General features: G+C 38.4%; 1 protein-coding gene across 1 annotated transcript; it reads right to left on the reverse strand.

Moving 5' to 3' along the window:
* Nucleotides 1-6,998: 6,998 nt before the first annotated feature.
* On the reverse strand, nt 6,999-33,054 carry LOC137959068 (protein HUA2-LIKE 3-like). Its single transcript, XM_068806349.1, has 12 exons — nt 32,749-33,054; nt 31,931-32,007; nt 14,640-16,721; nt 14,039-14,504; nt 13,140-13,248; nt 12,919-13,031; nt 12,608-12,795; nt 12,093-12,522; nt 8,097-8,556; nt 7,823-8,008; nt 7,538-7,586; nt 6,999-7,453 (listed from the first exon to the last, which is right to left on the reverse strand). The coding sequence occupies exons 1-11, from the start codon at nt 32,875-32,877 to the stop codon at nt 7,561-7,563; spliced, it is 4,266 nt and encodes a 1,421-aa protein (XP_068662450.1). The 5' UTR covers nt 32,878-33,054; the 3' UTR covers nt 6,999-7,453; nt 7,538-7,560.
* Between the last annotated feature and the right edge of the window lie 39,035 nt (nt 33,055-72,089).

Here is a 72,089-nt window from a genome sequence, read left to right on the forward strand (position 1 = left end):
ACCTTTTTTTCAATCTGACCTTGCTTCCAATAATGATTTCTCTTTGTAGATAAATCCGATTGAAAATTCGTTAAATGTGTAAGAGAATAGAATTACAAATATTTATTTTGATATATATATATATATATATAAAGTCTCGTTATTAATAGCATAAAATACCTCAAAAGTTTTAGCTTTCTACTGCTTCTCGAACCTCTTTTGCAATATGACCTTTGCTCATTCGAACATTGATTTCACTTTGTAGATAACTCCGATTGGAAAAAAATGTTTTTCCATGGTAATTAGACTCAAATATATTTCCATTGATATATAATTTTCAATATGAAAATCTTAGTATAGAAGTGAAAAATTCAAAGCAAACTATGGGTGTAGGGACTGGAGAAAATAAGTACGAACCTAAACTTAGGATTTAGGGTTTAGAGAAAAGGATCTCATTATCTTTGTGGGTTGACCAATTCAACTCACAGAACCTGCTTTGATACCTTATTGAATTTATGGAAAAGAGAAATACTTCATTGACTTCATTAACTTATTATAATCAAAGTACATGAACCTCTATTTATAATGGAGGAAGGTAATAGAGTCCAATTATAATAAAACTATTTTTGTTCCAATTACACCCAAAGTTTAACGCTTAAGGATAAGCCTTAGCATAATTAAATAACTCAATATAAATAGAAGACAAACATAACTCAAACTAGAACTCTTCTATGACGTGACCATAAGATAAAGTTGCCAACTCGTGGTTATCTTTGTGAGTCCTTCTTGATCTTCCAACTTATGTGATAAGGATGTCAGCTCAAGGTAATCATGGTGGGTCCTACCTCTTATGTGTTTGGGCCCATCTTGTGGGCCTTCCTTGGTTGTGTGGCTCATCTTATAATACTCTTAGATATGTGGGCCTTCCTTGGTCGTATGTGTTGGAGCCCATTTTCCAACAATGTCCTTGGTTGAGATGGTATTTATTTGAAGCACGTCCAGGTAGTAGAGCCCCCCTTGTTCATGGCCTCCACCAATCACCTGCTTCTTTGTGAGATCCTGAAACACATAAGAAGTGGGTGAGAAGGTAATTGAAGAATTGAAATGTTGTGTTTGCCAATGTATATTATCGGTACTCCTTGGTCTAGGTTTTGTACATAATCACCATGTCTATCGTAAGCCAACAGTTTGGAACTTCCATCCAGGAGCAAAATTTTGGTCTACTAATACATATCTTTTGGTTCTCATTTTATTTTGCCAATTTTTATTGAACCCAGCTCAGTGTGGACCCACTCACTTGAAGTCCATTTCAGTAAAACATGATGGTCCTTCGGACAGTAACATGTCTATCTGGTTAGTATCATGCCCAATATCCTTGTGAACATCTCAATTTAGGTTGAAAATGTGCTTTACTTGTAGGTGATTTACATCTACATAATAGGATTTGTGATTAATATCTTGAAACTCATCTTGATAATGGTGCAATACTGCATTGGTGATTAAAATTGTAGAATTGGATCACACATGTAATGCTTGAACAGTTGGCTACCTCACATAAGAGCCTTACTCTGTGAGATCGGCCCTACCTTGTTAAGTGTCCTGCTCACTAAACTTGTCTTCATTTTGTGTAAGAGTGTAATCTCTAGTGCATTGTCCATCTACTTCCTACCGTTAGAAACTTAGCTTTTGTTTCATTACTATCAATTACAAAGCAGGGTATGAGTAAACTTTGCAATTAAATGTAGCCAAATTTGTGGTTTACATACTCTTTTCTATTTTCTTAGGCTACTCCAAACAAGAAGTATTGGGGCGCATATACATATCGTTCTTCCTTGGCACCAAATACAGTTCAAGCTTTGATTTATGGTGGTGATTGGGTTCGGGCTTTTCACTATGTCAAGAAAAATCAAAAGGTGAACTACTTTTGAATAATTATTTATTCTGATATTTTTGAGTAAGTTTTTTAGTTTTATTTATTAATTTTTTGTTTGATGATTATAGCCTGAGAAGAAAACTGTGGAGATAATGCTACCAGTAACTTGATTTTTCATCTTTTCCTCGTCATGGTAATTTTAATATTTTTTACTACATTAAGTAACTAGTAGTGGGAGAGTATTTTTTTTATTAGACAATAATAAGTTTTATTTTTTTGTTTTTGTCATAGGTGGAGATTTTGCTAATGCGGGGACTTAGTATATTATTTCTAGCATGAAGAGAAAGAGCTATAGTTTATAAATTTATATTAGTTTTATAGTTTTTATTTGGGTGATTGTAAATTGATATTGATATTTCATTTAATTTTTTTGTGTTTGATTGTTGTATAAAGTTTATTCATAATATTATGCAGCGTTTATGAATAATTTTATGTAGAGTGTATAGACAATTTTATGCAGGTATTATGTACATATGTTATGCCCAATTTTAAGTAGAGGTTATGCCCAATTTTATGTAGAGGTCATGGCCAATTTAATGTAAAAGTGTAAGCATAATTTTATATATATTTTATTTAACATGCACCTTTTGTAAAGTTTTAAATGTATGTTGGAGCTCGAACTCGATTAAAATTATTGGGATCGAGCACGATTACAATTTTAGGCTCTAGCTCGAGCTCGAGTTCAAAATATTTAAATCAAGTGCAACTCTAACATAAGCAAATTCAGGCTCAGCTCAATTTGATGCCACCCCTACTTAATGTCAGAGTGGTTCCATCCACTCTTGTTAGAGTTTGTGGTCTGAGTTAGGTACTTGCTTTCCGCACCTTAAATGGCTAGTCTTTTCGGGTTGTATTGGCTAGGTATCTAACTCAGAACTCCGAAGTTAAGCGAGCTTGGGCAAGAGTAATTTTAGGATGGGTGACCTTCTGGGAAGTACTCTTGCCTAGGACTTTGACACTTAACCTCCTTAGCTTTTAAAACCACTAGGCTCATTACCCTTATATGAGCTAGGGCATCTCAAAATCAATGACATGAGACAAGTCGAATTTTAAACATCCTTGACTAGCATTCCCATCATAACCCTATGCAACTCATGCCATGATCTACCTTGTGAGATTGGATCAATGTATCCAAATTTTTTGGACTCAAAGTCTCTTTATGAACAATCTCTATATTTTTATAATAGAGACATATGTGGCCTATAAGTCCACATGCTCATCAAAACTACTGCAAAAATAATCCACTTTACCTAGGTCTACGTGTTCTAGAATAGTAATGTTTTTTTTTCATGCATTTTGGCCAACTATCATGCTTGTTGAATTTTTGTACAAGAGAAAATTTTCACTAACTTTTTGTAATTTGACTACATGAGCCTCTATTTATAATAGATGAAACAAGTAAAATCCAATTACAATTAAACTACCCTTATCACAATTACACCAAAGTTAAATACTAAAAGATAACTCCTAGAACAATTAAACAACTAAATATAAATAGAAAACTAAAACACCTTTAACTGAGACTCTTTTATAAGACCTCCTTTTGAGACACTCCTGTAAGACTTCACTATAATAATTCTGGCTCTTTAAGATTTCTTGATGTGAGAGTCATGTAAGACTTTTTCATACATGCTCTTCAACACTCCCCCTCAACCTGGAGTTTATAAATTCAACTTGCAATGAAAAAAAATTCTTAGTACTCAATCTTCTTTTGCTGAAAAAAATTCTTCGTAGATACAAAAACTTCATCTTTATGTAAAAACATCATTTTTTTCTTGCCTTTTCTTGAATATTTTGGTCACATAAAAATTACCACAACAGTGGAATAAAATACATTTTCTTGTACTTATTCTTCTCCTCTGCAAGTTGGGGATAAAGAGGTCATAAAAACCCAAATTGGACAAGATACAATATTGGAGAAGAAAATCACTCATCACCATATGACAAAAATCTATACACCAATCAAAATGGTCATAGTCTAAAACACTCCCCGCTCAATTTTAAAAGTGTAAAAATGGCCCAACGTTAGGTCACAACAAAGAATCTACTCACTTTTTAAGTTAGCTCAAACACAAATCACCTATTGGGTGAAGAACAAAAAACTTGAATCAAACTGGATGTTGGACACACTCCTATACTTTTTAGGTAGTGGGTCTTCACATTGCACTAAAATAAAAAAATCACAAGATGATAACTTGAAGAAATACTAGTGGAAAACAACTTTAACCAAAAGGAAGCAATAATGCAACACTCATACTTCTAAAGTGACATTTTTTAAAAAAAAATGGAGACTATAGCAGTAGAACTTAATAAATTTGACCAAGTATAACTTTTCTAGGGGTAATCACAATTTTTCGGAGTTGTACGAAAAATATACATCCAAGTAACAAAAACACAAAACTTGAAAATAACAACAAAACCAGATATTACATCCTTTGAATGTGCATGTCATGGAGTGATTAAGTCTAACCAAAAATCTTTGATTAGAAGAGAAATTTGGATTTTAGGAGAAAAGGAAACTCAATTCATTTCAATGCATGGAGAGATAATAGGAGAGAAAATAGGCGAAAAAAGAGATTCTCAGCAAAATTGACCTTAGGTACTTCTGATATCGATATCTCCAAAAATATAGCTCGATAAAAAATGGTTTGTTGTTCAAGAAATTAGACTTGAAGATATTTAAATTGATATGTATTTTTTCTTAAAAAACTTCGTACTTGAAACTATTATAACCTCTTGATTTGTTTTGTTATGTCGTTTGACCCTTGCCAACTCCAATGTGAATATCTCCTTAAATATAGTTCATATTGACATTACATTTTCTCTTTTTGAAACTAGACTTCGATACCTTTCATAAAAATATAAATTTTATTTATAAAATATACTTCTTTTGAGAGAAATAATCTAATATATTTCTATCTTTTTATTTGACCGGGCTGAGTACTCTTTCTTCTTTGGCCAGCATGACCATTGATTCTACCGATATCAATATCTCCCTCTAGAAAGCTCAGATTGAGAATTGGTTGGATAAGTAAGAAAATAGACTTACAGATCTTTCTTTTGATATATAATTTTCATATAAAAGTTTCATTCTTGATATAAAAAGCCTAAAAAATTGAAGTTTTTTGCAGTGGTTCAAACCGCTCTTGCAGTCTGACCTTTGGTGTTTCAAATATCGATTTCCTTATGTAGAAAACTCTGATTGCCAAGATTTTTTGGCATTGGAAAGTAGATTCAATGATATTTCGTTAATATATAATTTTAAGTTTGAAAAGTTCAGTATGGGAGTATGAATGTAAAAAAAACAACGGTACTAGGACATGAAATAAAGAAAAAAGATAGAATATGAACCTATACTACTAGAGATGATAGATCATAAAAGGATCACATTATCTCTGTGGGTTGAATAAGTCAACTCACAAAACCAGCTCTAATACCATGTTGAATTTCTAGAAAAAGAGAAAAACTTCACTAACTTGTTGTACTTAGAGTACATAAGCCTTTATTTATAATAGAGGAACAAGTAGAATCCAATTATAATTAAACGACCTTTATCCTAATTACACCCAAAGTTAAACACTAAAAAATAAGTGTTGGAACAATTAAACAATTAAACATAAATACACGACTAACATGACTCAAACACCTTTAACTGAAACTCTTGTGTGAGACCTCCTCCTGTGAGACCCCTGTAAGACTCCACATTATAATTATGGTTCTATGAGACTTCTTATTGTGAGAGTCATGTAAGATTTTTTCATACCTACTTTTCAACTATGCTCATCAATCAAGGCATCTAGACATGAGACCACCTCACTTTTTGTAATATTGAATTTCACATTGTCAATCTTTTCTTGGTTGATGCCTTTTTATCTCGGTCTTTATTTTTGCAAGTAGGAGCACACACTTTCAATCAATTTATTTATGTGAAGTCCCTAAATTTCAATTGGACATCATATCCTATGCCAATGAGTGCCATGTAGAAGTATTTACTTTAAAATTTATTGGTTATACTTAGTCAAGTTGAACTGAACTAGAGCTCTCTTACTTTAAAATTAATAGCAAAGTTCAGATTGCTATTTGCGTGCAAGAATTTTGAAATAAAAAAAATGAACTGCTAAGAATTTGTCCCATGATTTAATTACCAATTTGAAATTTTTCTTGAGCCTTGAACTTTGAAATCAAGACTCTCAAGAACTACATTATCAACTACTTCCACATAGATTGGGGAGATAGGATCGGTGTAAACTTTCTAAGTGAGCAAAATTGTAATCAAGACCCTTGCATTATATTTGGTCAAAGCCTTTTGTAGGCAAGACCAAACCCCTCAATTGATTTTCCTAGAAAAGTCTGTGGCTATAGTTTAGTTGGTGAAAACCTCCTTGAGGATTTAGGTTAGAGAGCATAGTTAGCTACTAAAGCCCAATTATAGTTCTAGGCTTTTGACTCTAGTTGGCCACAGAAAATTTCAGGTGTATGTCAATACACCTAGTCTGTTGTAAATCCTTTTGTAGGTGAATGTTGTAAAATTGTTGGTGTGGTCAGTGAACTGATATAAATCTCAGTAGGGTAGCAATGTAATTTGGCCCTTGTGACTTCTTAATGTAAATATTGTTTAGCTTATAATATAGAGGATTCAACTCCAAGGTACAAATACCTCGAGTATAAAAGTAGTAACCTGAGTTTAGGTTATAAACCACTATAAATCTTTGAACACCGTGTAATTGTTTCTGTTTGCATTGAACATAGTTTTAAAATCAAGTAGTGATTAAAAATCTCTACATAAAAAAAAAGATTATACTTAACTAAAAAAAAAAAAAACAAATAAAATATTAGGAGCAAAGTGCACACCCTGACTAGGTTTGCTCCTCTATTATCCACTTTAACTAACAATTAACAAAACACCATCCAAGAAGTTTTTATAAGAGGGACTTAATACACAAAAAGTAAATCTTGTATAGAGAGAATGAATGATAATCCATTCTAAATTACCTTCTATATTAAGGGAATACTTTTTAATTTAGTCATATTCAACTAAAAAAGCAACAGGAAAGATGAAGACTTGGAATCCATTTTCTAATCCTCTTACCCATTTTTATAAAACACAGCACCTACATGGTGTGACATCAACAGTAGAGATAAAAAGAACATCAATTATAAACCGCCCTAATTTATCTAAAAAAAGAAAATTATAAACCGCTCTGGTCAGCAGAGTAAAGGGCTTTGGCTCAAAACTGGTATTGCAAGAAGCGGATTCGTAAGATTACGACAAACTACACAGAATAATTCTTTTAAAATTTAACTAAATTATATAATAACAAGATTGATCTGGCTGGAATAAACTCTCCTTTTCCCCTAATCTGCGTTTTGCAGAAAAGATGATACAGTACATTTATGTGCGGTGGGTGGGCAGCATCCACAATCTCTTGTTCCTGACGTGATTCCCGAAAAAATCAGTAGTTTACATGGAAGGAAGCGGGAGCCCGAAAGAATGTCAAAAGAGTGAAGAAGCCACAAGGTCCCAGAAGCCAATAAGCACACCTAATATTGCCGGAACATGCATGAGAATTAATAGAAAGTAAAACCGCTTATACGAGGACAAAATTTAATGCAAGATGTATTTACCAATGATCTGAACTGATAAACACCTATCTTGGTCTCCAATAGTTTGGAGCTGCAAAAACACAGAGAAAACTTCAGACTCGTACAGAAATTTGATTAGTAGAACAACGGGCCCAGGCACTGGTGCCACGGACTCCTTCGAAAACGGACTGCAAAATAGCAATTCTAAACTGGTAGAAAGAGATTTTTATTTCTTAGTCGGAAAACTAGCTAAACGGACTGCAAAGTAGCATTCAAAGAGTTCTTCAATTGGATATGATTAGAGCAAAAAATGGCAAGGAGAATTACATGGAACTTTTCTGGAAAAAGCACTCCGTGAAGTTGGATAACCATGTGGAGGCCTCAAAGTAGGTACTGGATGCCGATAATGCAATGACCTGAGAGGAAGAGTCCACTCATGGTTTGGTACTGCTTCTGATGGTGGTCCATGATAAGAAGCGTATGAGGCTCCTGCTTTCTCTGAACAAGAGTGATCTGCACGTAGTAGGGGGAGAACAGTAAGTCATGTAACCAAATGAATGACATCTAAAACATTCTAAGTCAACGTATATGGAATTTCTACCGGAGTCGATACGAGATGCGAATCTGTGTCTATTATCAATCTCATGTTCAGCCAGAGACATCCTACTCCGGTGACCCGAGGAATTCCTCCCTTGCATTTCACGTGCAAATCTTTCAGTGGAGGGTAAAGTGTTCATCCTTGGATATGTTCTCTGCTGAGACTCTGCATGAACATACGAGAACTGATTCGAGACACTGGGACATGGTGGCTGAAGATGGTAAACCTTATTGGATGGCGGTTCACAACCAAACTCCCGGATGCTATTATTCACAGTTAGCAAAGATGGAAGAGAACCACGAACACTATGACAAGAACCAGAAGTATGAGAAGAAATAGCTGAAGGAATCTGTACACGACTATCTCTATATCCTGCAGCACGAGATGAGTCTGTCGAGGTTGACTTGCTACTTGGGGTGGTCATTTGGAGATTCATGGGCTGTGACAAGTCATTCTGCATACTCTGCAAAAACATGAAAAGGCGGTCATTAGGGCATAACAGCAGGAAACACACAAAGTTGTTATGAGAACGCCATCTGGACGTGGACTTTGCATGAACTTTCTCATTCCTATCTCTTTCGATGTTGACAAGTCGTATCTTTACAATACTTTAAAACAGTTAAACCATTTTTTTATCTTCTTTGTATTTGGGTGAGACAACAGTCATTTTCCTCAAAAGAGCTAGCACAAACAATAAATGTTAGTTAAACAGGTAGCACCTTGGTATACATAACAAAGGACAATATCAGTTTCCATGATTAGAGAACCCAACGCAGGACCCAATAACCATTTTGGGCCATGGGGTGGTTTAAAATACATTTTCAAATAACATTCGTTTATCTTAATTAATGTAGATTATGGGAGTAATCCCACATAGATTATTGCGACAAAAAATGACATAGTTAATAGTTGGGAAAAGGCCTAACTTCAACTAGTCAATTAGAGATGTACTTAGACCTAATTTTAACATGGAATTGGAGTATGGCATCTGTTTTTGTTGGGCCTAGTTCGCCTTGTTTATTTTCCATCCCCTTTTTGTTATTTACCTGTCAGGTCATTAGTCCACTTATATAGGCTTAGACATGAGGAAGGTGTATTAGTGAGAATAATCCCACATAGATTAATGTCAGGAACAATCTTGCAGTTTCAGCCAGTCATTTTGAGATAAACCTGGACCCAATTTTAACAAAGCCCCACCTGAAGGCATTTTGATGCAAAGAGTGAATCAACGGTAAGAGTCGTGGACCGAGTGGCGGGCCATATCTCCTCTTGGCTTCTGACTAAGAAAGTTTTCTCTTCCTTCGTGGGTACCTCTATCTGTGAAAATTGAAGAAACTTGGCAATGATGCATATTGAGACAAAGGTCTAAGTCATTCGAATGGACCCCTCCTAAGCCTGGTTACCTCAAGTTGAACTTTGATGGTTCTTCTCTTGGTAATCCTAGGATTGCTGGCTACGGAGGTGTTATTTTGGATTCTTCAAGTAATTAGCATTTCTCGTACGCCGGCCTTTTAGGCATCTCCGATTCTACGTCAGCTGAGCTACGTGGCTTTCTCCATGGGCTCCGTGTTTTCAGAGACAAGTGCAGCGGTCCCCTTCACATTGAAGGGGACTCGAAGGTGGTCATAGGTTGGTGTGAGTGTGCATTCCCTCCCCCGAGGTGCCATTGGGGCATCTTTCGGGAGATTCTAGAAATTGCCTCCTTATTTTCTTGTATTTGGTCTCACATTCTGAGATCCGCAAACTCAGCAGCAGATGTGTTTGCCAAGCAGGGACCAACCCTGCAATTACTTGTTGTTAGGGATCTACTCCCTCCTCCTTTGTAATTTTTTCTTTTGTTAATATAAATACTTCTTTATAAAAAAATAAAAAAAAGTTGGCCTTGTTCACTATGCAAAACCTATGAATCAAAATCCAAGGGCATCTGAAACTCAATCAACCAAGCAAAGCAAGACCTGAGCAGTACATTGTTTGTCTACCAAATACAACCCTGTCCCCAAAACAAAACTTGGATATACTCTAGCATTGTAGAGTTCAAATAAGAAAAGTTGTGCATTTGGATGGGCAACTTGTCAAAACGAAATAAGGAACTGTAAAAAATCTTCTAAGTCACTCTCAGGTCTGTCAATGTGTGTGTAAGGTTTTTACCATGCAATAAGTGTAACCAATGCCAAGAAAGATGGACTAGCCATACATGAACAAGTTTGTCCTCCCTCTGCTCCCACAATTGTCATCATTCAAGGCTCTTGTCTTAAAGATGCTCGGGAAGGCTAGGTGAGCCCTTTCTCTATAAATTGCTAGGTTAGTCACTCCCAGGTCTGTCAATGTGTGTGTAAGGTTTTTACCATGCAATAAGTGTAACCAATGCCAAGAAAGATGGACTAGTCATACATGAACAAGTTTGTCCTCCCTCTGCTCCCACAGTTGTCATCATTCAAGGCTCTTGTCTTAAAGATGCTCGAGAAGGCTAGGTGAGCCCTTTCTCTATAAATTGCTAGGTTTGTCACTCCCAAGTCTGTCAATGTGTGTGTAAGGTTTTTACCATGCAATAAGTGTAACCAATGCCAAGAAAGATGGACTAGTCATACATGAACAAGTTTGTCCTCCCTCTGCTCCCACAGTTGTCATCATTCAAGGCTCTTGTCTTAAAGATGCTCGGGAAGGCTAGGTGAGCCCTTTGCTCTATCAATTGCTAGGTTGACCTTCTTCAAGTCTTCCCTCAAGACTTCCATTATGTCATTGTCAGCCTTCCTCTACTAACATTTTGTAACATGCTTTTAACTGCTGGACATAGATTGTCCACTTAACATGCCCGACCATATTAAATGAATGTGTTATTTCCGCATGTGCCCGCATTAGAAATAAGTGGGAACAACGGAAACACCCCAAGAAATTGTGCAGAAAAAAGATGGCAAATCAGGTCCGATTCAGATTAGCTTAGCTTTGAATGCAAAGTTCAGCCAGGTCAACTTAACCTCAGCAAATTGTAAAGAATGGCAAAGTCCAATTTCCATGTGTCTGTATGTGTATAAACAACAATGACTACAAATCAAAATATAAAACTCATCCTTACAATTCTAAGCAACAAAAAAAAGTAAAAAGAGATGGTGCATTGCCGAGTTGATCCATATTTATACTATCCACTAAATAAATAACAGAAAACCTCCAAAACATGAATAACCTTTTTGCTCATCATATGTTATACTCACTTTTGAACATGCTTTGACCCAAAACTCTACCAACCACAAAAACAAACGCAGGTCTCACTTGTCATAAGCCTGGCTTTGGTAGAAACTGACATATGTTGATCAGATGAGCACTAGAGGGGGATTCTACATGGATGGGGTTTAGGTTGAAAACTACAACGTACATAAGAGTTAGATCTGATAAAGTTGGGACAAATCCCATACCGGAATTCTAACTAGATCAGATTGATTGTTATAGTCTCATAAATGATATTTTGCTATAAAAAAAAAGTATTTCAACCACATAGGGACTATATAAACTATGCATATCACTATTCCAGAAAAAAAAACATAAAATAAATAGAGCAACAACTAGGAAAATAGGATCCAACAAGTGGTCTCATGTAAACATGGAAGAGTCCTTGTCCTCCACAAGTCAATTGATTAATGCCCCTCCTTTGGCTTTTTATTCAAAAAATTTGGAAGCACCTAAGCAGCTTCTGACAAACAGATTACACGGAGTATGCTTAAAATCCATAGCAAAATATACACTTTGGTCTCACATCAAGGCCAAGAAAAAAATTATCAGAATGAACCCAAGACAACAGTTATAACTAAACGCAACTGTCATCATTTTCTAAAAGTAAGGTATCAATTTAATCAATTGCATCCAATTATGTAGCTGGGTTCTATCAACTAAGCAAGAACACTTCATATAACCATTATAAACAAATGGGATAGAATGCTGCATTTTAGTTTCAAATTTACAGTGAAAGAAATAGAATTTAGAACCTGATCATGTAAATTTACTTACATGTGTGCTTTTGTACATGTTTGTATCCGCAGATGAAGTTAATGTACTAGACATTGCAGGTTGAGAGAAGGGGTGAGATGAAGGAAGAGGGGGTGCCACTGGTGGAGGAGATGCTGGTAGAGGCGGAGGAGATGGGGGTATCTCCTCAGGCATTGGTGGGATAAATGCCACTGAATGATATCCAGAATCTATTTCCATGTCACAAGGTGGAGCCACATCCTCCATTTCAAGCTCGCCATCCACATCTTCCAATATATGCCGATGCTTTTCAGCATTGACTGTGGGACTGTTTCTTGGTTCATCATCAGCAACTCTGATATCCCTTTCGGGAGTAAGAGCCTCAAAAAAAATTTCATCAGTATCACATTCTTCGTCCTCATCTTCAAGCATATGGGGCATTATGAAACCTGGAAGCTGAAAACTTCTGTTGCTGATGCAAAACAATAAAAATATAGTTGAAAAGACTTGTAAAATGTAGCAAATGATAATAAAGAGGAGAAAAGAAATACATTTACCTTCCATATTCATCGACAAGCATACCCTCCATTTCCCGGAGAGGATCATTTATAGCACGTTCAGTTCTTGAAGAGCGTCGAGGGTAATTACTACTATATGGTGCTTCACTGTAAGAATCGAGCTCTCGAATGTGATGCCGAACAACGACTTCTGGAAAGGTTTTTCTCTCTAGCCATAGTCTGAGAACCTGTTTGACAGAAATACATGCACATATAAACAAATAACTAAACAAATAACTACTGGGAAATGAAGAATCATTTGATAATTATGTAGAAGTAAGAAAAAGAAAACAATGGTTAAAATTGTTTGCCTTTAAGCACTGCCTGCGATTTTCACGAGCCGAATTTCCAGGAGGAGCTGCAGCAGATAATAGACGTGGAAGCACTGTTTGTACTGCTGAAAGATATTTATCTCCCACTATGCCTGAAATTCTTACATATGAGCCTTAGTGGTATGTCACTACATTTCAGGATAGAGTCCAATCTGCCAAAATGCAGGATGGAGAAGTTATCAGAATTATCATGAGATTACCTCTCTGACCCCGGGAACATTGAGTAATAGAATCGACAAGGAAGAACAAATCCACCCTTCGGTATAAGCTTGATTCACCTTCCAAGTTTTGAAGAAGAAGCTCAACCACCTTCAGAAAAAAAAAAAAAAAAAAGCCATGAAAGCAATCTATTTTTTGGTTATAATGAAAGGAGCTAAAAAATAGAATGTAAGGTTCATCAGCTCACATAGGTCAAATGATAAGGTGAAAATTAATTCATGCATGAAGTGAAAAATACAAGGCTACAGAAGATCTACCAAATGATGTATACAGTCCACTACATGCTGGTTCAATGCAGAATCTAATGAATGGAGAAGATGTCCAAGCAAAAGAACAAGTTATTGGTAATAGAGATATTACTGTAATCCCCATACTGTCCAGGTAACATAAATATCTTGATGCGCTAGCTAACTACAGCAATTGGAAGAAGAACGTAGCTGAAACAAGAATTATGTCACTGCTACACAACATGATAGGAAAATCATATCTATCTTCACCAATAATACTTTAGTATCATCAAAGTACTTTCACTTATAGTACATGAAAAAAAAAATCATTTCAGTAACTTTCTTTTGCATTCCAATCTGCTGATGCCTCCCATTTCCATAATTATGTCAGCCAGTCAACGTAACTGGATAAAATAAGAGGCAACATGAGAAGCATGCCAATATCCAATGAAATATAAAGCTTAAGAGAGAGGTGCAGTCAGTTATCTTAGAACAAAATTACTTTTCCATCTGCCTAATTACCATATACATCAAAGGGATAATAAAGGAGAATACGAAACTACTCTTTTCACAAAACTCTTATCATAGTGCCAAATATCTACAAGCAACAAGCACAATAAGCAGGATCAGAGGACAATGGGGCTTATAACTACCTCACTAGCAAGACCATATTTTGCACAATCGAGAGCTAGGCATGTTGCTCGACCTATGCTCTCTTTTGTCCGAGTTAGTGTCCCAACAACATCTTCAAAAGATTTTAATACAGCATTTGCCTCATGGCCAAGCTTGCTCATGGGTTTCTTCCAATCAACCTGTAACAGGTCATGCTTTAATTCATCCATCTTGTGCAAGGAATTTTTTTGTTGTTGATCAGCTAAAGGAGTTCTGTCATCATTTAAGGGACTTGATATAGACATTTGTTCTGAAAAAGCCACAACATGAGTTTGAAGTCCACTTGACACGACATCAGAGATAACTTTATCATCTGAAGCACTGTCAGGAGTAGAACAAGAGTAATTTCCTCTCGCCTGGGCAGCAGAAATCAAGTCATTATTTGTCGGATGTTCCGAAATATCTCTATCCCTCGGAAGTACTATATCTTCCATCACATGCTGGAGCCTACAAACACAGAATCAACGGTTTTCAGGTGCCAACAAATGCAACACAACATGGTGAGATAGAAGCACAGAGAAGTATGAACGTTCATATCCCAATATGCCTCAAGGATCCAATGTGCTAAAAGCAAAAGCTTACTTGTCCTGATTATTGGAACCATCTGATGGAAACCTCGATATCTTCATAGTTTCAGAAATATAGTATCCCACGTGACCACCACTTTGAATTGATTGACCTGCATCTATAGAACTGTGGATATGGACACCAACAGGACCTCCATCAGCAGAGAAAAATTCATCCCTCTGCATACTACGCACCAAACTTCCATGTCCTCTGTCTAATGCTTCTTTAGAACACTCACCCTCCCCCTTAAGATCAACATCAGAACACTCTTTATTTGGGTCCAAAACTTTATTGTTTTCCACATCCAATGGTGAAGCCTGTTTTGATGCACTAGTTTTCACAAAACTAAGTTTCTCATCAGTCTCAGATGTACATAGTTCAGGGTTTTTTATACATAATTCACTATTACCTAAATGAAAATTGGTTGGTGAATCCTGACAATCATTAATAAGCTGAGGTTCAGTAGCAGCTATACACATTTCTTCCCCACTCTCTAGTTTCACTGGAATGGTATTTCCTTCTTCAACAATTTTGGTATGAAAAGTATTTATACATCCATCCAACGTCGATATATGACAACAATGTACACTGTTCACATGGATATTTTGTGCTTCCAAGAAGCTGCTATTGCTGTTATCAGTAGATATCCTGCAGCCATTAGAAAGCATTTCAGAGGGTCTGGGGGCTTCAATATCTTCCGTTCCTTCAGCCACATTAGCAGACATTGCTTTGAGAGCACGATGTAGGCGCTTAGATGGTGGTAAAGCAGCTTCCACATCCACGGAATGATCTTGTAATTGGTAACTGTTATCCTTCCGAAGCAATAAACAGCTCTGTAGAACTGGACTGTTGTTCCCAACAGACTGACTAGAGATTTTGGAAGGTGAAGTGTTTGCAGCTTCCACAGACCCCAACAATACCCTATCAGCAGGAAGGGTATCAACACGTACAGAAGTCTCCTTGTTAATTTTCTTCTCAGAAATGCCATCAAGCTTCTTCCCTTCCAATGGCGGTTTTCCCATCCTAGCTCTAGCTCGTTTTACTAGTGGCAAATGTTCATCACCATCAACTTTACGAAAACAGTCAACTGAATCTTCACAAGCATTTGGAGGACTTACAACATTATTGCATGGCTTAACCCCAGTGCCAACCTCCTTGTCTAATCTAGAACAAGCGGATGTATCATATATGGTTGGCTTTCTGTTTTGCTTCCTTTTCTTCTCAAGAACTACAGTCGATGTGGCACGATCAACATTTTCACTCAACTCATCAGCAATTTCGGTAGACAGACGAGCCATACCACGTGATCCACCTTTGTACTCAACCTTTAATGTGACATTTTCATCACAACTAACACCCTCAGAATCTACTGGTGCTATCTCAGACCCCACATCACCACAACCATTAGAAGTAACAGTGGCAGAATTAACAAGTAGGTCCAGATCATGACAATCTGGAGCACAAGGAGATTCCCCGATAATCCGGTTCTTTCTCAAAATGCCACCACTAAGAATGTCAGGTGCTACATCATCAAATTTTTGCAGTCTACATGGATCATCCGATGACGAAGCCCTAGATCTTCGAACTGATTGTGGCTTTCGCCGGGTAGAATAACTTTGAACCTGTCCGCCTCTTGACCTCTTTCGTGAAGAATTAACAGCCACAACCCTTGTGTGCTTGAGTTGATTAAGGACACATGCACTCTTGATGGTGTCTTCAGACAATGTCTCATTGTCATATGAGCCTGCAACCTCCACAGAAACTTCAGGAATTTCAGCTCCATTGCATGAACTACTTCGGGTTATGGAAAGGCATTGCGTCTCTGATGAAGGACTCGGGGCAAATGTTGGGCTTTGCTTTGGACTGCTCCTCCAAGATTTTGATTTTGAACATTCAGAAGTTAAAATGTAGGATGCAGCATCTTCATTAGCAAAATTGCCTTCCTCTTCTTTGTTCTGCTTCTTACACTTTTCATAGCTATCAATAATTTCATCAACTGCACGAACAAAATCTGCACCCTTACCTTGACGCTTTACAAGCAAAAGCTTCTTTTTCTCCTCTGTGAATGCTTCAACATCAGCAGGATTGCAGAAAGCACTACAGGAATATAAGGACCTAGATCAATACCTTGACACAAATCAAAACAAAAGCCCAAGCTATTTCTCTTATTCAAATAAAACACTAAGTGACATTCTATTTAGAGAAAAATAAAGCACAAATAAAGAGACAAACTTTTTTTTTTTTTTTTTTTGGAAGAATGAGACATAAACATAACCACAATTACATGCCACTTTTTCCCTAAGATAACATTACAAACCTCAAAAATCACAAGTTGTTTACTAATCAAATTAAGATAACCAATATTGGCATGTAGCATAACGATATATAACAAATACAGTGACTTTTGAGAGAGATGCAGCTAATATTTGTTTAAAAAAAAAAAGATGTTACTGATTGTTTAGAGATATTTCTGTTGAATGGCAATGAGGAGTTGAAAAAGCACCTTATCATGTCTAAACCCACTACTTGAGGCTCCTTGGAATAGGACTATTATATCCAAGGCCACAAACAAGCTAATATGACACCACTGAACTATTTCGGCTGATTTTCATTTCATTTTGTAACTAGAGAACCCATTCATAAAAAATCAATAGATTTAGTTTTATCAAAATTTGGGCTGATTTTAATAAATGATCCATTCATGAGTTCCTCAATTACTACTCAGAACAACATTGGCTGCTGAGATCTTTGTATGTAAGAGAAGAGAGGGAAACAAAACAATATTAGAGTGACAAAGCAATTGCAGACCTAAAATGTAACAGATCTAACCTAAATATCAAGCCTAAAACCTGGCTGGATTAGGTTTCTCATAAATGACCCAGCAGGTAATCATTCTATCTTATTAATTTATGAAGAGATACGGTATTTCAGTGTATCTTCAATCAACTGTTAATGATTGGTTAGCTGAAATTCTCTTTCCCTTTCCCATAATTGGGAAATAGTTTTTGGAAAATAGTCTTCTATCTTATTAATTTATGAGGAGATACGGTATTTCATTGTATCTTCCATTGACTGTTTTTTTTTATGAAGGATGTAAAAATTATTATAAAAGAGGGAGAAAATATACACAGCTAACCGGACCTTCCTCCACAACAAGGTATTGGAGTGAAATACCCAACTTAGCCTAAGTGTCTGCCAAGTGATTGGCAGACCTAGGGATGTGGTTCTAAGTACAATTCAAAAGAGAAGTTATACTACATATTTCAAAATAAATGTGCCAATGCCGCCAGGGAGGATAGGTTGACTTTGCACACCACTCAATAACAATCTTGGAGTCGCCTTCAATAAGGAGGGGGCCACAAGATGGCCCTAGAAGACTTAAGGCCCGTTGAGTAATTCGGAGAGTTTTGCAGTGGTAGAGTCGGAGACTCCCAACAGCCCGGTGAAGGAAAAAAGGAGAAAATTTTCATCATGGATTACTCCACTAAAACCAGTAGTACCGGGGCAGCCAAATGTGCTGCCTTCAAAATTCAACTTATAGTGGCCCACCGATGGAGGAGCCAAGGTCGCCATTACCGGAGGGCAAGAAGCATGCATCATCACAGCTACCACCCGATAGTTCCCCTCAGATTAGAGCCGCTGAGGTAACTAAATTCCTTTCAAGTCATGAGTCAGGTTGATACTTGCCCGACAATATTATTTATCAGCATTTCAATGAGGGAAGATTTAAATTTGAATTTCCGACTACTTCCTTTGATAAGGCCCATATATGAGCAGTTTCCCGAGCTTTGGGAGTCTAGCATTGGTGACTGAGAGGATAGTGGAAGGCAACTTTTGGGAGGAACAATGCTGGAGGCCGATTTTATTAGGAGGCTAGTCCAAACAGCATTGGCAAAGTGGCAGTGAAGAAGGACATGGGTGGCAGTTTCGGGAATATTTTGGGGGTCTTGGACAAAGGTGTCGCGCCGAATAAGAGAATCAGAGGTGAGAATTTTATTTTTACAAGCACTCCAGATAAAGAATTTCGCACGAGGAGGGGCAACTAAGGTCCTGGCAATGGACGCAGGGTGATTAGGTTGAGGAGGGTTGGGACTATTGAGGAATTCATAGGCCGAGGCATTGGAAAAAGATCCTTCTGGCAACGGATCCAGATAAGTGTATCCGGAGAGGATGTCCGGAGCTTTACCTTGGAGAGGTTGGTAAGGAGATTTGATGCCAAAATAGCCTCAGAGTCTAAAAGAGCTCTCCAGAGATTCAAATTCCTGCCGCCAGTTTCAGACCAGAGGTCAAAGATAGAGGCATCAGAGTTCCTAGCCAAGTTTGAAATCAAGACATGGTTGCTATCGAGACAAGTGCCCAGCCACCAATCGGACCAGAAATTTGTGAGACGATTATTATCAATGTAACATTTGACTGTCTTCCTAAAGTCAAGGAGTAGCATGACGATTTTTTTCTAGACAAGGGACAAGCGATAGCACCGTCCACCCTCAGTCCACCAGCCAATCTGTTTACTAGCTTTAGCAGCAACTAAAGCTCTCCAAATCAGATCTGGGTATAAATTGAATTTCCAAATTCATTTCAAGAGAAAAGTAGAGTTGGGTCCCTTTGGGATAACATTTAATGCACTAAGTGATTTGGGCTTCCAAATATGTTTGCCCAAGTTCTTGTGGGTAACCACAACCTTTTCAGTTGTCTTGGGTACCCAACTTTGTTTGATACCATTTGCATTCTTAACTTGGCAAATGTGAGCATAGTGGCATAGAATATGAGGAATGGTAGAGAACTTCTTAATTTGCTTCTTTTTATTCTTCCCAACTTTCCTCTTGAGTGTGAATTTTTTAGATAGAATTTTGACTTAAATAGAATCTTGACTTGTTTTTCTAAGTCTAAACTTCTTTTCAAATGCAAGTCTATCACATGATAGTTTGTCTATCAATCCACTTTGTCTTGAAGCATTAGCCATATGGCTTTCATTAGCTTTCTTCAAAACACTTAAGCTTTTCATTGAGCTTTGCAATCTCGTGTAACTGAGCATTGCATTTTTCCTTATATTTATTAAGACTATGAATTGATTTCTCTAATAACAATTCAAGCTCAGATTCATAGCCCGAGTCACTTACCTCTTCAAAAGTGGTAAACTCATCACCATCTTCAATAGCCATGAGTCCAACACTGTTTTCTTCTTCTTCCGAGTGGCCAAACTCTTCATCTATAACATCCCAAGCTGAGATCAAGGCCTTCTTCTTCTTCTTCTTGAGATCTTTGTTTGTGGATGGGGTTCTTCCTTCAAGGTTTGGCCATTTGTTCCATCTATGCCCTAGTTTCCCACACTCGAAACAAACACAGTTTTTCTAAAAGATTGTCATTTTGAGTTCTATTTTGGCCTTTTACTGAAAATTTTCTTTTTCCAGCCATCAAATAACAGATAAGAAATGAGTAAAACTAAGCATTGACAGCTCACTAGCAATCTTGACATCCGTTGATCACGCAAAATAAGACCAATCTATACTTCAGCGGGGGTACTCTTTTTTTTTTTTTTTTTTTGAAATAGTGTTGAGTTATATTAAAAGGCTCAAATGAGCAAGATTACAAGGAGGAACCGTCCTAAACAAAGAGATTGTTGGGAAGTTCTAAATTTAGCTAGCCTATCAGCCAAAGAATAGGCTGACCTAAGAATGTGATCCCATGTACAAGTAATTTTTTTTAAATAATGATGTATAAGCTATTAAAAGAGTAAAGAGTACAATACCTAGCTAAAAAGGGTCTTCCTCCACAACAAGGTGTTGGAGTGAAACACCTAATTTAGCCTAAGTGTCAGCTAAATGATTAGCTGACCTAGGAATGAACTTCCAATTACAGTTTAGATGAGAAATTAAATTGCATATATCAAAAAACATATCCCAATGTCGCCATGGAGGAGGAGTTGACTTCACACACCAGTTGATAACAATTTTAGAATCGCCTTCAATGCAGAAAGGCCCCACTAGATGGCGATTGAATATCTGCAGCCCATTAAGTAAACCGGAGAGCTCAGCAGTGGTTGAGTTTGAGATTCCAATTGGCCCATCGAAAGAGAAAAGAAGAATACCATTACCGTCATGGATAACTACACCAAAACCTATAGGGCCTGGGCATCCAAAAGCGCTTCCGTCAAAATTCAATTTGTAGTAGCCCATCGGAGGGGGAGACCAAATTTCCATAATCGGGGGACGAGAAGGATAAGACATGTCAGCCATCAGGTGCCAGTTCCCACGAAAGTTGGAGCCGTTTAGATTTCAGAATTCCTTACGCATAAGGACCACGTGGAAACTTGGCCAACAATATTTTCTATCAGTATATCGCTAGGGATAGATTATAAATTGAATTTTCAGTTGTTTCTTTCTTTCCTTAACGCCCAAATGGTATAACTAACACAGCAAGAGATAAGTAATTTCCTGAGTTTTGGGAGGCTAGCATTGATAACTGAGAGGATTGCAGATGAAAGATTTTGAGAGGGGCAGTACTGGAAACTTATTTTGTTGAGGCTAGTCCAGACAATGTGAGCAAAATCGCAATGTAAGAGGACATGGGTGGCTATTTCTAGAGAAGTTTGGCAAAAGGGGCATAAGGGGTCTTGGACAAGGATTCCTCGTCGGATTAAAGAATCGGACGTGAGGATTTTATTCCGACGTGCGATCCAGATAAAAAAATTTGCACAAGGGGCAAGCAAGGTCCATGCGATGGCTGCAGGATGATTGGTTTGTGGGGGGTTGGGGTAGCTCAAGAAATTATAAGCAGAAGGAGAGGAAAAACTATCTTGGGTGCAAGGTGTCCATATGAGAATATCGGCCACATTTCAGGGGCTTACCAAGGATAAACAAGCGATGAGGGTGGATGCCACTAGAGCCTCCGAGTCCGAAAGCGACCAAGTACAAGTAATTGAAGATACAATATCTGCAATAGATGAAATAATTGGCCAATGTCGCCAAGAGGGGGGGGGGGGGAGCGGCGCGGTTGGTTTCTCTTTGAGCTGAACTAGCGGGGATACTCTTTGAGTGAAAGATGAACCTGAAACTGTGGAACTTTCAACAATCATGAAAGGCAAGAATCACAAACTACGAACTCCTCTCTCATGTTGAGCGTAGTCAGTTACTCATTTTGCTTGTTTGCTCCCCCATTTCCTAAATAGTTGAGGGAATTCATGATAAAAACACTTTTTGTTTTCTCTCATGCTTCCTGGTTCCTTCCAAGACTCAATCTACCGATACGCTTTCTTACCTTTGTCAGAGAAAAGAAATCCCTTTCCATAACTATGTTTATTGTTGTGTCATTGTGTAATTGAAAAGTTTGCTCAGCAAATTTTTTTTTTTTTTGAGAAGCTGAAAATTTGTCTTCTATTGCTTCCAGAGATAATCAAATACATAGCATAGAGAGAGAAAATCCTTAAGCCTTAGAAGGAATAAGAAAAGAATTCCCAACAAAGAGAGAATGATCTTTTTTTTTTTAAATGTAAAGAGAAAGAACTTGCAACACCCTCTCTAGTAAAAGTAACCGAAATACCATTTGATGAAATTGAAGATCATTTGTAGATATCTGAATGTAAACCCCCTTAGAGATTGCTGCCTCAAATGGAAGAAGTTTTTTGCCTTGAGCCTCTCTCTTTTGGTCTCACATGCCAAGATTAGACAATGGAGTGCTAGAGAGAGAACTTCCCTTCATGAAGTGATTGAGTTGTTTGCCTGTATTTACATTCCAGATTTACAATATTTCCTTCCCTTTGTATTGGGGGTCCTCCCCTGTTTTAGGGTCAACCATTGTATTCGTTCTTTGGATGGCAAACTGGAATTTATCAAGCAAAGAAGAGGATAGAAAAGACTTCCCCCACAACGGGAGACCCCAAAACAAATTAAGACATCAGATGTTATCAACAATTAAAACAACTAGAAAATACAAATAACAATATCGAAGACAATAGAAACTATTGTGGAGTTGACTGATCTCACTGCGTGCACCCAAGTGATGGATATTTGTTGAGCCAAATCAAAAACTTCATCCACTAATAAGAGCAGCCACCGTGCAGGCTCAGCTCCCTTGGTGCACCAACTAACCACTACTGAGGAGCCACATTCAACAATTAGGAGAGTTCAATCTTTCAGTAGCAGCGTGAATCCCACACAACAAAACTTGAGTTTCGGTAGTAAGAGAGTTCATAGAAACCACGGGAGGCAGCATAAGAGAGGAGGTCAGCATTGTGGTTCAGAAAGGCTCCCCTCAAAGCCAGTATGGCCAGGATTCCCATGAGCATTACCATCAAAATTGAGCTTGAGGGCTCCCCAAAGAGGAGGAATCCACTCCAAAATGTGATTAGGAAGAGCATCTAAGAGAGGCAACTGATAAAATCTTGATCAAGTATTCATCCTTCTTAATAAAATCTTCATCACACTTTTCAAGCAAAAAAAAGTTCCTGGAAAGCAATATTAGATCGTCCCGCCTCCTGCAAATAGAAGGAGATCCTTCCAGGTGGTTGTGTCCCTTTGAAGAGATTTAGCAGCAAGATGTCTCCCACTGTGTTTTCATCACTTGCCTGTATAGTCTCGTTTGCTGATAATTTTCCAAACTCCTTAGCTAGATAGGAGGATGTTATAAAAGATCTTGATGCAGATTATTTTCAGGTGCAATCTTTTCTTTTATTGCTACCTCTCAGTTCTCCTTTGATGAAAGGTGACTTTCTTTGATTTTTTTTTTTTTTGGAATGACGTCTCTCATCTTTCAAGAAATATATAAAAAAGAAAAAAAAGAAAGAAGAGGAAGAGGAAAAAGAAGGAGATGAAAAGCTTGGATGAGAAAGAGATAATATGCAAAAGAGAAGATATTAAGTTCAATATTAAAAGGAAAAAAGATCTTTTAAACATGAACAGCAAGATCATTAACAAGTTATTTATCATTTAGATTTTTATCTTTGAAGACACCATTAAGATGTTAATATCATTATCGGTGTTCAAATAAGGTGTTAAGTGTAGTTATGTCATTTTGCATTATGTAAGTATGTCTCTCTCATTCAAAAAAAAAGTATGTCCCTCACATGTCTAGAAGAGTTTCTGGTTTAGTTATAATTAAGTCAGAAATTAGAAGCCTTTATGTTAGTATTAGAAGTACTCTATTGTAACAAAGGGCATTATGGTGCTTTAGTTGTAGTTATGCTTAACTGAGTGAATTAAAGAGATTAGGGGTTGTTTTAGATGTCTGACGAGACTGCCAAGCCTGTGGCAGTTCTGGCTCTCTCATCTCTCTCTGTGTTTTTTCTTTCCCTCTTTCTTCTCTTTCTAAACTGCTTTGTTGATAGTTTTTGACGATGGGATTTTCAGATGTATGTTTTGGCTCAAAGATTTGGGTCTGCCCAAGAATTGGTTTAAATTCAGACAACATATAAGCTATGGTTACAAACAAACAGTAATATGAACCGTACGTCAAAAAAATGCTTTAACTAATCTACCACTCACAGATTGAACAGTTAGGTGAATGCCCACATTATGGGTGTTGAGTTCAGTCAGACAAAGAATGTGGGGTATTTTGGCCAGGTGGGAGCATGTTTGTGCATGGATTTTAACCCAAATCATAACTTGGTCAGCCACCAGCTGAGCTCCATGCAATTTGTGGGGGAGGGAGGGACATTGAACCAAGGTTACAGATACAAGGAATCCTAGTTGCTAGCAAGAAATCACACAAGTTCATTTTGCAAAAACTCAAAACATTGGGAAAACTCGAATTACAAATTATGCTTTGCATAAAGTAATTGCATGCAAGCAAACTTCAGGAGGAGAGAGTAGAGATTCTAACACTGTCAAGTAGGAGGATTTTGGGTTAGAAAGAGTGAAAAAGGAAAGAGCAAGAAAAGAGAGAATGAGAGAAGAATGTTTGCCGCAGGAAAGAGAAGGTAGCACGACAAGAGTCAAGTTCAACCTCAGTGCTCTTTTTATTTTACCTTAAATAAATAGTGCAAAAATCAGAAATACCCAGTCTTTATATTGCAGGAGTACAATGTTCTGAGAAAAGTAAAAGGAGTACAATGTTCTGAGAAAAGTAAAAGAAAACTAAGTATAAACTGTTCCTATTAGAGAGAGAGAGAGGCCTTGTGACTAAACTACCGTTATGTAGAAAGACAAATATACTCCTGAATTTTAATCTTCAAATCTCCCCTCTAGCTAGAAAGTGCATATCAAACAACCCCCTCTTGTTAAGAAAAGTTGAAATTTCTTTCTTTCCAAGCATTTTACTGAAAAAGTCTCTAAACTAGTTAGTTGACTTGATATAAAAAGTCACAACTTACGACTCATGACATCATCCCTAATGCAATGGCAATCCACCTCATTATGTTTAGTTCCTTCATGAAAAACCAATCGCTAGTAATGAAGATAGGTATCTGATTATCACAATAAATGACCATCAGCTGCTTATCATCATCAAAATGCTAAACATTAAAAGATAAATCCTAAAACAATTGAACAACTGAATATAAATAGAAGATTAACATAACTAAAACACCTTTAACTAAAACTCCTGTGAGATTCCTATAAGACTCCACCATATTAATTTTGGCTTGGTGAGAGTCATATAAAACTCTTCCATATCTGCTCTTCAACACTCCCCCTCAAGCTCGAGTTTATTACTACAACTTGCAATGAAAAGGATTTTTTATCTTCAATTTTCTTTTGCAGAAAAAAATTCTTCATAGATGCAAAAATTTCATCTTTTGTGCTCCCCCTTTCTTGAATATTTTAGTCACGTAAAAATTACCACAACATGTGCAACAAAGTACCTTTTTCTTTTACTTCTTCTTCTACTTCTCCCCCCTCAAACTAGGGATATAAATGACATATAGACCCAGCTTGGACAAAACACAATGTGGGAGAAGAAAATCACTTCTAGTTGTACAACAAAGCTCCATACACCAGTCAAAACGGTCATAGTCTAAAACACACTCTGCTCAATTTTAAAGGCGGAAAAACTGCTCAACTTTAGGGCTTAACAAAGAGACTACTCACTTTTTAAGGGTAGCTCAAAACATAAATCACCTCTTGGGGTGAAGAACAAAAGACTTGACTCAAGCTAAATGTTGGGCACAACTCTTATACTTTTTAGGTAGTGGGTCTAAGCATTGCTTTGAAGTGATAAAATATAAGATGATAAACTAAAGAAATACTAGAGGAAAACAACTCTAACCAGAAGGAGGTGATTATGCAACACACATACTTCCAAAGTGACCTTTTTTTTTTTGAAACCTAGGGGAGATTATAACGGTAAAACTTAATAAACTTGACCAAGTATAACTTTTTTGGGGTGACCATAATTTTTCGGAGTTAACTATAAGGGAGATACACAACCAAGTAAAAAAAACGCAAAACTTGAAAACAACATTGAAACAAGATGTTGCATACTTTGAATGAGCACATCATGGAGTGATTAAGTTTGACCAAAACTCTCTGATTAGAAGAGAAATTTGGCTAAAAAACTCGGATTTAAGGAGAAAAGGAAACTCAATTCACGACAATGCATGGAAGAGTTAAAAGGAGAGAGAATAGGAAAAATAGAGAGATTTTCGGCATAACTGACCTTTGGCACTTTTGATATTGATATCCCCAAAAATATAGCTCAAAACCATAGAAGGTTTGTTCCTCAAGAAAATAGACTCAAAGATCTTTAAATTTATATAAAATTTGACATATAAAGATCCGTTCTTGAATCTTTTATGACCACTTGATTTTCTTTGTTTTGTAGTTTGACTCTTGCCAACTCCAATGCGAATATCTCCTTAAAATATAGATCGGATTGATATAAAATTTTATCCTTTTGAAACTAGTTTAGCATTCTCCTAATGAGAATTTTCTCCTCCAGAAAGTTGGCATTACTCTCCATTCGAGTTTCAACAAGTTTGGGACCAAGAAAGTCATTCTCTTATAGGAGATCAATAATATACTTCTTTGAGATGATACAATTCTAGACTTACTCTTGGCCACTTCAAACCCTAGAAAGTACTTCAACTACCCAAGGTCTTTCGTTTGAAAATTAATCTTCAAATGATTTGTGAAGATCATCTTTTTTTTAAAAAAGGATGTATATAAAGAAGAAATTACATAAATTACAAAGAGGGGAGCATCTCCCTGACAACCAGCGATTGTAGGGTAGCTTCGTGTTTAGCAAGGATCTTGGAATGTGAGACCAAATACAAGATAAAAATGAACAAATTTCAATAATCTTCCAAAAAATATCCCAATGGCGCCACAGGGGAGGGGATGCACGCTCGCACCATCCAATGACCACCTTCGAGTCCCCTTCAATATGGGGGGGGGGGGGACCTGTGCACTTGTCTCGAAAAACACAGAGCCCATTGAGGAGACAATGAAGGTCCGCAGACGTAGAGTCGGTGATTCCTAAAGGGTCGGCATATGAGTAAAGTTGGTTACCTAGGTGATCCGAGATAACCCTGCCGAATCCTGAGAGTCCGGGATTACCAAGAGAAGAACCGTCAAAGTTCAACTTAAGGTAACCGAGATCAAGAGGGATCCATTCCTGCATAGTCCAGACATTTGTCATCAAGTGCATCCTAGCCAAATTAAACCAGTTCTCACGGATAGGAGTCCCCACAAATGAGGAGGAGGACTTCTTCGTCAAAAGCCAAGAAGAAATATGCCCTATCACTCGATCCGCTGATTCGATTTTGCCTTCAAACCTTCTACGGTTGCGCTCATTCCATAGACCCCACGATATGAAACTAGCCAGGGAGGGACAGACCAAGAAGCAACTTACTGAATGAGAGCAATCGGCCGCTATACAGAATTGAATCCCCAACATGCTAAGGATGGATGTCCACACCTTCCATGAGAAGATGCATTGAAGCAGAATGTGACTAGTGGACTCAGCTATTGCAGAGAGGACATAAGGGGTCTACTGAGGGATGACCTCTTCTTTTAAGCACGTCTGCCGAGAGAATCTTGATGTGACAAACACTCCACATAAAGAATTTAATCTTAGGAGGAGCACATAGATGCCAAACAAAAAAGATCTCATGATCCTGATGAGAAGCATTCCAACCATTGATGAAACTAAAAGCAAATTATACTGAGAAACGTCTTTTTTTCTCTGGCCACCAAACGAGCTTATCTGCCACCAAAGGACGAATTTTTACCACAATTACTGAGTCCATCAGTCAACTGGCCTCTAACGCCTCGGTGTCCGAAAGACCTCTTTTCTAGGATGAAGGTTCATACCACCCCCCTCGAAAGCATCTGCTACTAATATATTCCTACGAATGGATAGGAGAAACAAGCGTCTGAAGGCATTCTGTAGCGGCTCCTGCCCCATCCATATATCATCCCAAAACTTGAGGGACCTATCGTTTCCAACATAGAATCTGCAAGCAACTGAAAATTTTGGAGGAAGTAGGTATAGTGCTCTCCAAATTGAAGATAAATCTCTCCGATTTTCCATTGACATCCACCAATGAGTAATACCCCCAAGCTTGGCAATAACCATTTCCTTCCAAAGATTTGAGGAATGAATATTGATTTTTCATAGCCATTTAAGGAGCAGAGCTTGGTTCATGTCTTTGGATTTCCGAATCCCTAGGCCGCCTAAATTTTCTAGCAAACAGACTTCATCCCATTTGATCAGGTGATATTTAAAAGTATCGCTCGATCCTCTCCATAAGAATCTTCTTTTGAGTTTATCCATTGTCTTACATATGGATGCAAGACAAGGCATAAAAGATAGAGAATAATTTGGAATACCTGCAATGCAAGATTTGAGAAAGGTAAGCCTCCCCGCCTTGCCAAGTAACCGCCCTTTCCAAGTTGCCAGCCGGGATTCAATCCTCTCAACCACCGGATTCCAAAGACTTTTACAGATGCGGCCGTTGAATATTGGCATGTCAAGACATGTGGACGGTAACTAGCTTGTTGTACAGCCAAATATACTAGCCATCTCTGTAAGAAACTTAGGTCTAACATTAAACCCCATTAGAGAGGTTTTTCCCCAATTGACTTTCTGACTTGATGCTAACTCGAAAAGACCCAAAATCGCTTTGATCTTTCTGCCACCCTCAATGTTACTGATCCCAAATATGATAGTATCGTCTGCATACTGAAGGATAGGGATATTAAAAGCTTCTTGAGGGCTGATCGAAGGAAGTCATCTGAGGCTGACTGCCGAGTAAAACATAGTAGAGAGAAATTCACTGATCATGTTGAAAAGAAGAGGGGAGAGCGGATCACCTTGTCTAATTCCTCTGGACCCCTTGAAATACCTACAGACTGCCATTTAGGAGGAGAGAATATGAGGCCGAGCCCACACAACTCCTGATCCAAAATCTCCATCTTTCTCCAAAACCCATTTTTCCCATGATCTCGTCGAGGAGGATCCAATTGACTCTATCAAACGCCTTTTCTAAATCAAGTTTCAGCACAATTCTGGACTCTTCATTACACTGGAAATGATCAATAAGCTCATGTGCAGCCATAGTGGAATCTAAAATCTCTCTTCCTTTTAGGAAAGCACCTTGCCCTCTGTGTATGACAGTTGGAAGAAGAAATTTTAGACGATGAGCCATAATTCTAGCGATGATTTTGTAGGGCGCTTGTGATGAGATTGATTGGTCAGAAATCCTCCGACCTCTCAACACTAGCCTTCTTCGGGACCAAGGCAATGAATGACGCACCGATATTGCGGAAGGTGACCCCATTTCTAAAAAAACCATGAATCATTTCTGAGATATCCTCCTTGAGCCGAGGCCAAAATATTTTCAGAAAATCTCCATTGAAGCCATCAAGGCCTGGTGCCCTATCGCTTTCCATGCCTAGAATAGCACACTCAATTACCTTGGCCGAGAAAGGAAGCTCTAATAGAGAAGCGGCAGCTGGAGATAGCTGAGAGAATTTGATGTGCTGCAATTTAGGCCTATTGAAGTATTCCTCCGAATATAGGTCTGTAAAATACTTCAGCAACACATTAGTAATCGCGGTCCAACACGACGTTACCTCATTATTAATACATAATGAGGTAATTCGATTGGACCTACGCTTTGCCGAAGCCACGGCATGAAAGAATTAAGTATTGGCATCTCCTTCCTTCAGCCATTTAAATCTAGCACGTTGTGAAGATCATCAATACCTTGCAAGCCACTCCCCTAAAATACAATGACATCTACAAATACAACTAAAGATGACAACTTCTACCTCTTCTATAAACATAAAATAGTCTAAATGAGTATGCATAAATCCAAACAACATAACTACCTAGTTGAATTTCTCAAACCATGCTCTAGAACTTTGTTTAAGCCCATAGATGACCTTTTTCAACCTACTCACCTAATTGAACAACATATCCAGGAGGTTGCTCCAAAACAACTTATTCATTAATGTCACCATAGACGAAGACATTCTCACATTAATTGAAACAAGAGTCACCCTTTGTTTACCATAGCAAAAATCAAAATATTGACTGACATCCATCGAGTCAATAGGGTGTTAGAGATAAAGTTGTACTTACATTTACTATTACTTTGTTGCTCTTTTTCTTTTATTAGGAGTTTTTATTTCACCTAGCTACGGACAAGGGTACTTTTTACATTATGTAATATTTCACTCTTAACAAATAAAGAGGAGAAGAGCTCGACCAAATTGAGGGAGACTCTTCTAATTCAGACTCCTTGTGCTCTCTCACTTTCGTTCTCTCTCTTCTTCTCTCAAGCTTCTTTTTCTTCTTGTCTTCATCTCTCTTCCATCTTTTTCCTCACTCATTAGCTTGGAAACTCTATTGGACTGCTCTATGAGAAGAGCAGTGAATGGAAATGGCCTTGTTGTACCACTCTTTCTTAAGCTCATTTAAGATGCTTTAAGTTCCTATAATTTAAGATAGAGAAAATGTCTTAAAGTAGTTGACTTTATATGTTGGAGTGCAACCTTTAGCAACTAGCTTAACCTTGTACCTTTCAAATGTCTCATCGAGATAAAGTTAAAAAAATGGTATAAATCTACACTTAACTCTCCATTTGTGGGGAAAGAAAACTGCTAAATCAGCCTTGACAATAGCGTTTTCATCTCCTCACCATGCTTTTTTCCACTCTAGACACGCTTCCTACAAATATTTAGGAAGAAATTTTAGAGAAAGGGAGGAAGCATACGATTTATTTGAAGGAGATAACCTATCAAAGCAAACATACTTGGGAAGAGGAAGGCAAGTTGAAGATCGTACCAGTTTCTTGAGCGGGATGAGCATATCAAGATCAGATAGAACAAGATCACTAGTCAAAGATAATGATGGTGGGGGAGAGGCATCCTTAGGGATAGAATCTTCACAAACTAGGGAGGACAAAAACTCTTCAAGAAACGATACTAGATGACATAAAGAAAAGAGAGTTTTCAAAAAACATTATATCAATAGACACATATACCTTTCTAGTAGAAGTGTCATAACACCTCTACCAACTTCAAAAACAAGAGTACCCAAGGAAGATACACTTAATAGATCTACAGGTAGACTTGTTCATAGATGGTGCAAAAGAGTGAGCAAAACAAACACAACCAAATGTTTGTGGAGGACAGCTCATCTTCTGGGCAAAGAACTCTAAGAGGAATTTGACTATTCAACACTAAAGAAAGCAAAGAGTTAATGAACAAGCTTCCAAGGCTGCTTAAGAACTTCGAAGAGGAAGTTGACCATTCATGCACGCTATATGGCTAAAAAAAGAGGTTGCATACAGAAGTATCCAAGTCAAATCTTGGAGAGCTTAGCACTTCAAAGTTAGAAGCCTTGGCATTAATTCAGTAATCAGTCCAGTGATTGAGAAAGTTTAGATGACTCAATTAACTACACCATGTGAAAGTAAGAGTCTATTTACTACTACTTCTCATTTCAGCATTCCAATTCCATTCCAAGAGAAAAGCAAGGAAATTTCACTTCTATTTCATCTTTCCACTCAACTCACCAGCATAGAAAATGTATGGACAATACCTGTGTCAACATAATCATTTCAAGTAAGAAGAGTAAGGGATACCTAGAATTCAATTTCACGAGCAAATCAAGTAAGATTGGTTCACACAAGGAGGCTAGGCACATCAGCTCTCACATAGAAGAACATAGAAAGAATCTGTTCTAATCGTTTCTAGCTTAATAAGAGTAAAAAATCTTCATGAAAAGCAAGACAAAAAATTTCAATAAGACAAATGATTTTTGAGACAGTATTTCGCAGCTATTTAAGGAAAATACATAAGTCTAAACAAGTGCAACAATCAGTTAGAATAACACATCAATATACCAACAATTCTAATACTCACATTTGTTTGGTCCCAAAGAAGTAAACAAGCACTTTCTTCCAATCAGTTGAATATCCCCATTTTTGTGGCTCACTAACCTGTCATTCCAAAATGAAATGTGATATGTAACTTTTGAATGAGGGCACCAGAACTACCAGATCTTATTTGTAAACAATCAAACAAATGCATAAGTAAACAGAAATACATAAACACTTATCGCAGGCCCAACCATTAAAGCGGCACTCAAAGTTTCAGACCGCGGATCGTAGCCAGTAGTTAAGTTGTCAAGTCTGGTTGGAGATCATCACAAGTGACTAGTTCACTTGGATCCACAATAACTCTATAAAAGTGTTGAATACGTATAAGATCACCCGATATGCAGTCATCTCATTTTCTCATTCAATTTTCACTCTAGTTTCTCTACAGATTCTTCAAATTTTACATTGAAGAAACAAGAAAGTTCATCATTTGCTTCCCCAACCAAAGACAATACAAGGATGAGATTATTATTTAATCAAACCCCCTTAAAAATTATTTTCAGCCAGAAAATACAGAAGAAGCACAAATAAATGCTTTTTTAATCAAATACATCTTTAGCTCCAATCATACTTAGTTACAGGCATAAAATGAAATTAAACAGTGTACATAAAAATCAAGTAAATGCGTCAAGTTAGCTATTCTCCTGCAAACGCTTAACGTAAAAAACAACAAGCAGTTACCAAGAAGTAAAATAACCAAACTAGAATCCCGAGAAGGACAAAACAAACAACATGGAAACCTAACTAGAAATAAGAAAAATAAAATAAAGGAAAACAATAAGATAAGGCAAAGGTGCTTACGGTGGCGGGCCATGCTGGGAATCCCTTGACCTTGGCGAGAACGAGATCGCCAACCTTCCACTGCCGGCGGGCAGCAGCGGCGGCGGCGGCAGAAGCTCTTGCGCCGCCTTTTCTGCGGCCGGGAGCCATGAAAGAGCAGTGACGATCAATGGTTGACTCTACCGTGGAATTTCTTCAATTCATGCATAAGACGATTTCTAACATGGAACGGGAGTTTAGCAGACTTTGATTTTTACGGATTTGGATGAAGAAATTCCGCATTTTTTCGAAGGGTTATTGGGGTGAAGCAGAAGTGAAGAAGACAAAGATAGCCACACAGGACTTGCGAGTTCTGAGAGGCGAGAGGGCGACAGAACATTTTATTGTGCCCCGCTAAACAAACCCTTTTGGACGAGAGTAACATACAGTGTATGTAATGCGTATGTGCTCCGTAACTCGGAGGCACGATCGGGCAGAGTTGAAAGTAGAGCCGCATTATATCTAGGCTTCTCGCACGTGTCTCCTACCGCTGAAGTCGTAGAGCGGGCTACCATTCCCGGGTCTACCATCTAAAAGATCTTGTGGGTACGTCTGTCAAGTATCAATTTCTAGGATTCATATAGGATAAGAAGACGAACCCGATTGGACCAGTGTGGATCTAGACCAAGATGTGGGGCTGTAACGGGTTGCAGTCTGAACCAGTATATAGGTTTAATTCACCCACTTTCCATTAGTCATTTCGTCCACATACTCATAAAAATACTTCGTTTCGTTTATTATACTCATTTATATGAGGGTAGATGGGTAACATCATACCTTATATAGGGTAATAGTAAAATTATTAAAATACTATAAGTATATGTATAATCATTGAAAATCAAAAATAAAATTACAAAATTGTAACAAATAATCCAAATCTATCAAACTGTTAATCAAGCATGCCCCCAAAAAAATCCCCTTAATAAAAAAAATAATCTAGTGATTAATCAACTAGTTTACATGCTTGCAAAGCGTTAAATCTAGTAATAGGGATTACAAAAAGATAAACCAATCTAGTTGTCTTCTCAATAGTTCTTAAACAATGGAGAACAAACACAGGTTTTTATATCTCAACATTCCAATTCTCAAGGTAGTCATTCTTTGCAACCATATTATATATATTTGCAAGGTGAACAAGGAGTTCTTCCTAGAATGTTTTTTTTTTTTTAATTTGCAAGCATTATTCATGAAACAAAAAAGTTAATGTATTACATCTAATTTATGGATTTCATCTTGAAAATGGAAAGCGGCCTTTTCTTATTGAAATTGTGGTGTAAATTACATTAAAAACAAGGGATACAAAAATGAAAGAGGCATATACTTCCATGTTAGTTTTCCCTTAATTTCTCATGACATTTCGTTGATGAAAATTGCAAGCTCACCAAACAAGGCTTCACAGACCTCCAGATGAGAATGGCCTAAAGTCATGGTTGCTACATGCTATAGAAATGTAAAATATTTATCTATCCATAAAAATTTTAAATCCAAGATATTGAAATTCTCATTTCTAGGGGAAAAAAACTACCTACACGAGTTAAAGACAACCAAAGAACAAAGAGTTTAATTATGAAAAGATCAAGATCAAATGAAAAACCAAGTAATTAAACCAAAATTAAAAATGAAAGAACATAAAATGTTTTGTTGGCCTTGTGAAAATTGTTGGCCTCGTGTTTAATTTTGATGATAACTAACACTTGGAAGCTAATCATTTCAATTGAAAATTTTTGGATAGTGTAAAACTCAAGCAACACTCTACAAAACAGAGCGTTTGAACGGCCAGTCAAAGCATTTGAACAATAATAAGAAGAAAATGGGTGAAAATCAAACAGTACAAGACAAGTAACATTCAAATGATCAAAGAACATTCAAACACTTGAAGAAACATAAGGTCAACTTATGATGAAAAGCACATTTTCAACAATCACCTACCATTTTTTTTAGTGTTTGAAAAAAATAGAAGGTTGAGATTGATAGAAGGCACGCTGTCAAATGACATATTTTAATTTTTTTAACATTCATTTCAAAAAGAAAAAAAATTGTTGTTCAAACACATTCAACTGTCGCTCACAATCATTTGAATGGCTAAAGAAAAAGGGAAGCGATGAAGAATGAAGACCATCCAGATGGATAATCATAATGTCAAGCTAATCAACAAAAAAGACTATTTGAATGGACCAAGTTGCATTTTAATAGTGGAACTCAAAAGTGTTACAAATGACAATTTAGTTCAACAAACTTTGTTAGTGACCTACCACTAATTTTTTAATATTAATTTACTTATGTTGGAAGATAGGGCTCAAGCCCACATGACCAAGAAAGACCCACATATCCAAGTGTATTAGAAAATGGGTCGAGACTCATGCTTTCAAGAGATATAGAAGATGGGCTCAACACCACAGATCAAAGAGAAGGCCCATAGGCCCACATACAATTATGGTAGGATGGTAAATAAAGGGTCATCTCATAGAGATGACATTGATGTAATTAGATTAAAGTTCCAAGGTTAAAACCTTAAACCCTAAGTTCAAGGGTATTATTGTAAAATAGTAGTTTCATTAATCTATAAATAGAGCTTTATGGAGAGGGTTAAGACATCAAGTCCATAACCACTTCTTCCTCTAGTTTTCTCCCAATGAGTCATTTTCTCTTTTTCTCCATGAGCTAAATTCATAGAGTCCTGAAAATCAACATGGTATCAGAGCTTTCGATTTTCAGGACTGATAGTATGGTTACAAAGATCGCCAATCACCTTAGTTTTTAGAATTCTAAATCTCTTTTTCTTTCTCATTATTTTCTTCCCCAAACTATAGTTTTTTATTTTTTCAAAGTAAAAGGTTCAATTTTGTGTCGATGCCATCCTACATCTCCATCCTTCGTGTTGAGTTTATGGTTGAGACATTATTTCGTCAACAGTAATTCAACGATTTTTTGTCTCCATTCTTTTGGTGAGTAAGATTTTTCTCCGTCGAGAGTTTTTCGGTGCTATCTCTTATTTCAGAAAACTTCTATGCTGGTTTTCGAGTTATATGTTCGTGTTACAAACAGCGTTGCTCCGTTGCGACAAATTTGTTTACGTTTCTGGAGATCGAAGACAACTATTTTCTATTGATTTAATCCACTGAGCAACATTAGCATCCATAATTATTTTTCTACTGCATATTATCTTCCAGCCATCACATTCTCTGCTGGAAATATCAATTTCGAAAAGTCCTTCGATGACTCCTCTCCTTACGCCAGCTCCGTTGTGGTTGTTGGTCATTAACAACTGGATTGAATTTTTTGTTCCCAGAAAGCTCTCCTTGATTTATCTCTTCTCTGTCTAGAAAGTTGCCTTCCAAAGAGCTCTGATTTTTTTATCTGGTTGGCAGTAGGGAGGAAGATGACTATCGTTTTAAATTGTTTCCTAAGTTAGGAAACCGAATTGGATCCAGTGCATAACTAAGTTACCAATTTTGGACTGTTTCCGTCGAGAGGAAGAAGGACGCACTATTGTGATCGAAAAGTTTCCTTCTACTGCTGGATATCTTTGTAAAGATTTTCTGGAAACTCCTCTCCACTACTGTTGCCGATTAATTTGCTGGATTGATTGTTATTCGAAAAATTTCCCTTTGGTTTTCCGTTGTTCGGTCGGGAAGAAGATACTGTTGCAACATTAAAGTTTCCTAAGTTAGGAAACCTGTTCCAGCCCGCCTGGACGGGGTCGAGTTCACCCAATGAACCCTGCTCAGTTTTTTACCCATCTAACTGCTGTCGAGCAGCACCAGCATGACTGAGTTAACCCAGACCAACTCGGGCCAAGTCAACTTGGTCCGGGTCAACCTGACTCGGGCCACTTATATTTTCGGTATATGTGTCTGGACCAAAGTTTATACATATTTCTACTACCATTCGGATATATTGGGCTACAATTTGACTCGACGCAACTCGATAAAATTTTTCTCTGGCTGGATTATTATTTTTGAAAAATTGACAAATTATTCCTTGGGGGGGAGGGGGGGGGGGGGGGGGGGGGGGGGGTTAGTCCACAAAACGAAGATCTTCATCTTCATCTCATGCATCCACATGATCTTCATCTTCGAAATGGGTGTTAGTGTGGACAATTTTATGTCCACTGGAAAACAATTTCCAGTGATAGTACCCCCAAATGAGGAAAACGCAGAAAATAAGAGAATTAGTAACTTGTAAAGTATACTTAATTAAAATATAATACTTAAACATTAAATTAGGTAAAATAAACATTATTACTACACGAATAACTAATTTAATGTATAACTAAAATATATTAATGTACTAATTAATTTAATTATATATTATATTAGTTAAAGATCACTATTTATTGTACATTAATATAGTAATTACGTGAGTCAATTAACTGTGCACATGATTAATCATAAAAAATAACATAAACGAATATAATACATTTAAGTTATTAATTTATTGATAGTATATGGTGTTCATTAGCATAAAAAAGTCATGATTAAACAGGAAAAATCTATCAAATACTAACTTTAACACACTATATATTTTTACATATTATTAATTAAAAATATTTTTTTCATTAAATTTAAAACCATTGATTTTATTAATTATAAAAATGAGTTAATTAAACTTGGTGCTCAATTAAATTTTTCCTAACTTAGGAAAAATTGATGAACAGTGCTTCGTCTTCCTCTTCCCGGCGCCGAACAGTTCGGGAGATCAACTTCTTCTTCTCCCCTTCGCCTAAGCAGTATTCCGAGCTAACTCGGACTAGGTTGAGGTGGCTCGGGCAGAAAAGTTTTATTCGCAAGATGCCGTCGTCTTCGAACAACGCAGGGTTGTCTTCTCCGAACAACGCAGGGTTGTCTTCTCCGAACAACGCAGGGTTGTCTTCTCCGAACGACAACTCGGCAGGAGATCACAAAGAAAAGCGGCCATCGTCTTCTTCGGCAACGGCGCCAATAGCGTCAGAAGCTCTTTGTCAAATGGGGAAATCGATGCCTAATCGAAGTAGAAATTATGAAGTAGAAATTATGCAATTGATGCCCAAATGTCAAAATCTAAGAAAAACAAAATCGAACGAAATCGGAAGACCGAGAGAGGGCGAGTCTGAGAGAAGACCGAGAGACGGAGGCCGGAGAAGAGAGGGAGTAGAGATGGAGGCTGGAGAGGAGTGTCCGAGAGAAGAGAGGGAGCAGAGACGTCGGGGGTGCAGGGAGACGAGAGAGGGGGTGTGGGAGTGAGGGAGGAAAAAATGAAAATGAGGACGTGCGAGGAGAGAGAGGGGGAAAAAATGTCCCGGGTTTGAACTCCCGCGCATCCTTCATCTGGATGAATGGCAAAAAGGGTTGAAAACCACTTGAATTTTTTTATAACGTGGAGATGAAGGACCGCTTCATCCCCAACATCCAGATGAAATGTCATCTGCGCTCCACTAACGACTTCAACTGATGAAGGGTGTAATGCGGTTGATCTTCATCTCGAACTTCAAGTTGACTAACCCCCCCCTGTTAGTCAACATATTATTTGGTACAAATATTTACATTGGATTATTTCATGGTTCATTTTACAAAGATTATTTTGGTTCGTGTTATATGGGCCCAAACCCATTCCAGCTGTTGTTATTGTGTCTCTTTGGATGAGACATTATTATTTAAGAAGAGGTGGCTTCATACCATCATTTATTTGTCCCCGTAAAAAATATCAAATGTCAATGGTTAGAATTCAAAGACGGAGGAACTTAATACCCCCGTCAAAAATATCAAATGTCAATGGTTGGGGTTCCATGATGGAAGAACTTAATACCCCTGTAAAAAAATATCAAAAGCCAATGGTTTGGATTCCATGACGGATGGACTTATTACCCCCGTCAAAAATATCAAATGCCAATGGTTGGGATTCCATGACGGAGGAACTTAATACCCTGTTAAAAATATCAAATGTCAAAGGTTGGGACACCATGATGGAGGAACTTATTATTATATTTATGTTACTTCCCCCCATTAATATCATATATTGCTCTACTACTTGAGAGTCGTTGTCCTGTGCAAAGACATGGTGGTGGGGGTGGACTCTTTAGAGCAATGTCGATAGACATACTACCTACAAAAGATGGAGTGTGCCCTATATCTAGTATGAGTTAAGACTGGAGTATGGAGCAATGTCTTAGCGACTAGGAGTGATTTACTCTCTCTGATATTATGCCAGCTGGGCCTTATGAATAAGAGCACCAACATGAAGGGGAGTGTTGGAAGATGTGCCATTTTATACAAAAAAGATTTTATACATCATTTGTAGCAAGCTGGGAGTTCATGGTGTTCTCTCACCCCCAACTTGAGGGGGAGTGTTGGAAGATAGAGCCCAAGCCCACACGACCAACGTAGGCCCACATATCTGTGTATTAGAAGATGGGAGACCAAGGAAGACCCATGCTTCTAAGAGATATAGAAGATGGGGTCAAGGCCCACAGATCAAAGAGAAGGCCTATAGGCCCACATACAATGATGGCAGGATGGTGAATAAAGGGTCATCTTATAGTGATGACATTGATGTAATTAGATTAAAGTTCTAGGGTTAAAACCCTAAACCATAAGTTTAGGGGTATTATTGTAATACAATAGTTTTATTAATCTATAAATATAGCTTCCGAGGGAGGGTTAGGACATTAAGTCCATAACGTCTTCTTCCTCTGGTTTTCTCCCAATGAGTCCCTTTCTTTTTTTCTCCTTGAGCTAAATTCATAGAGTCCTGAAAATCAATAAGTTAGTTTTTCCTAATGAACAAAAGGCCCTTTGTAGGGCAAAATAGCCAACTTTTAACATTAGATTTTTATTTATTTAAGCAATTTTGTGCCCCGAGTCAGTGACCAAGTATTTCTTCATTGAATTTGAGCTCCCTCAAGCACTCACTAACACTTTGAAACGATTTGTGCCCTTCCTTTCATTTGAAGAAAAGAAGTTACACTCAAGGTTTCCAATAGAGCTAGTACACTTTATCTTGTTATATTTGAAATCTATTGATTGTACTTGGTTTTTTTTTTTTAACTAAAGTTGTTTTTTCATACTTAGAAATCAATCTAATTTGTTCAACATTTCATTTGGCCTTTGAGTTTTCAATATGTGACTCTCATTTGGGGCATTTACATAATGATTTCAGAAGAAGAAAAAACTCATATTTGAGTTAGGCCTCATTGAACTTTGACTTTGAAATCATAAATTGAGATAGAATTTGAGTTGCTATCTTGTTGTTAAGATTGCTTAGCCTTTTCTTGTTCCAATTTTTAGAATATCAACCTATTAAAAGGCAAATTTGTGCATCCCCTTTAAAGCAAGAATCCAGTGCATTACAAACCCACTCCATTAACTTGTATGAGTTGAATAGAAATGTATGTAAGTTGTAAATCACTTTGTGGGTCTATGATACCTAGTTGTCTATGGTAAGTCTTATTGAGGAGAATTACAATAATTTGAACTTTTGAGGTCATTTGATTAAAGGAGTCATTAAGCATTTATATAAGGGATATAATTCCAAGGTGTGTTTACCTTAGGAGTGTACACAACAACTTGAGTTTGGGTTGTAAGAAACTATAAATGCTTTGTGTGATTATGGTTTATGATTTACATTTCAATTAAGTATTCAATTGTTGTTATATTGGAGAGGTGTTAAAAATTCATTCTCTTGTTTACACTACATTTTTTATTTTGGCCACTAACATAGGAAAGTGTTTTCCAGTAGACTTTTCTATGATTAATCATGTTTTATGTCCCTAACGGACAATATTCTATTTGATTGATCAATCTGGTGGGATGATGGATCATTTCATGTAAAATTTTCTTGCTTAGAAAGTATTAATCAAAAAATCCAAATGGGATATTAGATCATGCATTATAGCATGATACGACCATGTTCTTGATGATAGATTAATTTACTATGGTTGATCGATCATACTTTATTGTCTCTTCCTACACTCTCTTGGATGATCGATCATTCTAGTGTCAGTTCAATTAAATTGACTTTAAAAGCATGAGAATAATTTTGTCTAAGTGCTCTAACATGTTCTAAGGAATGTTTATGTTGTTCTTAAACATGTTTATATGCAAAGTATGACCTAAGCTCCATATGCACTATTATACTCAAAAAAGGGAGTTAGGAATTCTCTCTTATATTTGTGAATGAGTTTTGACATATGATTTTTACACTTAAACTCTAGTTTTCTTGTTATCTTCTTCTTTGGGGGGTGCTTCTTCAAGAGATGTTTTTCAATGTTGTTTGAGGTCTTGAGTAGGCTTGATCTTTTTGAAGCTTTAGATATTGAGGTGCATTGACTCTTGAAGGTAGAGTATGTGACATACTTAGTTTTACAAATTGTCAGATCAATTAAGTTTTGTTATCATAAAAAATCAATAAGCGAGTTAATATATGGTAAAAATCTCCCTCTTTTTGAGTATGACAAAACCTAACTTTGGAAAAAAAAATATGCACTTCTCTAAGGTTTGGAGCTAAGTGAATTTACAATTTTGACATATGCTCCCCCTTAATCGTTGCATAGCCTTTTAAGTGTCAATTTTCATTTTTTTGTGTGTCAAGAGTGTTACGGTCTCGGATTTGACACCACGATTCGTAGGGAGGAATAAGAGAAAGACGAAAATTAAGCCAAAGGGAAGCTTGAAAACCCTAGGTTCTTTGAGGAGAACATACACCCCTGAGCTCGTTGAGGAGAACTGAAAACCCTTGTTTACTCTAAATCAATGCTTTTTTTCTCATTACTCTTACCCCTTAAATAGGGTTTACCCTTACAAGGTTTAAGATAAAATATTACAAAAATACCCCTATAGATAAAATATTACAAAAATGCCTCTATGGCCTATTCATTCTTTAACTGAAATAAAATAAAGTAATTTAAATAAAAATAATTAATTAAACTCTAAATAACTTAATAATGTTATTGCGTGCATAACATTACACCCCCCTGGGAGAAAGAGCTTGTCCTCAACCTCGAAGGTAGGGTCTATTTGCTGACGTCTCCACCTGTTCCCAAGTAGCATCCGTGGTATCTGTATTCGCCCTCGGGATGACAAAACTGGAACATTCCACCTGAGTAGCAAATTTTTTCTTTTTTGACGCTATCAGCATCACTTGTTGTAGCACACCCCAATACGGACAAGCAACCAAACAGTAGGGAACTATCACCTGCGCCAAACTGGCAACTTTTGCTTTGACATTGACAACCCTTGTGTGATCTGCCCCAATGGTTGCCTCATTGACAAAATGTAGCATGTCCCCGGTAACCTCAGTCTTTGGACCTATCCATGTTCAGCAAATTGCCCAGCATTCTTGACTAAAGTACCATGAGCGTAAGCACTGAATAGACGTAGGCATTGAATAAACATAGGTAAGTGACCTCATCTAGTCCAACTTCTTGAGTTTCCATTGTACCAAACAGTTCTAGTGAAGCTATGCATAACCCATGTGCTGCAAAACTAGCAACTTCATCTATGGATCCCTCACTATCCATTATGATGGATTCATTCACATGCATGAGGCTTAACTTAATAAAATCGTGCCCAAAGCTTCCATACCTGATGGAAGTTCGCACAAACAACAACATATGTTGCTGTTGAAGTCTTTGCTGCAGCTGCAGACCAATATGGTGTAGGCCTATATTAGTAGCAGTAACGTTGCGGTAAATCTGCTGAAAGGATTCACAAAGAGCAAGTAGTGCGTTTTGGTGAATTGTTGTAGCAACACCGTGAAAGTTGGTATTCCTTGCCATGTATGGCATTGCTATTGATGTCAAAAGGACAACAAAGATTGCTTCAATTGCCCCAACTACCCTAAGGAGATGACCATGTATGGCATTGCTATTGATGTCAAAAGGACAACAAAGATTGCTTCAACTGCCCCAACTGCCCCAAGGAGATGACCAGTAGCTCCCTATTGAATTTAGGATCTCATGAATAATACCTCGAGCAAGGGGAGAGAAAAAAAAAGGAAAAAGAGAAGAACTCTTAGTTAGAGAGAGAAGAGAAGGAAAATAAAAGAGAGTAGATGGAGAACACTTCACACGAGAGAGAAGAAAAAAAAACTTGTTTGATAAATTCCGAGTTACAATCACCTCTATTTATAGTTGAGGAGGTGATAGAGTCCATGTACAAGTAATTCTAGGACTTCTAATTACATTCCAACTAGAACTCTCCAAGATAAGCCTATCATGATAAGATTACATTATCTATTTAAGAGACTAATTAACTCAACTACAAACACCTTCTTTAAGAACGTGAATCAAGCTAGAGAGCCAGCTCTTAGTCTTATCTTGTGGGTCCCACATGATCTTTCGGCTCATGTAGATAGAGATACCAGCTCATGGTATCTTTTTGGGGCCCACTTGATCTTAAAATCTTCTATTTAATTCCAGTACATGTTCCTTATCTCTTAGCTAGAGCCACTTTGTATGAGGACTCTTGTTGACACCTCTAGAGCTCATGGAGGGTCCCACCAGCTTGTGGGGTCATGGTGGGTCCCACATTGTAACACTCCCCCTCAAGCTGGGGGTGAGAAAAAATTGTAGATGCCCAACTTGCTGCAAATGTTGGACAAAATTTTGTGAGTGACTGGTTTGGTGAGAATGTCTGCAACCTGGTTCTGTGAAGATACATGCTAGAGAGTGTTATGGTCCCAAATCTGACACAAGGATTCATAGGGATTCGTAGGGAGGAAGAAGAGAAAACGAAGATCAAGCCAAAGGGAAGCTTGAAAACCCTAGAATTCGTAAGGAGAGCTCCAAACTTGTTTAACCTAAAATTAACCTAAATCAATGCTTGTCTTTCTCATTACTCTTACCCTTAAATAGGGTTCACCCTGTTAGGGTTTAATATAAGATATTACAAAAATACTCCTATAAATAAAATATTTCAAAAATACCCATGTGGCCTAAAACTGAAATAATAAAGTAAATTAAAGAAAACAATAAAAATAATAATGTTATTGTGTGACATTACACCCCCTGGAAGAACGAGTTTTTCCTCAAGCTCGAAGGTAGTGCGAAAAGGCAGAGCTATGTATACTTGCAGGCCACTTTTCAAGGCAGGTGTGCATGAAGCTTTCAATTTCGTATCCAATGCCATGTCCAATCCATGGACATGTTTTTGTACACAATATAGAGTGGCATAATATTTTGCAGGTTGTAGCTGCTGCTGGGGTGCCCTTAACTTCACTGCAATAGCAGCAGCAACCGCAAGTGACTTCACTGAATGACCCATATGAACCAACAACATCCCTGTGCCCCATAGCTCAAGCAGTGCCAACAATGACAGTATGGAAGGACACTTCTGTTGGATTGCCTCCAAATTCTTCAAACAATGTAATGACGTTGTGATTTGTTGTGAAGAAGGAACGAGGGACGTGGTACCATTGCTAAGAAGAAGCACCACAACCAGTTCTGCATTTCCATGCTGCATAGTTTCCTTTTTAATCACAGGCAGGGCAGCCAACGATTTGGGCAGAGAAGTGGGCCCAATATCTTCCGATGCTGTGGTCGTTGATCCATGCGACACCCTTGCCCATGCTACCCAAATCCACAACGACTGTCTCTATGCCCAAGGGAGCTTTGAAGGCAGCCTTATACCAAACCATCAAGGGAAGATCCTCTGAGTGCAGGTTTTATCAATGTGAGCAGTGTCTGAGTAGAGCGCCTTGTCTTCACCATCCAGACCAATCGTGTAAGACCATTTGTTTGATGACAAGTCTATGGTGTTGTTCCCATGGATCAACAAAATTGGGCCACCAACAATTCCAAAAATGGCCTCTGACTCACCAAGTTCCCTAGTCAAATCTTCTAACAACCTTCTCCTAATAGAGAATCGAGAAATCTTGTTTCCTTTCTGAATCTTAATTGAAGAAGGTGCCGATTCTGCTCTCGAAACTTGGTCTTTCCTGATCTGAAGAACCCTTTTTTCTCCATAGAGAAAGTGGTCATTGTGGTTTCCATTAGAGGGATGTTCGTTGTTGTTGAGTACTCCCCATATCTCTTTCCAGTGACTATCCGGTAACGAGTTAAGAGGAGTTTTAGGGGAAGCTGAACCTGAAGAAAGATTGCAACCTCTGACAAATGTAAGTGTCACTGCAACAGAAATCCTGGAGGAAAGAGATGAAAAGGTATTTGCTACCAGTGCTAGAGCTTGTAATGACTTAGCCTTGTCTATCAATTTCTTCAAGTCGACATTCGCAGGGAAATTCAGTAACCTCTGAAGACATGTAGGAGCATTTTCTGTTGCAAGGAGAGAGGATCTTAACTACAGAAGCATTGAAACAGCCAGTGCTGCAATGAATGCTCCTCGAGGGGATGTTAAGACAATAAACTAGGAATGGGCAAATACTTTCAGCTTCTTATCATCTATGTTGTCATCCATGTGCTACAAGTACAGGTGTACCCCTGGGTACTTGTCGACAATCACTTGATGATTCTACTCAAACCTTCCCTTCAATTCCATCTCCCTTTCTGATTTCTTCTGGGCCTTCCCAACATACTACTCTTGTCATCAAATTTTTTTCCATTAAGCTCCTCAACAGCTAGAGCAACATCTTCTGCATTCTCAAAGTTAACAAATCCAAAACATATGGATTTCCCATCTCCTTTGCTCATTACTACAACGCTTGTAATGTTTCCATACTTGCCAAATAGTTTCTTCAAATCTTCACCACCAAAAGGCACACCAGGTTGAAGAATTATGACAAACAATGGTCAAACATCATACAATTCATCCAAAAGAATTAACACAACATTTTTAAATGGACTGTTACTGTTGGAAAAATGATCCGCAGTAGTCTAGCTGTTGCTATATTCATTCATCACGCATGCATTCTTAGCAGTAGAAACAGTACTAATGCGTACTTCTGCATTCTCAAAGTCAACAAAACCAAAAAATTTGGAATTCCCATCTCCTTCTCGCATGATTACAAACATGGGACCCAAAAAATTAAGCCCCTCAACAGCTAGAGCAGCATTTGCTGTCTTCTCAATTTTAACGTGCTTATCATGCAGGAGCATCCCATTAAGCACAAACATATACGGGACATTCACACTGCTGGGGGTCTCTTTAATAGAAAAATTAAACAGCCTCACCGTGTCAATTGAGCATCGAACCCACGCACAGTGACTGTGCTCATCAACAGCAAAACATAGCCCCCAAAAAAAAATTTCAGCAGTCCCCTTAAAATTATTTCTATGAATCCCGGCATCCCTAGAAAAATATCATCTCAAAATTCATAAATCCAAGCCCGAATACCTTCAATTGGGTACTGTTTCTCTGCTTCATGGAATAGAGAACTTCCCGGCTAGACATTCAAGCAACGGTGCTACTGCTCACCCCCTGGTATCCCCTTCACCCCCATGGAAAAATAGTTTATACATATCGATTGAGGCCATGTTAGACGCTTACCCCAAAAGATGTTGATGTTGGATCCCCGCTGGACTGCCGAGGGCGAGGTGGAGCAAAAATTTGTCCGATGGAGTCTCCCCCTTCTCCAGTTGTGCACATCAGCCCTTGGAGGGTTCGCCGCTCGGAAATTTTCTCTATCGACGGTGAAGAATAGACCTTTATGGTGTCTTGCACAGAATCGATTTGAGGTCGAACCCAAATCGACAAAATCTTTCGACGAAATCCTCTTTTCTACAATTTCCAGAGAGGGTGGAATTCCCGATTGGAGACCGAGAGCAGCAACAAGGGGCTGGCGCTCATCGTATCATCCCGAAGGGCGCTTTGCCCAAAAACCCTCCGATTTTGGATTTGTAGTGTCTCCGCCGTCCGATTTCGGAAGTTTGGAGGCCGATTTTGGATTTGAAGTCGACTTCGATTTCTGATGTGCAGGGTCCCTGTCGTATGATTTCCATGATTGTGGAACTACTTTTGTCTGGCTCGTCGCTGGACCTCCCTACTCGGAAATTGCCCTTGTCCCCTCTGATTTTGGATTATCCCTTCCATTTGATTGCAAGAGTGCGGGGAGTTGTTCCCAGACCGCGAGCTCTCAGATTTCATGCGTCTTCTATTCGGGAAGACGTATGGCGTCCAGTGCTAAATGGTTTGATGCCGAACCCCATTCTAGATTTTCTGACAAAGGAATGTCTGAGTCCTCAGTTTCGGATATCGCCGCCGTTGGAGAGACAGAGGGCTCTCTGATTTCTTGCGTCTTCTGCCCTTCCGAGACAACGTCTCGAGCGACTGCGGCAGTGAGTATCTCTATCACCGCAATGAGTTGAAGTCGTGTGACTTTTTCTGTAGCAACAAGTTGCTTCCTTGCATAAAATGTTTTAGTGGAAGCTGCACGCCAGTCATGCATTATTTTCGCTTCATTACGAATACCCCATGCACGTTCTTCTTCCTTTTCTCTGTGCAATTCTCTGTGCATGGCCATCCATTCTTCTAGGGATAATTCTTTGATCACAACAATCCATTCTTCTAGGGAATGACTCATTGGGTTCCCGCTCTAATACTAGCTGTTATGGTCCCAGATCTAACACAAGGATTCGTAGGGAGGAAGAAGAGAAAACGAAGATCAAGCCAAAGGGAAGCTTGAAAATCCTAGAACTCGTAAGGAGAGCTCCAAGCTGTTTAACCTAAAATTAACCTAAATCAATACTTGTCTTTCTCATTACTCTTTCCCCTTAAATAGGGTTCACCCTTTTAGGGTTTAATATAAAATATTACAAAAATACCCCTATAAATAAAATATTCCAAAATACCCCTGTGGCCTAAAACTGAAATAAATAAAGTAAATTAATAAAAATAATAATGTTATTATGTACATAATAGAGAGATAAGATGCCGACAGTGAATTTTTCTTATATGAAGTGGCAATCTATTTCTATATGCTTTGTTCTCTCATGGAAGACTGGATTTGATGTGATGTGAATTGCAGCCTAATTATCGCAAAATAGATTCACAGGAGCTTCTTTGTAAAAACCCAGTTCAGTTAGGAGAGATCTGATCCATTGGAGTTCACTGACTGTGTGTGCCATGGCTCTATACTCTGCTTCTACACTAGACCTTGCAACTACATTCTGTTTCTTGTTCCTCCATGTAACCAAGTTTCCTCCAACCATCATACAATATCCCGAAGAAGATTTTCTGTCATCTGGGGATTCGGCCTAGTTTGCATATGAGAATCCTTCGATGTTGAAGTGTCCATGATTGTTATAGAGGAGCCCTCTTCCTGGTGCTCCTTTAAGTTATCGTAATATCCATTCTAGTGTTTGCCAATGTCTGAGTTGTGGTTTGTGCATATATTGACTTATTACACTGATTGCATATAAAATATCTGGCCTCGTTACGCAGAGATAAATAAGTCTTCCCACCAATCTTTGATATTTTCTGACATTTACTTCTTCTCCAGTACTGACACATAATTTTGTATTCGAGTCCATAGGAGTTTCTGCTGGTCCACATCCCAGCATTCCGGTTTCCTCCAGTAGGTCAAGGACATACTTACTTTGAGATAATATAATTCCATGTCAAGATTGGAGTCCTTCAATACCCAAAAACATTTGAGCAGTCCGAGATCCTGTGTCTTGAATTCAGTACATATCCTTTCTTTTATCTTTTGGACGCCCGCAGGATCATTGCTAGTTATAATAATGTCATCAACATATACGACTATAATTACCTTGCCATTTGGTGTGTCTCTAATAAAGACAGAGTGTCTCCAGAGCATCTATGAAATCCGGCCCGTATGAGTGCTTGGCTAAAATTTTCAAACCATGCACGAGACAACTGTTTGAGGCCATAAATAGATTTTTGTAGTCGACATACAGACTCCCCTTCAACCACATACCTAGGTGGTTGCTGCATATAAATGTCCTCCTTTATATCCTCATTCAAAAAAGCATTTTTTACATCAAGTTGGTAGACCTGCCAGGACAAGTTAGGTACCAGAAATAATAACAAACATACCGAGTTTTATTTAGCCACTGGAGAGAAGGTTTCTTCATAATCAATGTCATAACATTGTGTATAGTCTTTAGCAACAAGGCAAGCTTTCAACCAAGCCATGGACCTATCCGGATTGCGTTTCAACGTAAATACCCATTTGCAATCGACGGGTTTCTTATCTGAAGGAAGGGGAACTAGAGCCCATGTCTGATTTTCATAAAGAGCCTGCATTTCTTCATCCATAGCCGCCTTCCACCCTGGATGTTTGAGAGCCTCATGATAGGATTGTGGTACATGTATGGAGGAAATTGCCGATATAAATTTACAACAAACAGGGGATAGACAATGATGAGACACAAAGTTTGTTATGGGATTAGAAGTAGAAGGCATGGTGCATGGTGCATGGTCTAGGCTCTTTCCTAACAACAATAGGACGAGTGTCATATTCTAGGCAAAAAATAATCGGAGAAGATGGACTTACCTCTGTAGGATCCGACAACTCAGCAGGTGTGGTGTCAGCCAGTGTTTCTGGGGGCTGAGTAGTTTTTGCAGCACGGGGCACAACTGGTCGAGGAGAACCTGGTATGAAAGATAAACTTGGAGGAGCATTATCAGAATAATATAGAAAGTCTTAAAAAAAAGTGATATCCCGAGACACAAGCAAACGCTGAAGTGAGGGATTATGCAAACATAACCCCTTTTGTGTGCAAGTGTATCCTAAGAAGATACACTTCACAGATTTGGGATCAAGTTTATTGTGTTTTGGGGAGGAAATATGGATAAAACATTGACAGCAAAAGACTCTCAAAGGCAGTGAAAAAAGATCATCACTGGGTAATAATAGAGAGTATGGAGATTTTTTACCAAGAACGGAAGAGGGTAACTGGTTGATAAGAAAATATGCGGTAAGAACTGCATGTGGCCAATAAAAATATGGAACTTTCATGGCATATAGTAAACCGCGAGCTACCTAAAAAATATGACGATTCTTCCGTTCAGCTACTCCATTTTGTTGAGGGGTGTAAACACATGATGTCTGATGAATAATGCCATTTTATTGACAAAACGAGTCAAGATCTTTGAATGTGTATTCTTTGGCATTATCCGACCGAAGGACTTTAATTTTTTGCCCAAACTGAGTAAGTACATTGCATGAAAAGATTTAAATATCAATGGTATTTTAGAACGCTCTTTCAACAAAAATAACTAAGTGGTATGAGTAAAGTCATCAATGAATGTAATAAAATATTTTATTTCAAAAATGTTGGAGTCACTCAAGGGTCCCCATACATCAGTATGAATTAACAAAAAAAAAAGAGACAATTTTAATTTCTAGACGAGGTGAGTATGTAGACCTCTGATGTTTGCTCATTTGACAAGCTTCACAATGAAGGTCCGACTACGCTTTAGGAAAAAAATGATGAAGAGATTGGGTGGACGGATGTCCCAACCGGTTGTGCCATTAACTGGTTTCAGTGTCACAGGTGGATGCAGTATTTATTAGGGACACATCCAGGTAGTAGAGCCCCCCTTCTTCACGGTCTCCACCAATCACCCGCTTCGTTGTAAGATCTTGATACACACATGAAGTGGGTGAGAAAGTGATAAAGTAATTTAAATGTTTGGTGAGTTGACTAACCGATAAAAGATTCAAAGGGAAATTAGGAACGAAAAGGATATCAGTTACCGGAAGTGATGGTGTAACAGAAGTGGATCCTTTCCCTTCCACTTTAGTTTGTGAACCATCAACAATGGTAACAAATTTATGTGAAATACATGGAGAAACTGAGTTTAGAAGATGCTTGTTACCTATAAGATGCTCGGAGGCTCCTAAGTCAATTATCCAGGATGAAGAGGGGGTAGAAAATATACCTGAAGTGGTGGTGGCAGCGGCTGGTGAAGAAGTACTTGGGGAGGACCCCATCATGCTCTTCATTTTCTGGAATAGCTCATAGTCTTCACTAGTAAAAGTATGCTTTGGAGTTGTTTTGGTAGACTGCTCTACCTTTGTATCACTCACAGAGGCTTGGTTAGCCCTATTCTCATTAGCTTTATAACATCTTTCACGAGAGTGGCCCAATCTACCACATATAGAGCATTCTTTCAAGTGAAAGCATGTGTCTCTAGTATGGCCATATCCCTTACAATGGGTGCATTCCTTCTCATCTGTTCGGTCAAAACCAGTCCTTCCACCTCTTCCTCTTCCTCCTCTATAAAATCTACCTTGGCCTCGGCTTTGGTCAGATGGTGTTTCCCTATGTCTAGAGTACATAGCGGATGACATTTTAGTAGAAGAGGGAGAAGCGTATGGAATACGGAGAAGTGTAACACATACATCATCAAAAGTGGAAATCGCGGAAGAGCTAAGAAGGTGAGTCTTAGCAACTTCAAGATGCGGTTTAAAGTTAGCAAGACATGTGGTAGTTATCAAGGCCTCTTTTTGTTTATCTTGGATAGAGTATCTATTGAGGTTGGTTGGGCAAGTTTCCATTATTGAAAAAAACCTTGAAAGTGGGTCAAATATTCATGTATATTGTCTCCTTGTTTGGTGGTAAGCATCCGTTATAAAATGTCATATGGCCTTTGTAAGTTGTCGGAGCTTGAATACAACTTGGAGCATGTTTCCCAAATTTGTTTAGCCGTCTCTAAATGAATAACATTATTGGAGACATGTTCTTCCATACTATTGAGAAGCCAACTAATAACCAATGTATCCTCCTTTAACCATTTGGTATAGAATATATCATCTTCATCAATATGTGGTCCATGGTTGGTGAGATGACCAACTAGGTCCTTTGTGATAAGAAATCGACGAACCGATGTGGACCAGTTCATAAAATTTGATACCCCCCCGGTAAGGGTACAATGGTGATTCTGAGTATGTCACTCTTGTGACTCATATTATCTTCAGTCATAGTAATTAAATCAAGTAAAATAGTTCTCCAATCAAGTACTCAAAATATGACAAAGTGGAAGGCTTTAACCAACTCGGTTAATGGAGAAGCTTAACATAAATGCTAAGTGATTAATTTTAATGGATAATGACTCCTAAAAGGCTCAACATCATCCTTCTTTATCCTGGAATCTTATTTCCACAGATTTATAAAAAAAATCCAATATGCACTGGTCTCGGTCAAAGTAATGTGCAAACCGACAAAAACTGCCTTGATAATCTCTTCTAATAAAAGATAAACAAATATGCATATATTCTCATAATTTCTTAAGATGAAAACATGAAAAATGACCAAACCACCTCTTAATACCAAAAACCAGTAGTATAAAATTAATAATATCAGAAATAAATACTTATCTCTAGAGCTTCAATCTTCATAAGGAGCCTTCTATGACCAACTTTTATCTTCATAGAGAATAATGGGGATCCTAAATTGGTAGCTCTGATACCTGTTATGGACTCAATAAGACTGAGTCATCTACTTTACTTTTATTATTTATGTTGGTTTTAATTTTGAATTTTATTGATTTGTAATAAGACTTAAAGGTAGGGGTAGAATTGGGTTTTATAACCCTAACCTATGTTCATGTTAATTACCCTATTTAAGGGGTAAGGATGGAGAAATAAAGCAAGTTCGGAATTAGCATAATCTAGGGCAATTTAGGTTCCTTCTAGGCTCTCTATTCTAGGGTTCTTGGTGTGAACTCTCTTGGGGGTTTGCTGCATCTATTGGGGAGTCTTTGAGGAGATCTTGGAAGGAAAAGGAAGAGGAATTACCTTTCTCTTTCGAGCTACAAGAGAGGTCATCTCTTTCACGAAAATTCTGGTTACTGGATTGGTGTTGACGTCAAGAGGTATTTGGAGAAGGGTTGGTGTGAGCTAACCAGGAAGGAGGACGAATTCTGGTTGCTGGATTGGTGTTGATGTCAAGAGGTATTTGCTAATCTTATTCCAAGCATTAAGATTAGATTTATGTTTCTCTTTTACGTAAGGAACCAGTGCTGCATAAAATTGGAAACCCTACCTTGACGTGAGCCATAAGAAAGGGGGTTCCACGTTGGGGCCTCAAGGAGATTCCTTAACTAGCTGGGTTCATTCATAATTAAGAAAAGGAAACTCCTTTTCAAGGGGAATGAATTCAATAAAGGGAAAGGAGTTGTTCTTGAGTCATTACAGCAAGTAAAACCCTCTTGTCTTGAATCATAAAAGAGGGGTTTCATATCTGAGTGTTTAAACAGTCCTTTAACTTGCTTGTTGCATCTATAATTTAGAAAAGGAAAATCCTTTTCAATCCTAACGAGAAAGGAGAAGTATAAGAGAGTTCTTTTCACAAAAACATGATAAGAAACCCTCAAACAGTGCTGGATTCATATTCAACTCGCCGAGTTACTAGATCCATGGCTAGGGACCGTAACAACTTGGTATCAGAGCAGGGTAACCCAGCAGAGAGAAGCACCAATGAATACTTTGAATTGCTTGAAAGAAAACTTGATATTGTCCTAGAGAGGTTCTCAAAAATTGATATCGATATGGAGACCTTGAAGGGAAGGATGGATAGCATGGAGAATGGTCTAACTACTGGCAAGAAATTTGCTGCATTGGAGGAAAAGTTCACTTTCAGTTTGGAAACCTTGAAAGGAAGGATGGATAACATGGAGACTAGTCTGAGCACTGGCAAAAACCCAATTCCGGGAGACCATTCGCAGATCAGAGGGGGAGATGAGTTTACTAGACACACGAGTTTTTCGGGTCAGCAAGGACCCTTCATTCCGGGGGGACACCTCAACCAGGGGGGAGGGACTGTACCCCTCATTCCAGATCAGAGAGGAGGGGACCATTCGTATAACAGAGGGGGAGATGAATTTCCGAGGTGCACGAGTTTCTCAGGATAGCAAGGACCCCTCATTCCGGGGGGACACTTCTACTAGGGGGAGGCACTGTTCCGAGGTATACTAAAATGGAATTCCCTACTTATAATGGGTCAGAAGACCCTTTGATATGGTTGTATCGATGCGAAAAATTTTTTAGCCATCAGCGAGTCCCAACCTATGACCGAGTCAACGTAGCTGTTTTCCACTTACTAGGGGAAGCACAACTTTGGTACTAGCTAGTTGAGGTTGATAGCGAGGTGGTAGATTGGGATGAATTTAAGCGACTGTGTTCTCTCCGTTTTGGTCCTCCGGCTTACAGTAACCCTTTGGGAGATTTGGTTTTACTACGCCAAACTGGGGCCGTGGAGCAATATCAAAAATTGTTCCAGGAAAAATTAGCACGAGCCAGCAGTATGGTACAAGTGGATCAACAAGTTGCGCTATTTACAGCAGGACTGACGGAGGCCTGAAAGCTTGAGGTGGAGCTCTATGCACCTGTTGACTTATCCAGCACTATGAATATAGCTCGTGCTTTAGAATTGCGACAGCAGGCACAGCACAGGCGACCACCAGGGTCAAGGGAGCGTATTCCTCTGAGAAACAACCCGGGTATTACATTGACAGGGGATCTGAGATCTAGTCATCCTACAACTCCTTATATAAAAAAATTGACAAGTGCTGAGATGGCGGAACGGCGGGCTAAGAATCTATGTTACAACTGTGATGAACCATATCGGGTTGGGCATCAGTGCAAAAGATTGTTTTTGATCGATAAGGTTGAAGATGAGGATATCGAGGTGACAGAGGATATGATTGAGGAAGAACCATCGGACATCTCCCTGCATGCCATTACTGGGCAGCAATCGGCCACAACTGCGCAAAATGGGAGCGGCTCGACAACTTTCACCAGGTCTACCCAGCTTCCGAGCTTGAGGTCAAGCTCGATCTCCAAGGGGGGGCAGATGTTATGGACTCAATAAGACTGAGTCATCTACTTTACTTTTATTATTTATGTTGCTTTTAATTTCGAATTTTATTGATTTGTAATAAGACTTAAAGGTAGGGGTAGAATTGGGTTTTATAACCCTAACCTATGTTCATGTTAATTACCCTATTTAAGGGGTAAGGATGGAGAAATAAAGCAAGTTTGTAATTAGCATAATCTAGGGTAATTTAGGTTCCTTCTAGGCTCTCTATTCTAGGGTTCTTGGTGTAAACTCTCTTGGGGGTTTGCTGCATCCATTGGGGAGTCTTTGAGGAGATCTTGGAAGGAAAAGGAAGAGGAATTACCTTTCTCTTTCGAGCTACAAGAGGTCATCTCTTTCACGAAAATTCTGGTTGCTGGATTGGTGTTGACGTCAAGAGGTATTTGGAGAAGGGTTGGTGTGAGCTAACCAGGAAGGAGGACGAATTCTGGTTGCTGGATTGGTGTTGATGTCAAGAGGTATTTGCTAATCTTATTCCAAGCATTAAGATTAGATTTATGTTTCTCTTTTACGTAAGGAACTAGTGCTGCATAAAATTGGAAACCCTACCTTGACGTGAGCCATAAGAAAGGGGGTTCCACGTTGGGGCCTCAAGGAGATTCCTTAACTAGCTGGGTTCATTCATAATTAAGAAAAGGAAACTCCTTTTCAAGGGGAATGAATTCAATAAAGGGAAAGGGGTTGTTCTTGAGTCATTACAGCAAGTAAAACCCTCTTGTCTTGAATCATAAAAGAGGGGTTTCATATCTGAGTGCTTAAACAGTCCTTTAACTTGCTTGTTGCATCTATAATTGAGAAAAGGAAAATCCTTTTCAATCCTAACGAGAAAGGAGAAGTATAAGAGAGTTCTTTTCACAAAAACGTGATAAGAAACCCTCAAACAGTGCTGGATTCATATTCAACTCGCCGAGTTACTAGATCCATGGCTAGGGACCGTAACAATACCATGTTGAATTTAGGATCCCATGAATAATACCTCGAGCGAGGGGAGAGAGAAAGAAAAAAGGAAAAAGAGAAGAGCTCTCGGGTAGAGAGAGAAAAGGAAAATAAAAGAGAGTAGAGAGAGAACACTTCACACGAGAGAGAAGAAAAAAAAAAGAAAATTGCTTGATGAATTCCAAGTTAAAATTACCTCTATTTATATTTGAGGAGGTGATAGAGTCCATGTACAAGTAATTTTAGGACTCCTAATTACATCCCAACTAGAACTCTCCAAGATAAGCCTATCATAATAAGATTATATTATCTATTTAAGAGACTAATTTAACTCAACTACAAACACATTCTTTAAGGAGATGAATCAAGCTAGAGAGACAACTCTTGGTCTTATCTTGTGGGTCCCACATGATCTTCCAGCTCATGTGGAGAGAGATACCAGTTCATGGTATTTTTGCGGGTCCCACTTGATCTTCAAATCTTCTATTTAATTCCTCAACTACAAACACATTCTTTAAGGAGATGAATCAAGCTAGAGAGACAACTCTTGGTCTTATCTTGTGGGTCCCACATGATCTTCCAGCTCATGTAGAGAGAGATACCAGTTCATGGTATCTTTGCGGGTCCCACTTGATCTTCAAATCTTCTATTTAATTCCAGCACATATTCCTTATCTCTTAGCTAGAGCCACTTTGTATGAGGACTCTTGTTGACACCTCTCAAGCTCATGGTGGGTCCCACATTGTAACACTCCCTTTGTTGAAGACAATGAATAAGCCGCTGAAGGTGAGAAGTTCTGCTCAGTTGTATCCTTTCTATCAGTGTGTATTTCTTATTGTGGTGCCCCGTTCTGCACTGCTACGACAACAACAATTTGAAAAGTCATCATTAGCTCAGTCATCATGTATCCTATTGAGCATGCCAACATGTATCGGCACTGCAATAGCAGCAACAAAAAAAAATTTGACTGGATCCATCCCACACGTTCCATATACATTCAATAACTTTGCCCCCTTATCCTTGTTGGCTGCATCTAATGGTCCACTGAGAGCACCCATTTTTGCCACCGAGGAAATAAAGTCAGTATGTCCAAAAAGAAGAACACCTGCTGCAGCAAAATCCTTTATCTTAGATTGCATGTTCTGATGTTTGGCAATTTTCATCACTGCAACAGCACCACCACCACCAAACACCAACACTGGTATATCTTGTAGAAAAATGTGGTGCAGTACTGTTTTGTGCATTGGTTTCTGCACTATCACAACAACTCTGTTTTCATGGTTGTTTGACAGCACTATTTTAAACAGTGCCACTGTTGTCAGCACTGGTTTCTGCAGTGCCACAACAGCAGCACAAAAAAATTTGGTGAAGAACTCACGGGCTACAAAACCAGCAACTGCTTCCTGTCTCCTCTCCCGAATCCTTCCATCTAAGTCAGAAGCTCCAACATCCACACTCAGTGAGGGCACAGAATCTGGCACCACATTTTTTGTAAAGTATTTCAAGGAAAATATTCATGCACTTACATACTAATCCATTTAGATTATATCCAGAAATCAGTGCATGTCAAGTAGCTGTATTTGTTTTGTTCATGGAGCTGAATATCAAATTGGAGGCTTCAATATCCGAACTCTTGCCATAGGCATCAACCATGGCTGTACCCAAAACAACATCAAATGTTTCAATCCAATTCACGCCCCTTGCATAACACATAATCATGGAGTTGCACGACACTAAATCTCTGAAAGCATTTTGTCATAAACCTGATGTGTGAAATCTACTCTTCCCAAAAACATCAAACTCCTTAGCATAGGATTCCAGTACTCCACATTTATTTCAAACATTTCATCAAGCAACTTGATTACCTTGAGAATAATTCCACGATTTGCTAAACCATAGAAAAAATGTGTTAGGGACTCTAGTACAATCTCATTCCTTGCTTTATCTATCAACTTTGCTATTGATGGACTTTGGAGCATCTCTGTCATAATGGGTCTTGCATCTTCCACTAACAGTCCCCTCACCAAAATAAGAAAACCCAAAAAGTCAGGTTAAATTCCCCTGCTTTGATACTCATAAAAAAATGCAAGTGCAGCTTCCATGTCACCTTTGTCAGAATAACCACCACGCACAGAACTAACTGTGAAGGCATCGGGTATTTGGCCACTTTCTTCCATGTGCATAACAAGATCAAGTGCATGCTCAATTAATCCGTAATTACAGTTACCATTGATTAATGAGTTGTAGACACGTGTATTTGGAATCAAACCCTTGAGAACCATTCTTTTATATTATTCGTTTGCATCTTGTAGGAGTCCTTTATAGACAACATCTATCAAAGTTGAATATGTAGCAACAGAGGGAAGAACATTAATTTTCTCTAATGAATTAAACAGCCTAAGTGCTTGCACCAAACATCCCTCATGGCAGAAACCATTAATCACTGCATTATAAGTAACTATATTGGGATGGACACCCTTGGCTCTCATCCTCTCATAGAGAACTAAAGCCTCTTTAAGACATCCTTCTTTACAAAGCCCATCAACCCCAACAGTAATAAAAAATATCCCCCCATCATATTTTCCACCGTTTCCAGAAAACCCAAATTGCTAAGTAGAGAATTGCAGTACTCCCACTGTCTGCCAGGCATTTCATCATATAACTACCTGTCATCTTCCAATTTTCTTATCTCCTCTGGATTAGCTCCAACCCGTCTATCTACTGAAGCCTCTTTCTGCACTGTAATAGCAGAAGGCAGTGGACAATTCGTTCTACTGTTCAACCCAGCCACAAAAAAATCATGCATCCACAAGACCATTCCTAGCACACCCAAAATTTTTTTATCTCCAGTGTTTCCCACGTTAGCTACCTTCTCAAATTTAGAACTCCTACTGAACTGAAAAAATTTCACGAACAAGGCCCGATCAGCATACATGGGACCCAAAAAATTAAACCCAACGTTGGCAAATTGATAAGGAACAGACTCACTACTGCTGTTCTCATCAATGGAAAAATAAAACATCACCCATAGAGTTTTTTCTTCCCTTCTCGGAAGCCCCAAAAAAATTTCATCTCATATTTCAGAGATACAAGCCAAAAATCCGTCAAAATGGAGGAATCATTCTGTTGCTCTTCTTCACGGAACAATTCCAACACCAATGGAAATGTATTTTGCAAAAGATTGAGGGATTTAAGAAAAGAGAAGGCGAATCTCAGAAGCTTACCCAAATTTTTGTTGAAGTGTCGTCCGGAAGCCAAAGCCCACCGGAATTTTGTCTGACGGAGCCCACAGAGCCTCCTCTTTTTCCGGTGGTGAACAATAGCCCTTTGAGGCTTCGCCGCTTGAAGATTTTTTGAGATAGAGGGCTCTTGGATTTTTTGTGTCACTTGTTCTGGGAGACGTTTTGCGTTTTGTGAGAAGGGGTTGATGCCGAACCTAAATTAGGATTTTTCGACGAGGGTTGTGCTGAATACCGTTCCGATTTCAGAATTTCTGAGTCCCCGCCATCTGATTTCCATGCTCGAGATGACTCTGGAAATTTTTGCGTCTCCTGTCTGGGAGACGTTTTTTTGTCCCGTGAGAAAGGATCCTTGTTGCCTCTGCGTGGGCCACGAGAGATGTGTCTGGATGACTCTAAAAATTTTTGTGTCTCCTGCTCTGGGAGTCATTTTTTGTCCCCATTGTTGGAATTCCCCATCACTGCCATTCCCATTACGAGCATGTGGAATTTCTGGTTCATAATTGGGATTAGATCCAACTTTTACATGATCTGAGCAAACCTTTTCTCATTTTCTATTTGTGCCTCTACGTGCGCATTCAACCATCTGATCAGCAACTCTCTTAACTCCCCATTGCTAGAATCCCTCATGTTACGCAACTCTGATACCAAGTTATTATGGTCCCGAGTTTGATACGGCGATTCTTAGGGAGGAATAAGAGAAAGACGAAAGTGAAGCCGAAGGGAAGCTTGAAAAACCTAGGTTCTTTGAGAAAAATGCACACCCCTGAGCTCGTTGAGGAGAACTCAAAACCCTTGTTTACTCTAAATCAATGCTTTCTTTTCTCATTACTCTTACTCCTTAAATAGGGTTCACCCTTACAAGGTTTAAGATAAAATATTACAAAAATACCCCTATAGATAAAATATTACCAAAATACCCTTCTGGCCTATTCATTATTTAACTGAAATAAATTAAATTAATTTAAATAAAAATAATTAATTAGACTTTAAATAACTTAATAATATTATTGCGTGCATAGAGGGATTCTAGGACTAATTTTTCATATTTTCTCCCCCTTTTTGTTTTACACAACAAAATAGTAAAAGAGAGATATGTGAGTAATCAAAAAGTTTGGCTCAAATGTCTATGCAAATGATTACACATGATGTACTACGCTGTTTTTATGTAATAAAAAACATACCAGGTAACAAGCATTTGAAGTACATAAGGGAGTAGAAAGGTGGTATTAGAGAGAAGTAGCTAGGCTAAGTGTGGTAGCCGACTGTGGATGGTTACGAGAAGGCTCTCAACCTTAGCTGGCTCACCCGAACCACTATTTGACCAGCCTTCAATTGTTCTTGAGTAGTAAGAATAATTACAAGTGCCGCCCGGATGTCATCCAATGCTTCTTCAAGTGCTAAAGTGTTTTCTGTGGATGATGAAGCACCTTGTTTTGTTCTTCTTCTCTTGGCGAACTCAAACTGATTTATGGGAGGCTATGGTTTAAGCTCATCATTGGAAGCTACATGTTGTGGGTCGACCTCTTTCTATATTTTATCCTTTTCAACCCATTGACCTCACCGCTTGGCAAGGCCAAAATTTCCAACCTTTGTCTCCCCAATGGACATCTTTTTGGTGATGTCTACTGTCTCATCATCCAAAAAATTAACTCCGTAGTGATCTAGGATAGGGGATGTTAATGCGTGCACTGGAGGTGAGTTCAAGTGGATGAACCCATTCATTCACTTGAAATTGCTTTTGTGTAAAGTTGGTGAATCAATATTCCCTCCAAAATCCTGGTTCATCAACTTTCCCTCGCGTCGATGCTTCCTCTTGCCCTCTTGCTCTCAGCCCGTTGGAGCTCCTTCGCCCTCACTTCTTTTCTGTCACATCTCGCTATCGAAGAGCTCTCTACATCTCCCTTTCTGATTTCACTTTGCCCTCTCTCCCGCATCTCCCACTCAACCCTCTCTACCTTCTCTTCAAGAACAAACCTCGTCTCATATCGCCCCCTCCGACCTTCCCCTCTCTCGCCTCTTGCCTCTCATTCTCTGTTTCCCCTCTCTCGTTTCTTGCTATCTGTTTCCCCCTAAATCCTCCTGATCTTTCTCGTTGGGCTACAATTTCCTTTGATTTCCCCCATTTTGACATCGATTTCTCCCATTCTGGCTTTGATTTCTCCCATTTTCTTTGATTTTCCTCAATTTTTCCCCATAAAACCCTTAACCCTAATCTTTTTTTAGTTTAATTTTTTGTTGAATTTTATTTTATTTAATTTATGGATGATTTATTTGTATTGATTGTTGAATATTTAGGGTTAGGTTTTATGGTATTTAGAGTTTAGGGAATAATTTTTGGTTTAGGGTTTAGGGTTAATAGTTTAATAGGGTGTAATTTCTAGATTTATGGTATAGGGTTACTAGAAATTTGGGTTTAACTGTTTGGGGTTAGGGTTTAGAATTTAAGGTTTAGGTTTTAGGGTTAAGGGTTTAGGGTAAGATTTATGGATTGAGGGTTAAATGAAAATAACTATTCTGTGTTTATGGTTTTTAAGGGTTTAATTTTATACCATGTTCATACTTGTGAAGTTTAGGGCATTGATTATATATGGCTAGAAGAAGAAGAGGAGATGGTTCTATGCACAAAGCTTGTAGATGGTGATTTGACTTATGGAGGTTCGAAGAATGCATGATGTTCGATCTCTTGATCGAGCACGTCAATATGGGTAACAAGTTGCCCAATGGTGTTTGAAAACACGTGGTCTTTTTGGACTGTGTCAATAAGTTCAATGAAGACATAGTCAATAAAAAATCTATGAGCAGCTAAAAAGCTGAACAAGAACGTGGAAGAAAACATACCAAATAGTAACGAGTTGTCTCAACACTAGTGGGTTCAGCTGGTATGCAACCTCACAACGAGTTACTGCAAGTCAGTCTATAAGGCAATAGTACATTAAGGTCAGTAAATCTAATTTAGGAAATTGTAAAACAGAGTAAGCTCAACCCAAGAACATCTTAACAACAATCAAGATGAAAGCCAACACTGAACTTTATTTCAATACAAAGCTGATTTCGTCCCACCACAAGCTCTTAGAAGAGCTTCAATGGCTTCTGGACTTACAGAAGAAGAAACTAAAATAAAACAAACAGAGAAGATGTATATTTTTGGATGTGATTTGTTGCTGAAGAATACCTCTATTTATAGGTGATTTGTAGCACTGAATTGAGGAAGACAGCTGGGAGGCAACTACGGAAATAAGAGAAAGGAAGCTTTCTTTCTCTTTCAACACTGATGGAGGCCTCTGTCCGCTGCAACGGTCAGTACAGAGTGTGCCTCTGTTTTTTGCTGCTTCCATTAATTCCCGTTCACACTTGAGTCTTTTCATTTTCCGTTCATACTTGGGTCTCCCATTCGTGACTAAGGGCATACCCCGAACCCCGCCTTCATTTTACCGTTTCTTCACAAATAACCATTGCAGTCACAATTTGACCTCATCAGCGTCTAAACCAGAACTACTAACTAATTTACTCACTATCGGCATTGGCGCTCCTCATAATTGGGGTTAAGTGAATACATTAGATTAACAGTAACTCGTGAGAGGTGGGCATTGACACACTAATAGAAACCATGTTTTTTGAATTACTAAGCACTATTCTAAGACTTTTAAAAGTTTTTTGTTTTCTTGTAGGAGCATAGAGACGCTGACTAATATAGACGTGAAGGGTGGCATGTTGAGAAAATTGAGAAATTTAGAAGATTTAGAAATCAAGAAGATATATATTTTAAATAGGTTAATTAAAATCACGAGATTTGTGTGATTGTAGAAAATCTCACGAGCGTTGTAAATACTTGTATAAAGTTTGATATCATTTGAATAGAAAAAAAATTTTGGAAAAAAAAAACTTTCCTGATTTTACATGGTATCAAAGCAAGCCCTCTGCCTTGTCTCTGCCAATCTCGCTCCATCATCCAGCCAGGAGGTTGAGCAATTTTCATTTTTTTTTGCCCATCACTTCTCTCTCTCAGAAATTTTGCCTAGTTGTTCGCCACCGATAGCCGTGCCCTTCCTCACCTTCCTTCGTGCCCCATTCTCCAACTGTTTTTTTTCTCTCACTTTGCTCTAAAGCGAGAGGCAAAGGGAAACATGATTTAAAGCACCAAACTAGGAGCTGGTGCTGCATTGATTTAAATCAGCGTGTTCCTAGACTACCGAACCAAGCCGAGCCGACTAGACGAGCCAAGCCGAGCCGACTAGCTGCACCAGTTTTTACTACAAAGTCAACTCGGACCCTAGTTTTTTGTTGTCCTAAACTGTTCGGAAGGCAGCGCCGATCGGGCCAAATTATTCCTTCCCCTATTTTTATTACCATTTTTCATCATCATGGTGAGTGATCTACCTTTGAATGGACACAAGTTTGATGTTGCCAATCCATATTTAATTCATTTTTTTGATCATCCAGGAATGGTTCTTGTTTCCAAACCTCTCAATAGGGATAATCATTCGACATGCTGTAGAACTATGACAATTTCTTTGAATGCAAAATCCAAATTAGGGTTCATAGACGGGACCACCATAATGTCATCTGCTACAACGAAACTAGACAACTATGCTTCATGGAGAAAATGCAATAATATGATCTCTCTTGGATTCTCAATTCACTCACACCGGATCTTGTAGACAACGTTATTGTTTCAACCACCGCGTAGGAGGTATGGGAAGTCCTTCGGGATTGTTTTTCTCAAAGTTTTGCCCCTCATATTTTTCATATTGAGAGGGACATTGCTTATCTTGCTCAAGATCAGATGACTGTTGCGGCTTATTACACAAAGTTCAAAAGATTATGGGATGAATTAGGATCCTATAATAATACAATTTTCTCTTGTGGGACAAAAAATAAGAGACGCAAACGAATGCAATTTCTCATGAGACTCAATGAATCCTACAATGCAATCCAAGGGCAAATTCTGTTGATGAGTCCAGTTCCTGATGTTGCCAAAGCTTACTCTTCAATTGTACAAGAAGAGAAGCACAAAGCCTGGTGACTGTACGTGAGATGACAAAGAACTTAGCCATGATTGTTTGAAGGACTAAACTGGTAGCTCTAGCTGTTCAACATGGACAAGGTTCTTCTTCTCACACTCCTAGTTGAAAACCCCTTTTGTTTCGGCGGTCCAAGATCTAACGCAGTGATTCGTAGGGAAGAAGAAGATAAGATAAAAATCAAGCCGAAGGGAAGCTTGAAAGCCCAAGGTTTGACACCCCCCCTCCCCTGAGCTCGTTTAGGAGAACTCAAAACCCTGTTTAGAGTAAAATCAGACTTGCCTTTTCTCATTCATTTCACCCCTTAAGTAGGGTTTACGCTAATAAGGGTTCAAGATAAAGAATTATAATAATGCCCATGCAGCATACTAACTCATCAATTGAAATAAAAATGAAGTAAAAGTAAATAGAAAGAAAAACAATTAACATAATACTAAATAACTCAGCCACTGGGCCTCTGCATAACTCGGCCTGCTATTGAGTTCATAACACCACTCCGCCCTTGGGAAAAGAGCTTGTCCTCAAGCTCGAAGGTAGGGTATGCATGCTGAAATGTCTCCACATTTTCCCAAGTAACATTTGTTTCAACCCATTGGGCAACACAAGTGGTGGAAGCGCTCCAATGTAACACCCCAGATGGAGAGATTGCGATATTCGAAACCCTCTACTGGTTTCCCCGGTTAGCAGAATGTTCCACCAGATTTTTTTTTTGGGCGAGAATCCTACACTGCCAGTATCACTTTCTGCAACAACCCACCACACGGTCAAGCAACCAAACAACAATTTGAACTATCACCTGCTCCATTTTGGCAAGACCATGACTGGCCAACAAGACGTTCCACCATAATCTTCTGAAACCCATGTGAGAATAAACCCACCATTGCTGCAAGACATCCAGGAATACAGTGTCCCAACATCATTGCATTCCAACAAATTAAATTTCTCTATGAGATTTGGTCAAAGACTCTTCTAGTATCATCCACTTGAAGTGCCTTCATAGGCATATCATGAAACTAGGGAGCAGCATCATACACCCCACATACTAGTGGTTGGGTAGTTTCAAATTGAGACAAAACTCCAAATTTTGAAATTCAATTAGGATGCAATTGATTCATAATTACTTCTGTCCACCCAAGTTCTTCCACTGTACCTTCTCTATTCTTTACATAAAATACTGCCCTAGGATCACTCAGTATATCCGTGTGAAATCCACAAGCAGTCGTAGTAGTACCGATTAAGGCTCTGACCAAGTCTGTGTAAATAAATCCAATACCCAGGATACGAGTAACTCCAATACTTAGAACTAGCTGTTACACCATCGCAATCTTGGACTTTTGATAAAGCCTAGCTCTGTAACTTATCCTATAGGAGTTCTTCCACCATCCATTCCAATGTCTGGATTGAGGTTGCATTGCCAACAATAAGTGCCTCTATGATATGGCCCCATAGACCATCAACAACTCTCCACTTTGTAAAAACTTCAGTTCTGAAAATAATTTCATGCACATTGTCTACCACAATCAATCTGCACCCGACTGTCGTTCTAATAGCTCGACCTTCCATCACGCTCCTGATATGAACTGCATCAGCCCACCTTCCTAAACCGGCATATACATTGAAGATGAGTACATAAGCTCCATCCTTCAGTGGATCTAGGACAAGAAGATGTTTAGCTGCCTTTTCAGCCAAAGCAACATCATTATGAACTTTGGATGCCCTCAATAAGGATGTCCAGATGATAGCATTTGGTTCCATTAGAATTTTTTGAACTAAGTGTTTTGCTTCTTTTAGAAGGCCAACACGAGTTAGAAGATCCACCATGTATCCATAGTGCTCAATCGCTTGTTGTATATTGTACACAGATAACATCTCCCTGAAATGGACAAGGCTGTCTCCAACAATACTAGAATGGCTACATGCACACAAAACACCAGTGTATGTTTCCTTACTAGGCCTAAGGCCTTCATTTTTCATAGATGACAAAAATGCAAGAGCCAATGTTCCCTACCCATAAATAGCGTGGCCTGAAATTATAGCCGTCCAAGAGAAAATATCCTTCTACGGCATTCAGTTAAAAACTAAGTGTGATTGATCTAGCCTCCCACACTTTGCATATACATCCATCAACATTGCCTCATTATCCTGGTTGGCAGCATCTAATGTTCCACTGGTAGCACCCAGATTATGTATTTGGACAGCAGATGGTACATAAGATAATTCTAGTTGTATGTCCAATGCAACAGATAAATTTGCATGCCTTGCCTCAGCAAGTGGAATTCTTCCCCCTGATATCGAGTTCAAAATTGCAGTTGCACCTCCCATATCAATTGACACGATTTCAACCCTGCACCTAACACTTGACTGAATACTTCTGAGAATTTCAACGAATATCTTGTAGGCTACATCAAACCCAACACTAGGTGGAACATCCTTGAATTTTAGACCACCCATAATTGTTGGGCACCCACCAACATTAGACAACATATTGTTTTCCTTTTGCTGAACCTTATGGTTCCTCCTCTCATACCTTAACATTGCCCAACCAGCATTTGCTAATTCCTTTATTCTGTTGACTATACCAATATGAACCATCTGCAGCAGTGAATTCATGTCCTCGACAGGCAGAGTAGGCATCTCCCTTACACATAATTCATACTACAGTTGACCAGCATTCCAGAACAGAATACGCACTTCCACAATTTGTACACACAGGGCAGAGGGATTCAAAGACTAGCTAGTGATAACCCTTGTGTCCAGAACCTCAAGCTCAATTATCTCATTTTTTTGTTGAAATTTTCGAAAAAGAGTTTAGCCTTTGAATGAGAGTCACCCCCATCAACGATTCCAACACCGAACTTCAATTTTGGATTATTTTGGAAAACAAAATCGAAGTTCCAGGAAATTTCATCTTCTACAATAGTATCCTCCTCCTCTACTTCCAGAGTTGACATGTTGGCCTACCCGTTTGAGCTCACTTCCTCGGGCTGGATTTCCTGGGGTTCCAAAACCGAGGACAACACATTTAAAACTTCTTCGGAAGAAGAAGCCATGGCTGTAATGCTTGCTGGTGCTCTGCTTTTTGGCGAACAAAACGCTTTTAAATGCAATTGCTCCATTTTGGGCATTTTACCTCCACCCTACACCGGAACACCAAGACACCCTACGGACTACTCCCCCCGTGTGCTGTGCGAGTTGCCTTACCCCCTTCAGTCTAGGGTTTGGTTTCTTCCGACCAAAATGGTTGAAACCATACTTGAGAGTCTGTCGAGTTGCTGGTCAAGTCTTTTCGTTCGTGCCTCAACTTCTACCCACATTGCTGCTATTGCTCACAGCTTGTCACTCATGGACGAATCACCAATGTTCATGCTAGAAGAAACCATACCCGAGAGTCTGATGAGTTGCACGTGGAGTCTTTTCGTTCCTGCCTCAGCTTCTACCCGCATTGCTGCCATTTGTACCTCCCTTTCGAGTCTTTCGAGTCACTGGTCGATTCTCTTTGTTCGTGCCTTAGTTTCTGCCTGCATTGCTACTATTGTTCGCAGCTTGTCACTCCTAGATGAATCACCCATGTGCATATTCTGATACCAATTTTTTAGGTCTCGGATATAGCACAGTGATTCATAGGGAAGAAGAAGAAAAGAGAAGAATTGAGCCGAATGGAAGCTTGAAAACCCTAGGTTCATTAAGGAGAACACACACCCCTGAGCTCATTTAGGAGAAGTCAAAACCCTATTTAGATTAAAATCAGACTTGCCTTTTTTCATTTCTTTATCCCCTTAAGTAGGGTTTACGCTAACAAGGGTTCAAGAGAATGAATTACAATAATGCCCCTACGACATACTAATTTGTCCATTGAAATAAAAATGAAGTAAAAGTAAATAGAAAGCAAATAAGTTAATTTAATACTAAATGACTCAGTCACTGCGCCTCTGCGCCTCTGCATGACTTGGCCTACTATTGAGTTCATAACACCTTTGCACTGATCTCATTATGACCGTGACTATCATGTCCAAGAAACATGCTGAAAGAAAAATGGGTACCCACCAGACCACCCTAAACATGCATAAAAAGGCCTATTCAAGGAAGTACTCATTTCAAACACAATAATAGTCATCAGTCTTCCATAAACAATATCAAGGAATTTTACTCTTGTATTGCGTTGCCCTAATTTTCTCTTTATAATTGGGGGGAGCCGCTATTAGGGTTTTAATCATTCATCACTCAGAGTAAGTGACCGAGAAAAGGTTAGAGAAACCACCCATAAGTGTGTGCGATTTATTTTGTAAACTATTTTATTTTTATAGTAGATTACTGCAGTGGTGGAAGATAGGACGTAGTCTCACCTTGAAGTGAATTTGTATAAATCTTGTGTTGTTTTTTTTTTCGATTATTGTTTTTGTTGTTGTTAGTTTGGAATTAGGGCGTCTAATTCCTAACAGGTGGTATCAGACCTTTGGTTCATGATTGAGAGCAATGATTTCTAGAGAAAGATCGACTCTAGGAATCAACAAGTTTGATGGTATGGATTTTGAGTTCTAGAGGATGTTGATCAAAGATTATCTATTCAATACAAAAGCTACACGCACCACTTCTGGATATGAAACTAGAAGGTATGAAAGATGATGAGTAGAATCTCCTTGATAGACAAGTGTTGGGAGTAGTCTAATTATCACTATCAAAGAACGTCGCACACAACGTGGTGTCGGAGAAAACCACAATAGCATGATGATGATTCTGCTAGATATGTAGACTTCCGCAAATTATAAGGTACATCACATGAAAAAACTCTTTAATTTAAAGATGACAGAAAATACATAATTGGCAAGACATTTGAATGAGTTTAGCACGATTTTCAATCAATTGACATCCGTTCATATTAAATTTGATGATGACGTTCATGCTTTAATTCTTTTGGCATCTCTACCAAGTTTTTGGGAGCCAATATGGGTTGTGGTCAGCAATTCCATAGGCAATTGGAAGTGTTGAATTTAGGACCGAATGAATAATACCTCGAGCAAGGAGAGAGAGAAAGAAAAAAAGGGAAAAAGAGAAAGACTCTCGGGTTGAGAGAGAAGAGAAGAAAAATAAAGGAGATTAGAGAGAGAGAGCACTTCTCAAGAGAGAGGAGAAAAAAAGAAGAAACTGTCTTGATCTTTCCGAGTTACAATCACCCTTATTTATAGTTGAGGAGGTGATAGAGTCCATGTACAACTAACCTTTGGACTCCTAATTACATTCCAACTAGAACTCTCTAAGATAAGCCTATTATGATAAGATTACATTATCTATTCAAGCGACTAATTTAACTCAACTACAAACACCTTCTTTAAGCACGTGAATCAAGATAGAGAGTCAACACATGGTCTTATCTTGTGGGTCCCACATGATCTTCCAGCTCATGTTGATAGAGGTACCAGCTAGTGGTATATTTGTGGGTCCCACTTGATCTTTTAATCTTCTATTCTATTTCAGCACATGTTCCTTATCTCTTAGCTTGAGCCACTTTGTATGAGAGCTCTTGTTGACACCTCTCGAGCTCATGGTGGGTTCCACTAGCTTGTGTAGCCATGGTGGATCCCACATTATAACACTCCCCCTCAAGCTGGGGGTGAGAAAACATCGTAGATGCCCAACTTACTGCAGATGTTGGACAAAATTTTGTGAGTGACTGGTTTGGTGAGAATGTCTGTAACCTAGTTCTGTGACGATACATCTTGGAGAGATAAGATGCCAGCAGTGAATTTTTCTCATATGAAGTGGTAGTCTATTTCTATATGCTTTGTTCTCTCATGGAAGACTGGATTTGATGTGATGCGAATTGTAGCCTAATTATCGCCATATAGATTCATAAGAACTTCTTTGTAAAAACCTAGTTCAGTGAGGAGAGATCTGATCCATAGGAGTTCACTGATTGTGTGTGCCATGGCTCTGTACTCTGCTTCTGCTACATTCTGTTTCTTTCTCTTCCACGTAACCAAGTTTCCTCCAACCATTGTACAATATGCCGAAGTAGATTTTCTGTCATCCGGAGATCCGGCCCAGTTTGCATCTGAGAATCCTTCGATGTTGAAGTGTCCAAGATTTTTATAGATGAGCCCTCTTCCTGGTGATCCTTTCAGATATCGTAATATTCGTTCTAGTGCTTGCCAATGACTGAGTTGTGGTTTGTGGATTTATTGACTTACCACACTGACTACATATGAAATATCTGGCCTCGTTAGATAGAGATAAAAAAGTCTTCCTACCAATCTTTGGTACTTTCCGACATCTACTTCTTCTCCAATACCTACACATAATTTTGTATTCGAGTCCATAAGAGTTTCTGTTGGTCTACATCCCAGTATTCTGGTCTCCTCCAGTTGGTCAAATACATTCTTCCTTTGAGATAATATAGTTTTATGTCTGGATTGTAGTACTTCAATACCCAAAAAATATTTGAGCAGTTCGAGATCCTTTGTGTTGAATTCAGCACATATCCTTTCTTTTGTCTTTTGGATGCCCTTAGGATCACTTCCAGTTATAATAATGTCATCAACATATACAACTAGAATTACCTTGCCCTTCAGTGTGTCTTTTATAAGACAGAGTGATCTCCAGAGCATCTGTGAAATCTGGCCCGTATGAGTGCTTGGCTAAAATTTTCAAACCTTGCATGTGGCGACTGTTTGAGACCATAAAGAGATTTTTGTTGTCAACATACAGACTCTCCCTAATCCACATACCCAGGTGGTTGCTGCATATAAATTTTCTCCTTTATATCCCCATTCAGAAAAGCATTTTTGACATGAAGTTGATAGACCTGCCAGGAAGAGTTAGCTGCCAGAGATAATAACAAAGGTACCGAGTTTAATTTAGCCACTAAAGAGAAGGTTTCTTCATAATCAATGCCATAACATTGTGTACAATGGATGAGAATGCAAAATGTCATATTTTTATCTCTTAATGCTTAGGTTTTTATAATTATTTGGTTCCTAAATATACTCATTATTTTTATATTTTGATTTAGGATGCGAATGGAAGCGCTAAGTGCAAAACGAAGTTAATTGGGCGATTCTGGACAGTTTCAACATTGATTCTTAATCTGAGCATAACTCTCTTATTCAAGCTTGGATGGAGATGATTCAAGATGCTATAGAATTAAAAGAAAACTTTCTATAACTTTTATGTTTGTCATTTTGACCAATACGGGCTACATCTATGTCGAAACCTGGTTTGAAGTGACTGCCTGTGCACTGTAACCTAGACCGGGATACACGAAAAGAAAAACCCTAAAATGGGAGAAAGGAGGGTATAAAAAGAAAAAAAATGAGTTTGGCTCCCGAGACCCCATTTTCTCTTCTCCAGCTTTTCCTCTCTCTTTTCTCTAGTTTTTCTCTTTAGATTTCTTCATGGCCCTGCGTGGCTAAACTTTCAGATTTGGTCAAAGGAAACTGAAGCCTCGATATCATTACAACTGTGAGATCTGATTTATTTTTATCATTCAATTTATGTTTTGAGTATCTGATGTTCTTCTAAAATTTTTCGTTCATGATTGTCTCTTTTAATTCCTAGGAGGACTACTAGTTTATTATTCATTGCAATCTATTGCTTGGTTAGATGTCAAATCCGTAATTGTTTGATCTCTCTAACCTGTGAAGCAATCGAGATTTGATGATTTGCTACATCAGAAATTATTAGATCTAGAGAAGAATGTTGGAATAAATTAAATGCAGCCGCTTGTGCTTGTGTTGTTTAGCTTCATTGATCTTTCTAATTCTTAAGGCTGCTGCTAGATTAAACCTTTAGCGCTTGTCTTGGGTTGTTTAGTAGTTAGGGTTAATTGGATCGCTTGTTTTCTAATTAACTACGAAAGGAGAGATAGGAAGATAGTTCCAATAGTAAATATTCAAGTGTGAATTGATATATGTTTGCATCGATGATCAGTGATCAGTTGTGGAATTCCGATGGTGGATGTTGACCTAGACCAAGGTTTGTTCTCTTGATTGATTTCGATTCTTTTAATTTGAATTGTTTCTAAGTTGTTTATTTTTTTTTTAGTGTTTTTGTTATACTCAAACCCCTCCCCCCCCATCCTTGTTCACGGAGCATAAAAGTAGACTAATTACTCTTCATGGGATCTATCTTTACTCGCTCTACTACATATATTTTTAGGAGTATAGGTTTTATTTTTGGTTGCCTGCGACGGCATACCAAATTTTTACGCTGTTGCCGGGGAGTGATTCTAGTTGAATTTTGTGCTTCTTGTGATCTTTATTTCGTTCTTGAAATTTTTGAAAAAAAAATCATTAGTTTTTTTTCTTGTTACGATTTTTGTAGAATTCTGACTTTGAAATCAAATTCCACTGTTTTATAGGATTTTTAGAATTTTATTTGTTTTTCGTTATTCTAGATTTTTCCTGATTTATTTTTCAT

The sequence above is a fragment of the Aristolochia californica genome, unplaced genomic scaffold (assembly GCF_029961685.1).
Source record: "Aristolochia californica isolate CCGP_79_NKW_82.1479 unplaced genomic scaffold, dmAriCali1.0.hap1 SCAF_3, whole genome shotgun sequence".
Lineage (NCBI taxonomy): Eukaryota > Viridiplantae > Streptophyta > Magnoliopsida > Piperales > Aristolochiaceae > Aristolochia > Aristolochia californica.

Excerpts from the sequence above, each read along its gene's own strand:
- LOC137959068 (XM_068806349.1), bottom strand. The coding sequence starts at position 32,877 with ATGGCTCCCGGCCGCAGAAAAGGCGGCGCAAGAGCTTCTGCCGCCGCC. Across the intron at positions 13,249-14,038 it reads AATATGGTCTTGCTAGTGAG|GTGGTTGAGCTTCTTCTTCA; the intron begins GTAGTTATAAGC and ends TTTTTTCTGAAG. Across the intron at positions 12,523-12,607 it reads CTTGTCGATGAATATGGAAG|CAACAGAAGTTTTCAGCTTC; the intron begins GTAAATGTATTT and ends GTTTTGCATCAG.